Genomic DNA, 72,089 nt, shown 5'->3' on the forward strand with positions numbered 1-72,089 from the left:
GACTCAAGCTAATAAGATATGCCGGATTTTTCTCTCCCAAATAAATTGCGTGCTACACAACATGACTTTTAAAGAAATAGTTGTCCCATATTTTAGCTTGTTTGTTTAGAAAACAATGAAGTTCTTTACTGTAAATAACTACATATATTATTGATAAAACTATAGATACAAAAATTAAGGCGTGTATTGAAATACAATAGACTAATGTAATAATGTAAATATTATCATGTATCCAACCGACCAACCCGACCGAGCCTGCTTGGGTAGGGCTTGGGTTGAGAATTCCCAACCCGAGGTTGGGTTGGGTTGGGTTAGGGTTGAGGTACAGGAACCTTGGGTTGGGCTAGGGTTGAGCACCAACTCGACCCAACCCACCCGACTTTCAGCCCTAATGTTTACTCTCCTTCATCTCATTGTATGTACTAACTCATACTCCTGCTTGTCAATATTCATATATTCCATGTGGTAAGATGAATCATATTATCATTGATAAGCTTATTTACATGCAGGTATTTATAATGCTGTATAAACCCTTGCCTACTTCTCACAGTAATTAGGCATTGTTGCGGTGTGTCTCTTTTAGAGGACACTGTAGCCATCCTTTATCCATTTCTCACCATACCCAAATACTAATACCCGTCACTTATAAGGAACACTCTAGCAAGGCTTTGAAATGTTATATTATTCAAATTGATGAAAGTTAAGACATAAGTTTGATGTCGGCTGCCAACATGACACAGCCCTCCTTTATCCGAGCTAGAGGACTACCAATGAGAGCACAGAAGTCTAACAAGCACAATGTAATAGACTGTGACAGAGGCTAATTACAATCAAGCATTATCTAATAGTATATGATATACGTTGATCTAACAAGTTTTCAAAAATAAACTATTAAAAAATACTTAATATAAATTATTAAATAATTTTAAAATTTGAATCCGTAGATAATACTGAATTAATTTGAACTCTTTAATGTTTATTTTTTAAAATATGTGATAAAATTGATAAAAATTTTATTGCCAAGATTTTTAAGTCCCGTGATATCTCATATTACTAGATAAATTTTATGCTAGAAAATTTTCACAAACTCAAAGATATTTGTCACAATGGTTTGAAAATAGGACTTAGGCACATCTTATATTGGATGGGGGTACATCAACAACCCTAGGTCACTCTCAAATGTTGAATGGTAATGGGAGAGTGGAATAAATGTATTAAAAAGGACAAAAATTAGTGATAGTTGAAGTGTTAGTGTCATGCTCATTTATTTTCATTGGTTGCACTAGTCATGTTAGTGATGCTCCCTCACTTGACCACAATGGTCCCACCATGTCCTGATCCAGAACATTCTTGAGTTACATGGAAAAAAAATAAAAACTCAATTGCATAGATCTTACCATCCATACAAAGTTGAGTTAGCAGCAGTTGTCCCCATAGAGAATTCCTATTTCACCTTTTGTGGATGGTGAGGATCTCACATCAGTAGAATTTTCTCCATTAGCCTATATGTTGTATAACTTTCTAGATTAACTGTTTTGGTCATCTGGAAGGCTAAGGTTGTTAATATAACAATAATGTTATTAATTGTAAATTTAAGAAATCATTAATAGGGATTTCCTCAAAATTTTTAAAATTTACTAACTAATGCCTTTACAAAATGAAATTACAGGGAGATGCTTTTCAAGGGCTGAAATGTCCCCGTATAGTTCTTTTCTTTTAAAGTCAGTGAAGTCAAGCAATTAGGGCTGAAAGTCGGGTGGGGTGGGGTGGGTCGGTGCTCAACCCTAGCTCAACCCAAGGTTCCCATACTTCAACCCTAACCCAAACCAACCTAACATTGGGTTAGGAGTTCTCATCCCAAACACAACCCAGGCATGCTTGGTCAGGTTGGTCAGGTGGATACATGCTAATATTTTCGTTATTACATTAGACGATTATATTTTAATACACTTGTCATTTTTTGTACCTATGATTTTATTAATTATATATGTAATTGTTTATCGTAAAGAACTTCATTTTTTCTAAATAAACAAACTACAATATAGGATAACTACTTTAAAAGTCGTGTTGTGTAGCACGCAATTTATTTAGGAGAGAAATCCGGTGTATCTTGTTAGCTTGAGTCATCAGAAATGCTGTGGACTAGACCTGAAGGCACTGGACTTTCTAGTGCCTTCAACGCAGACGATCGACCTGAATTATAATTTATAACTTTTGTATCCATCAGGGTCGGGTCGGGTCGGGTTGGGTTGGGTCGGGTTGGGCAACCCGAGACCTCAACTCAAGTCCAACCCAAGTTTTATTGAATTGGTGTTTGTATAGTCCAAGCTTGAAATCGAACCCGATACATTCTGCCCAAGCCCAACCCAATGTCAAGTTGATCACGGGTCAGTTGGGTTGTACCCACCCGACTATCAGCCCTACAAGCAATATTGAGCCCATGGGATCTATGAGAATAGTAAAATGTTCTCATCTAGTTCTTTTCTTTAAAAGGCAGTATCATGTAACCAACATGGTATGTATATAACATCTCATCCGTCTAACATATGAAACACACCATGATGTTTACACCTCTAAGAAAGTTCTAGCTAATCAAATCACTAGATGGACCACAGCTGAATATGGAATTTTTTTAGCCGCCCATAATAGTTTTTATGGTTTGGCCCATCTTATCATTTGATCTTCGAGAGTTTTTTCCTTCTTCTCTCAAGTATGGTCTGTTGCATTTAAATATATACCTCGTGGGTCCCACAATTCTCGATTCACCATTTTTTAAAAGAAAAACTAAAATAAGAGTGTCATGAGAATTTCTCTTCCGAATAAGCATTGGTCTGTTATTTTAGTTCATAGAAGCACTATTTGGTAAAATCCCACTTCATGAGGAACTTTTTCGTATAATGTCTTTATTAATAATTTAATTTGGTTGGTGGGTAGGGATTGACCTAAGACCCCAAACTTGGAATCCACTAACCCAATCGGGAAATTGGGAAATGGTTCGGTAGAGTCCTCCCTACTGAGACTCTCCTACAACCTACCCTACGCACTATATACGTGGACAGGCGGTAGGGTGGATCATAACCGTCCATTTTGTTAGCCCCTATGTTTGATGGATGGCTACAAATATATGGCTAGTGAGTGATTGTCAAAGCTTTTTATTATTACCATGAATGGATGGCAGTGGATGAGATGACTAGGATTTGTCTGATCAAATGTAGTTTTGAAATGTGGGTCCCACTAAGGCTGTACCCGGATGCGAATTGCCTCTCCCTGAGGAGAGTTCCTTTGGTCTGAAGCTATATGGGGCCCTCGGAAATGCCTCCTCGAGAAATCCACTCCGTCCATTTGTTTCTCAAGCTCACGGCAGTAAAGAGGTTTTTTTTTCTTTTTTTTAAGAGCAGATCCAAAATAGGTGGATCACGCCCCACGACAGGAAACATTGATAACAGAGACGTCGACCGTTGAAAGCGTACTGGAGCCTATCATGATGCTTGTATGCCATCCAAACCGTTCACAAGGTTATTACCGCTGGGATAAACTTCTGTGGCTCCCACAAAGTTTCCAACGATGGGCGTTCAATCACCATGTTACGTGTGGTATGGTCCACCTGAGTTTTGTATCTGCCTATCTTTGTTTCTGTCCTACCGGAGGTTGATAAACTGATGGACGGAGTGGATTTCTCACGGACATATCTGAAGGCCCCACATAGCTTCGGATCACACGAACTTCATGTCCTGGATGTACCATAAGAAATTTTTTTCGAGATCATTCGTCGCGGACGCGGATTTCCTGCGAAAGCCTTTCGCAGGAAGTTCCTGCGCAAGAATGCTGTGTGGGGCCCACCATCATGTTTTTGGGAAATGTACTCCGTTCATCCGTTTGGTGACCTCATTTTAGGACAAGCTACAAAAAACGAGGTGGATCCAAGACTCAATTGGGCCACACGAGAGGAAACAGTAGGGATTCAGTTAGATCCGTTGAAACATTCTTATGACCATAAAAGCTTTGTTTCAGGCTAAATTTTTTGTACTTTCACTTCATCCTTGTGTTAATAACCTTATAAACGGTTTGGATGGCATATAAACATCAAGGTGGAGCCCAGGAAGCTTTCAATAGTAGGTATTTCTTTCCCTCTCGTGTGGCCCACTTTAGTTTTGGATCCACTTCATTTTTGGTCAATTTTCCTAAAATGAGGTCATCAAACGGATGAACGGAGTACATTTCCTAAAAACATGATGGTGGGCCCCACACAGCATTCTTGCGCAGGAACTTCCTGCGAAAGGCTTTCGCAGGAAATCCGCGTCCATTCGTCGCGGTCTTGGCAGGTATTCTCACGAGGTAAATTTCTACACGCGGACATATATGGCCAGCTAGGCACATAAATCTTGGCCGTTGATTAGGAAGGCCCACGTTGAATGCTCTCTATGGTGTGGGTCCCCCATAAAATGTCTGGGTGGGCCACACCATAAAGAAATATGGGCGACCAATGCATTAAATGGACAACCAATACCCTTCTGGCCCACCTGACGAATGTCCACCATCCTGATTTCCAAGTCTATTACCATCAATGTGGGACCTACGCCAACCCTTCTGAAATTTCGGTCGAAACACATTTACAGTGGATCCCACTCGATGAACGATCTGGATCTCGTACGGGTAAGCCATGCTGGTACCTGTGCCTGCGAGTACGATTCGATTATACTCGCGTTTTTTCTCCATAGGGTGGTCGGTAAAGGAAACTTCGTGGAAGGTTCGAACCAATGACCTTTTGGTTGCCGATAAAGGTGGAAAGGTCATGGGTACGTATCCTTCCTGAAAAAGCCAAGATGCGAGCGTGACTGACAAAACGGAGAATTGATTTTCATCCAACGGCTATTAATTAATCATTCTAATACGGGAGGCGAAAAAGTAGAAAAAAAGCATGGCAGCTTTAATATCGGTCAGGATGTGAAAGAGGAATACTAATTCCATGCCCTTATCTTCAAGCGCGAAAAACAAACGCAGCATCTCTGGCAATATTTTAGATGTGTTTGAGATCTATACCGTTCATATGGTGTTATAAATGATGATTTGCTATTAGATAAGGATAAACTATTCATTAGATAGTTAATGAATACACGTTGAATGTAGACCATTCGACACAAATGCTTTTGTTAAATCTGGGCCCATGAAAAATGGGCCAGGTTCAAAAAAAAATCAAGGAATCTTCACCTTGGATTTCACTCTATAAACGTCCCATATCCTTTACACGTGTTCTATTTTGGTACGCGTGGTGAAGTTGTCCTTGGAGCTTGAATATGTGGGGCGTTTGTTGTTAGTTCAAATCTGGAAAGCAGAGTTATTTGATACTCTTGACTCTATATGACTCTTGATACGCGGGCACTTAGAAACAGTATACGTGGCATATATTAACTCAAATCAAACTTATCTAAGCTACAGTAAAAAATCAGATTGGTTGAAAAATGCTGACCGCTGATTCTCAGGCACTTGTTGTTAGGCATAATACCGTTGGATATTTTTCATTATTAGCAGTCCAATGAATGTCCACCGATCCGATATCAAGATAATAAAATAAGAATAAATTCAGGTTCATGATTAAATTCAAATGTTATCCATGGATTGGACAGTTTAAATTGAAATATCTATATTCTACATTCTCAATTTCTAAGTGCCAGCGTATCATCCTTCACTCTGAGAGAGTACGTGGAAACGTGGGAAAGGGAATAAAGTGGAGCGTATTGGGTGCGGCCCCGGCCTCAGCAAAGAAGGTGTGGTCGTCACCGTGTGGACTACCTTGATATTTATTACCTATCCAAGCCGTTCATCCGTTTTTACATATCATTTTACGCTACGATGCTAAAAATAAAGAATATCAAAATCTCAAGTGGACCATACTATAAGAAAAAGTGGTGATTGAACACTCCACCATTAAAAACATTCTGGGCCCACAGTAATGCTTTTGTAACTTTTAGTTGCATCGAACCTGTTGATATGATCAAAAAAATCCCAGATGAAGGTAAAAAATAATTTCAGCCTCATGCAAAACTTTGTTGAACCACAAGTTTTTTTAATGGTCAAACATAAATGTTTCCTTTGGTGTAGTCTATAATAAATTTTAATCTGCTTAATTTTTGTTCTGATGACCTTAAAATAATCTGAAAAATGGATGGACAGCACGGATATATGATTTACACATCAAAGTAGGTCCTATCGTGAGGGCCGTGCATTGTGTTGGGTGAGTCGCGGCGTACCTAATTCTCTCTCGAATAAAATGCCCTTGTTGAGGTCATCTTGACTGTGCCGCTCCAGACTACTAGAGATTGTGTCCCACCTAGACTCCCACTATGCACGTTTTCTGGTGGGGGTGACAGGAACCGTTCACGGGTGGGCCCTAGATATAGGCAAGGTGTACGAATCAGGAGCGGATTAGGTGTTACCCAGTCAACACGTTAGTGGGGTTACCTTGATCATGGGGTCCCACCTTGCTCTATATGTTATATATCCAAGCCGTTCATCAGTTTTTCCAACTCATTTTAGGGTATGGTCCAAAAAAAATTAAGCAGATGCATATTTCAACTGGACCACACCATAGGAAAAAGTGGGGATAATGACACTCACCGTTGAAACCTTATTGGGGCCCAAATAAGGTTTTTTTTTTTTTTTTTTTAATCATCCAACCTGTACATAAGGTCAAACAATAAAGGGAAAACATAGATATCATCTTGATCGAAAACTTGTGGGCCCCAAGAAGTTTAGTGGTCGGCATTCAATTCCTACTGTGTGGCTCACTTCAGATTTGGATCTGCTTCATCTTTTACACCATCGTAAAACTGATGGACGGAGTGGATGAAGCACATACATCAAGGTGGGCCCCACGATCAGGGCAACACCCACTAACGTGTTACCCGGTTAACATCTAATCGGCTCCCAACACACCGAAACACCACTTCTGTATAAGTTGCGTGACTTGGAAACGTGCGCATACGGTCAAAGATATTGTCGGGTGCGGATTACGGAAGCGGATTGACTGGTGTACCACACACCAGCTATATAGCTGCTGTAGGTAGACGCTCCTCGAGCTCCGAGTTGTACGAACGGTTCAAAGGAGGTGAAAGTTATATGGGCTCCAAAGTTATGTATTTTTATATCTACACCGGTCATCTATTTTTAGAGATCATTTTAAAGCATTATTCAAAAAATGAATCATATCCAAAGATCAGATGGACCAAACCACAAATAGCAGCGAAAATAATATTTTTACTGTTAAAAATTTTATATGGCCAACGGAAACGTTGATTTTCCATCCCATCTATTTATAAGGTCATAAAGACTTGAATGAAGAGGAAAATCAAATTTAATATTGATACAAAACTTCTGTGACCTCAAACTATCAATACTTCTGTGACCTCAAAAAAAGGTTTCGATGGCAGACGTTCAGTCTCTTGTAAGGGTGGTCTACTTGATGGTCAGATCTGTTTAATTTTTCATCTTAAGCCGCCTTGAGAGGAGCTCCCCAAATGGCTGTAGTTTGGATATAACACATACCTCGTTATCAGACCCACGGAACTTGCTAGCGTTAATCCAAAAGCTAGCAATATGGACGGATTCCGCTACGTCCGGTCGGAAGCGGATTGGCTGGTGTACCACGCACCATCCAGGTAGCTGGTGTATTGACGTCAGGAAGTTCCATGGGTCTTATTACAAGGTATGTGTTATATCCAAACTGTACATCCATTTGGCGAGCTTTTATTAAGGCTTGAGCCAAAAAAGAAAATAAATCTAAATATCAAGTAAACCTCACGATAAAAAGTAGTGGGAGATTGAAGGTCTACCCTTGAAACCCTTTTGGGGGTCACAAAAATTTTAGATGAATATGATATTTGTTTTAAATCTTCATTCAGGTTTTTTTAACCTTATGAACAGATTGGAGGGAAAATAAACGTTATGGTGGGCCCTACGAATGTTTTAACAATGAAAAATCATTATCTCATTGTTATTTATGGTGTGGTCCAGTTGAGCCTTGGATATGATTCATTTTTTGGCTTATGATCTAAAACGTTCTCAAAAAATGGATGGACGGTGTGGATATGATAAATACATCATTGTGGGGCCCATGCAACTTTAATCTCCTTTGAACTGCTAGTACAACTCAGAGCTCTGAAGCGTCGTCGCTTGTCTTCACATGGCACGTACCCACATTAGCTATATCGCTGGTGTGTGGTACACTAGCCTATCCGCTTCTTGTCTGGTTGGACTAAAACCTAAGTTTGAAAGCGGATTGGCTGGTGTACCACACACCATTTATATAGGATAATACATTGAAACATTAACTTAGGATGATACCTTACACATATCCGTGTAGCTGCAACTCCGATTGATGATTGGTGATCGTCAAATTGACTTCTAATCATACCCGTTAATTGACGCATCCAAATAGTGGGATGATCGTATCTATGCGTAGATCTCCACTTGGGGTACTTATCTTATGCCATAGATCGACCCGTACATCTTCTATTGAGCCCCAAAACCTAAAAACACCTTCCCATAGGGCCCCAAAACCTAGAAGCACCTTCTACTGGGGCCAAATGCATCACTTCTTGCACTATAAAATGGACTCATTTGAGCTCCCACTCTCCTCATACAATTTTTTCCTAGAAAATGAGAGAAAGAGAGGAAGAGAGAAAGAAGAAGAGAAGAAGAGAGGGATGGGAGAAATGGTGGGGCCTAGTACCAGATCACACCATCCCATCAGGTGCTAGCCAGATCTTGCAAGATCTTGCCTCTACTCTCAGTTTTACGTCTTCCACAACTGAAATTTGATGATTTCGGGTCAGATTCTTCACCCCTTTTTAGGTAAGAAGTTCCCTAGTTATCATTTCACCTCTTTCTTTTGTTTCCTAAATTTTCGAGCAATTACAGTTAAAAATCTCGTTTCGTTTCGGTTGTTTATCAGAAACCTTAACTCTAGGGTTTATTTATTCTATGACGTAGGGTCTCGAAAATCGATTAAGATCAGCTCATGCTATTGTGGAAGCCATATTTGGGCGTGGCCCCGTGTGGATGTTGTGGTATGCCAATTTTGGGCCTTAACTCGTCGAATTGAGTTGGGGTTTACTCAAATTAAGTTAGGTAAAATCCTTAACCATTGATTAAAGTTTAGATAAGTTAGAATTCACGTTGCTAACAATTAAATCTTAATGAATTAAGGTTTGAAGTGTTTTTCCTAAATTTTCGATACTAGGGTTGTATTATAATAGAAGATTTTCAAATCTAAGGCGAAGATATACCTTCAAGCTTCTACCTGACATTTTAAAATGATTAATGGCTTGTTTTATCTTCCATGATACATGTAAATCATGGTTAATAAGTAATTATTAATTTTTCACCTGGTTTGAAAATGTGAGAGTTATTCCGCCTTGAAAATCAATATAAAAGTGTTGACTTAAATATGTGGACCCCACCGTAATGTATATGATATATCCGCACCATCCATCTATTTTATTTGAATATTTTAGGGCATGAGTCAAAAAATGAGGCAGATCCAATGCTCAAATGGCCCACATGAAAGGAAACAACGGCCTTAATTCATCTATCGTTGAAAGTTGTTTTCTTCATTTGGCCCACATTGAGGTTTTTATCATTTAACCCGTTCATAGGGTCACACAGACATGGATAAGGGGAAAACACAAATATCAGCTTGATCCAAAACTTTTAAGGGCCTAAGAAGTTTTTAATGGTAGGCGTTTGATTCCCATTGTTTCCTTTGATGTGGTCCACTTGAGCTTTGGATCTGCCTCATTTTTTACTCATGCTCTAAATTCAGCTGACATAACAAATGAGCGGTATGGATAAGTCACATACATCACGATGGCCCCACATTGATTTCTTAAAATTATCGATTTAAGTGTTAAAAAAGTAAGTTGTCATATCTGCATTGGAAAAGATGCGGTAATTACCTAGGTAAATAATTATTACCTATTTACATGGTAAATATAATTGAGCTGAAAAATAAAACATCCCCTAAATGTCTTTGTTTACTATTTGATTAATAACATACTTAATGAATGCTTGAATGATATGAAACTCATAATATTAAAACTGTAAATGCTATCTTATCTAGCTCCTAGGTTTGTCAAATTTTGTAGTGCCAAAACCTCTTGGAATTTATATCTTGTGTAGATCAACTTCATGTCATCTTTGTCTATATTTAAGAACTACATCAAGAAGTTCAAGTACTAGATCAAGTCTTCAAGCTTCAACTATATCGAGAAGTTCAAGTACTAGATCAAGTCTTCAAGATTCAACTATATCAAGACAGTGTACATTACTTAAGAAATCAAGCTCAAGTAATCTTCTCAAGTTCAAGCTCATCTTAAAGTATGCAATGACAAGCTTCATGTATTTTAAGATAAACTATCAATCGAAGCGAACAATGTTTCAATGTTCAATTTTCACCTATAAGGTATGAATGACCCTAGATTGACCATAGGTTAGGTCATATTAATTGCATTCTTAATTTGGGTCATTATATAATTTTATAGGTTTTTTCTCGACTAGTCCTAGCCTATGTTTGACTAGTCCAAGTATTGGCTCGACCAGTTTAAAATTTTTTTCGACCAATCCAAGGTTTGTTGTGAATTTTTAGAATTTCTGTTGGACCCTCGACTAGTCCTGGAGATTGCTCGACCGGTCGAGTGAACAGTGCTCAACCAGTCGAGCATACTTGACTCAAAGTCTAGAAACATTTCTAGGTCCCACTCGACCAGTCGAGTGTAGGGCTCGACCAATCGAGTAGGCCATTCGACCAGTCGAGTAGCGATCTTATCTTATCGCGGTAGAATTTTTGAAATATTGTTGGTCCTTCGACCAGTCGAGCTGACCACTTGGCCAGTCGAGTAAACAATATTTTTGCCTATAAATTGAGGACGATTTTCACAGTTTTTTAATTCATTCCAAGATCTTCAAGTCACAATTCTGAGAAAACTTGTCCCCACATTCCATAAGCTAATTGGTCAGTATTTAAGATTCTTTTAATAGCTTTTTGTATTTGATTTTGTGATCTCTATTCAATTCTATTTATTTTGAAAAGGGAATATTGCTTTTACCCCTTTTGAGATCAAAATCAAATCAAGCTAGCCCAGGTCAATTTAATCTAAAAATCATTTAGATCTAAGAACCCTTTCATATGTGAGATTGTATATTGAACATCTACATTGAACATCTACATCGAATTGATTTTACCGGGCTTTATCAAAAGAAGAATCCTTAGATAAGTACATTTCAATTTTCTGTATTTGGTTTGTAAGATTACCAGAAAATCTTTCATTTTTGGTTTTGACTAAGATAGCCAGAAAATCTCAGTGAGTGAGGTTTTTAATTGTGGTAGCTCTTTTGAAAACACAATTGTGAAGGTTTTGGGTGAACCTTGGAAAACCTATTTTATAATGAAAACCAATATCCTGAGGGTGAGGATATTGAGAGTGGAGTAGTTGTGTGGCTGTTTTCTAACAGTTGTTGTACACACAAGCGAACCACTATAATTGCTGGAGTTGTGTTGGATGGTTGAATGTGCTTAAGTGTGCGAATGATTGTAATTTATTTTCTGCATATGTGGCGAATGTTGTAATAGCAGTAGAAATTTATTTCTGTTTTATTCTTTATTCCTCTGTATTTCTTTGGGATTTTGATACATAGACCGTTTTAGAAATCAGGTTGTCCTACCATAAGCCATTGGTTTTTGGTGTAAGGTTGTCCTTAGAACAATATCTGTATCAACCTCTCAATACTTGTGCGTTTGAGGTTGCTATTCATTTCTGTAATTTGAATTGATAAGTGCTATCTTTGTTTACATCTTTCTTATTCCGCATTAAAATTTTTAATTTGGCATAGTCCTATTCACCCCCCCTTATGACTCTTAGCTTGCCTCTTCAAAAATTGGCCTTTTTAAAAATTCTTCGATGTTGAATGTTAGGAAATGTTGACATATATCAAATTGTATTTATGTATATTGAATTATATTGATTGTACATGTTTTTGATTATCATGTGTTGATATAGGTCGGATTGTGTTGATGTTGGTTGAATTGTACTGAATCATACATGCATTTAATTGGTATACCATAGTGTGGCATTGAATTTTCTTGTGATTATATTTATGTAATTGATATATTTGAATTGTTGTTGCAGTAGATTAAGCTCTGAAAATTATTTAAATAAGCGGATAGCCCGTTAAAGGGTGGCTATCCCAGGCTTTGCGACAGCTGACCGAAGTTGAACATGGATGATTGATAGTAGTTAGAACTACACAGGATACCCTGCACCCAATATCGGTTTGTCCGGGGTCCTCTCTAGTCAGTTGCATTAGTCTAATGCAGGGCTCAATCATTTTTATGCTTGGTGATTGTATAACATTTGATAGAATATAGGATACTACTATTACCATTGATTCAAGCCTACTCATAATCATTAGTGCGTTATGATCCTATAAAGACTCATGAGCGGAGCATAATTATATGAGACACCGTGTTTGAGTTGTCGGCATATGCTAAGGTGTTGAGACTCCCATTAACGACCACTAAGCATTAAATAGGTGATATATTATTGTTCAGATGACCTCCATTAAATACCGAGCTGATGGTTGCATGCTAGTTTATCGTTCAAACGACCTGGGCGTGAATGGAATTAAGTGACGAGCCATTTTCTTCATATTGATTTAGTTTTAAGTGACAAGCTTGCACATTCGTAGTAATTATTTATTTTCGGTGTTTAAGTAACGACCTTTACTGTGTTGACTTAAATATTATTGGGCATTATGTTGTACCTTTGGAATAATTGATTTATGAGATATAATGAGTAATGTCTTAATTTGGATCAATAGATACTGGTGAGGAGGCGTTACGTGTTGTAACGAGGCATGTGAATCGGATAATGACTCGTGATATAATGGTAGTATCTTAGCTTCACTAACTGGTTGTTTTGACATGAAATTAATAAATACTCGGTTAATTATGCATACCATAACATTATTGGTTTGTGCTGTAGGCCAACTATTGTGCATATGTTGACGTCCTCGCTAGTGATAGCGTTGATGTGGTTCGATATTAGTATTGTTAATCCCGGGCCATGCATACGCATTTCATGTCATTCATGCATTTAAAGAATTAGAGATATGGACTTTCTATTTTGTAATGTTATCATTGCATATGCTTGATTGTGTTGATAACATGTGTAACTTGCTTAGTATCTGTACGTTAGAGGTAACATGCTTAAGAGCATTACGTGTAAAAATATATATTTATTGTGAATCTACTTATCACTAAGATGTCCTAAATATAATCTTAATGATGTTTCTTCACTATGTTTGACGCCTTCTATTTGACATATGCATATGACTTAGGAACATAATCAGATTTTGGCGCGCTCGGGGTGACTCATAGATCCATCACTTTGGTAAGTTGTAATTTTCATAAATATTGAATTTATTATAATTTGTATAATTCTCATATAGGTGGACACCACATTTGGAATTGCATATTTTCATATTAGCGTTATGTTTTTGGATTTTGTTATCTCTACCTCACTTTGGATCTGCTAGGTTGAAATATGTTACTTTAATTATTTGTGTATGTAATGAATGTGAATCTGAATGAGAACACACATATATTTTTATTAAGTTTACATTTGGGAACTCGGGATCGGAACCTCTATACTCGGGTATCGATTTTCGGGGCATGACAATTAGGGTCATAATAATATGTCTCGTTGATGAATTCTTTTGTCGTATTGATTCCTGAGGTAGGGTCTCATACCGAGACACATTCCTAGTCAAATCATAAAGATCTGTGAATCCTGTTTTGATAAATTTCTTTCGAAGCTTGAATTCAAGTCCATCTTGAGTTAATTAGACAAATTTTACTTCAGTCATGACTACCTTGCATCGACTTTTTGCTCTCTTAAACCGAGTAATATAATTTTCGACCGATTATCCTGATAACTGCCGAAAATGAGAAAGATCGGCCGTAGAAATTATTTGTCCTTATAACAGAACTGGACATGAAATTTCTTTCCTTTCTTTTCAATTATGTATAGAATTTGGTAGTAGATTGGAATACCAGGTGAAAGCTAGCCCAGTGAGTGAATAACCAAATAGTTGTAATTCATAATACTCGTTATTGGCCAACTCTCCACACCATCTGGTAAATCGGTCTGTGTTCTATGGTCGATTGACTTGTATCACCTATAAACAGTGTAAAGTTCGGTCGATAATCCATCAACAATGGATATTGTCTATTGATCCAGTCAGGATATGGCTTATGATAAACTGGAGTAGTAGTTCGGCTAAAAACTTAGCCTGCTACTTCCTGAGCCAGTTGAACAATTTGTTTACACTTTTAGTATTGTTACATAGAAAATGACAGTACTTTTAAACCAGCTTGATATTGTTTTTAATTAAAAGGTTAGTTTCTAGACAAAGGTTGCTCCCTAGGTATCCCATGATTCTTGGCTTCTAGGATTAAGTTCATATTCTTATATTTAGAATTCCTGAAATATATGAGTGGTGGTAAATTTTGTACATCCTGGACAAGAACACGTTCATGACGTCTAGAATTTATTGGTGTCGGTGAATTTCACACGTCTTGGATTGGACCAGGGATAGGAATAGGTGATGTATTTCGCCGTAAGGAAATTATCTGTGGCACTGGCTGAATTGGTGGTACATGTGCTAAATTCACAACAGAACTAGTATCGACATGTTGTTGAGGTGCAACAGGTGCCCTTTCAGCAAATAAAGCCATCAATATATTCATCTTCTCAGTCTGACTGACTATTTACCTATTAAAGGCTTTAGTTTGACCACTCGAGTGTTCAGCCTGAACTCGCTACAATTCTGCAATGTGTTAAATTCCTCGTTACATATCAATCATCCCGAGTGACATAATCTCAACCGGTTCAACCCTAGAAGTCAATGGTCTATCTGGATTTGGTGGAATAGGGACTGGATTACGTGATGGATTTCTTTGCTCAACACCTGTTGAACTTGCAACTCTTTGTCGTAAGCAGAAGGCTTGTTAGTTACAGCAATATTAGTAACAGTTGTTGAAGCATTATGACCACTCATTTGGCTCATGATTTCGAGAGATGATTGCACCCATAAGTATACTTGTGTTCCAAAATCATTCTTTTTGCACACTCAGTGCAAAATAGAAACTAATGACAATTAAGTAGTTCTTGTTCCACCAGGTGTGCTAAAAATGTTGATACGTCAGTTTGTTTTCTATCACCTGTAATGTGCTCGGGCATGCCAAAATCGATAAAGTGGCTCGATCCAAACCGATCAACTTTGACCCTAAGCATTGAAACAAGCAAATACCTTCAATATGAATGTATATGACTAGATTCTAAGAAGGTCGGTCACTTACTCAGTCACTTGCAGAAATTTATAATGATCAGGAAATATTCAGAGGGTGGGGTTCTTCCTCCGAAGATGAGTTGCTTTGTGTCTTTTACAAGAAATGACTTTTATAATACCAGTGCAATAAAATAAAAGGAAAAACTCATAATCGGCTACTGGGAACAATTGTAAGAATGCGTCTCTTGAAAAAACTGCGTGATATTGGATAAAGATTAAATCCATCATATAAGCATAAATTTGGATTACAGCTAAGGACTAAAGCGAAGAATTATTACTATTTGATTACCATTATTCCTAAGATTAACTGAGATAAAATAAATCGATAGGCTTGATTGATTGTTTTTTATTGTTGGAATTATATTGTTTTTTTCTGCTGAATTCCTCTACTATTTATAGAGTTTTGTTGCAATTTATTCTTTCATATACTTCTTCCATTATTACAATGGTTATAACAGCTAAAAAAAAAACCTTTTTCTAAGTTTTTTTTTTTTCGTTTCATTTCTTTTTTGCGGTTGTTCCTCTTCCATCGCCCAAGCTTTGCTCCTCTTAGTCGCCTTTGGTATTTTGAATTACAGGATTGTGTTTCTCTCTTAGTTCGTTAGACTCTTGAGTAACTAGACCACATCAATTTCTTGACCATCCATTGATGTATAAAATTAGATTTATGTGAGCTATGTTTCCTTGAAAAGCACTCCAAGTATCTTGATAATCTTTTTGTTCACTTTTTATTTCTAATATAATGCCACATATCGCTATCCTATTGGCTTTTTTCCATAATGACTATAAATAAGGTATGACACAAATCTTTGGTGAACCACACCACATGAAAAATTAGTGGTTGACCATTAAAAAAATATTATGGGCCACAAATTTTTTGGATGTAAATGATATTTGTGTTTTGAAAGTGCCCTGGTTTGTCAAATTACGTGAGTATTGAGTTAGTCTTCAAGTTAACCTCAAGATGAAGATTACAAGATCAAGACTTCAACCAAGAAGAAACTCGAGTGCTCTAAACAAGTAAATGAAGCCTCACTTCTCTAACCAAACCCCTGAGGTAAATGACCCCTATTTAACTTAGTATTACCTTCAATTCTTTGAAAAATCATCTTTGATAAGCTTAAGTGTTGAACACTTAGAATGTTAGAAGAGTAAAACATGAACTACACAGGTAAAATCGATTCATCGATTTGCAATCGAAGTCATTCTCGATTCTATCGAATATGGTTCAATTGAATCGAAGATTAGGCTCATCCTGTCCAGCAACAAAATGACCAAATGCTGAGAATTATCGATTATATCGAATGGTGTTCGATGATATCGAAATTCATACTTCAATAGAATCAAACCCTATTTGATGACATCAAGGGCACTCCCTCTACATAGATAACATTCTAAAAAGTATTCATCGATATAATCGAGTCACCTTCGATTACATCGAGAGTAAGTTCTCGATTGTATCGAAGTATGTTCAATTACGTCGAAACAAGGAACATTTTGTCCAGCAAACCACTCAAGAAAATATATCTCTTCGATCCCATTGAATACCATTCGATGACATCGAAATTCAAAATTCGATAGCATCGAATGATGATCGATAACATCGAATATCAGGACAAAATCTTTCAGCAAACAAAAGTAATTTTCTGAAGGAAATTTGATTGGATTGAACTACCTCTCGATGATATCAAAGTGCACGTTGATAGAATCGAAGGGTACTCGATAAAATCGAGAAGAATATTTTCTATACAAAAATGAATATCTATGTGTAGGAAATCGATGCAATCGATGTAGGCTCAATAACATCAAAATTCAAATTTCGATGGAATCGAAGTCTGCTTGATAACATCGACAATGATAAATTTTTGTTTGTTTTTTACCATTGGGATTTCTTCTTTATAAATACCATAAGTTTACTCTTAGCAAAATGAACTAAAAATCAGGAGAGTTTGAGAGAGTTGCTTCATAGAGATTATATTATCTTTCTCATTTCCTCATTTCCATTAAAGTTTATCATTCAATCTTAGTATAAGCATTAACTCATCATCTTATGTGCTTAGATTGAATTATGAACTCTAACATTCATTGAGTTTCCAACTAACCTCTTTGAATGTAAATCTTACTATTGGAACTCTTTAATGTATAGCTCATGGAAACCTTCTCTATGTATGTTTAAGATCATATCATATAAATAAGGAAGAACAAAACGCTAAACCTCACAACCTCAGAAGCATTCATCGAAGTATCAGAATCGGTTGCAGTTCAAGAGAGCTGAAGACTCTTCGTCATCATTAAAGATCTTCACATTATGCGAGAACGGGACTTACACACTTACTTGTAAGTACATCGAGTTTATTGTGTCTGAAGCCCCTTCCTTGTGTAGGATTGAGATTCAGAGTTTGAGTAACAAACTCGCCAAGACCTCTTTGTAGGCCTCTGACGGGAGAATACGTGATCCTTGTGTAAGACGAATTACCTTGTATAGGCTTGAGTTGCCTTGAGTAGGCTTGGGTTGCCTTGGGTAGGCTTTCAGTTGTGTCCTTGGGTAGGACTCGTTGCCATGAGCAGGCATTTAAGGGAGCCTTGTGTAGGTCCCTTAGTTGACCTTGTGTAGGTTGTGACAGTTCATGGTTAACCTGATTTAAAACCATTGGATAGTGAAATTCGGTACACTGTAGGAGAGAGTGCGTCCGCTGGAAGTGGAGTAGGCAAGTAGCCGAACCACTATATATGATTGTGTTTGAGATTACTTTTTGTGCATTATTCTAATTATGCATATGATTATCGAATGTCTTTTATGTTGCATGATTTGGTTAATGTATAAGTACTAATAGAGATCACATCCCACACACTATCATCTACACTACCCCTTATAGGCTTCTTCATATAAAAATCCTGTATAAGCCTATATGAATTGGACCCTCTATTGGCTTGGAAGCCATAAAGTTACTTTGCCTTAATCCTTCGATTAAAGTTAGGCATAGTTTGTTCTTATTAGAAAATAATTTGAAAAAGTCCTATTCACCCCCTTCTAAGATATTTGGACATACTTTCTACTTCAGTAATAGCGGTTCTACCGCAATTTCATATTTGCCCTTCATCAGTTTTGTGTAACCCTATCAATAAATTGAATGTCAAGGAAACCTTATAGTGGGCCTTAAAAAGTTTTCGATGGTAGACATTCAATTACCACTGTTTCATGTGGTGCGGTCCACCTTATATTTAGATCTGCCTCATTGTTGGGCTCATTCCCTAAAGTTAACGCGAGGATATAAAACAAATATATCCAAGTCTGTTCCACAGTCACGGGCTGACTCGACCGAATCCGGCTCTGATTTTGTCCCACACAGGCAATTGTTTTTTTTTTCTTTTGCACAGTGGCCCACCAATGTTGATCTTGTCCATTGATCTCCGCAATCACTGGCCGCAATACACGTGAACCAAGGATATTGGGCTGGATAAGGATTCTGGAGAGTGGGCCGCCCATGTGCGACTATCTGTGACTCTCTTGCTTAGGTTTTAGGAGATCGTAGCACACGTGTACACGATCCAAACTGATCATCTGCTAGTCTATACCTTGGATAGGCTAAACCGTGAAAGCCACACCAGTTGGGAAGATCCTAACCATTCTCATGGATGACTTTGGGAAAAACAAAATGGATGGCTATAAAAATGATCAACCAAACTTCCACTGACTCTCCTTTTTCTTCAGAAAATGTCCCTCAGTTCAAGGGCTATGATAGTTTAATCATGATAGTTTGATCGGTCTAGATTGCCGAGTTACAAAATTGAGTCACCGATAAATTCAGCTTAAGAAAGTGACTAGGGCAGTACACGAACCGGGCTAGCCTGGTTAACTCGCTCGGCTCGGCCCGAAAAAGCTCGACTCGGCCCGACCAGGAATTGAGTTCGGGTCGGGATGGGCCATTTTCTTCAGCCCGAAACTGAGTTCGGGTCAAGTTTGGATAGGTCCCAGTTCGGCCCAACCCGGCCCGAAACCCGACTCGACCTGGCCCAACTCGGCCCATATATATATATATATATATATTCAAAACCCCACCCGTCCCTTTCCCCTTTACCCTTTTGGGATAGTTCACCGCCCATCTTTGAAGTGACAGTGACTCATCCGCCTCACAGACGTATAACTTGAACGGCCCAAATTCACTAAATACAAAAAAAAATTATAATGTCCTGACTAATTAGATTTTTTATGGAGCCTATAGTTTAACTATCTAAACCGTTGATCGAGGGCCTTGTAATGGGATGCGGATTACCTGATAAAGCCCTTCCCATGAACTTGCTGTAAGGTTCGAAACTGGCTCGAACTCGCCTGATTGCTGACCGGACCGAGTTTGGGTTGGACATGTTAACCCAGTGACTAGGCCGGGCCAGGTTTGGGCTGAGTTTGGCTGGTGACCGGGCTGAGCTGGGTTGAGCCCAATTCAACTCGGATCGACCGTGTGCACCCCTAAAAGTGACCGACATTCTTAGAAGGGAGCGGTCCACATCTCCTTTACAAGGAGCAATATATATGCGAATCTGAGCCGTCTATCTGATTTAACACAGCATATACTCTGAGCCATAGCAACGGGCAGGTGTCCACTAATGGCTGGGATTGTAGGATTTGTGAAATCTACGGTGTTCAATCCATCCCGTGCACTCGTTAAGGATGGTTTAGATCCCCATATCTATGGCTGGGATTTGCTGACGTGATCATTTGCACCGCATGCGGTGCATTGTCATCCCTCCATTTCATAGGCCACCTGTGAGTCTGTGACGTTGTTAGTCAATCCTAAAAAACATCTGCACCCTACACCACATGCGTGCTCTCATGTGAATAGGAGGATGCATGAGTATGGGATCCGAGCCGTTGTTGAGATTGGGCCCGACATGGATGAGATCTGATCCAAATATCCGAAAATCCTATCTTACAATGAGTTGGGGCAACCTCATGGGCGTCTTATATTTTACAATGAGTTCACATGCTTCCCAACCCTGACCGTTCATCTAATAGGTCTTACCATGGATGGACCATTCGTTAAAATTAAAATGGTAGGATTATCCTAAATGCTGAGGGATCTTCGCCCATTCAATGTTAATCGTTGGTTGGACTTTTTCTAGCTGGCCATCTCTAATAGCAATAAAGCAAAAAACATCTAATCAGTGGCTAGGATGGTACATCAATGCTAATTTTGGTGTATGGCCCAAAAGATTAATTGTCCACGGTTTAAATTCGAAATGTGGGCCATGTGCACGAAGATGATGTGAGCAACTTTACGTCAGCAAAGGGAAATGTAAATTAAGAGAGGAAATGTAAATCAAGAGAGGAAATTGTTTTCTTTTTCCATAGGCCACCAGAGTTTTGTGTCGTCCTGAAAGTTAGGTTAGTAAGGTTTCAAGAAGTGCCGTATCACGTGGACCTAAAAAGGTGCACGGGTGAGCATTCTTCTTCAAATAAATACACACCCATGTGCACTTCACGTGAGCAAAGACAAATGTAAATCTAGGGAGAAAATTGTTTCCTTTTCTCCATAGCCCACTAGGGTTCTGCGTTGTCCCGGAAGTTTCAAGGAGTGCCGCACATCACGTGAGAAGGTGCGCATGTGAGCATTCTTCTTCAAATAAATACACAAAAAGTTCCTGTAAGGTTATATTGTTGGTTTGGTTTTTAAATATAAAATCTTTATCTTATAGTGAATAGAAAAATATAAAAAATGTGTTTGTAAATCATCATTTTTATAACTCTTGTTTGATATGCTATACTATATCAAAACCCATATGCATTTCCTGTATCTATTTACCGTGGCTTTTCCAACAAATGAAGTTTTAAAGCATCATATTAAGGGCTTGCTTGGATTCGCGTATAAGGGTGTATTGTATTGTATATGAGTATTGTTCATGTATACGTTCGATCAATTTCAAAATACATCAAAATCAACATGCCATTAATCAATGTTTGGATAGGATGTATTGTTCGGGCAAGTATACAAATTCTTGTACAGATAAATGTTTGGATACGATGTATTAGGGCTGCGTATTGTATATACGTATAATATTGATAGCACTTGTACGACGGTGACTATTTTTAAGTTCTCGTATCTTGTATCCTAGGTGAGGCCCACTGTTATGTTTGTGATTAATCTTACCCGTCTATCATGTTCGTGATTGAATAATCTTACCCGTCCATCCATTTTATCCCAATAGGATTGACGTTATTAACGGTATGGATGACATCTAAAATAACAACATGTCCTTAAATGAACTCACAGAACTGATGGACGAGGATGATCATTCACAAACATGAAAGTGGGCCCCACTTGGGTTACCAACTTTTTTTTTTTTAAAACACACGCACACACACCCCACACACTCACGCTAGTGGAATTTCACTACCTATGGGTACTCAAACCCTTGACCGGGAGTTGAAACTTCCGAGAATCTACCACTCGAGCAAGAGCAAGGACCCACCTAGGTTACCAGCTTGCGAAAGGCATCCGCACCCCCAATTCAAACCCCTTTTCCAACACCCCACCAAACGCGTTTGTGGTTAGAACATGAACCTCAGACTCCAGAATCGGTGCAACCACACAGTCCTCACAGTACCGGAACCAATCAAACTCTGGAATGCTTCCAGCTCTAAACATAAACAAGTGATTTCCACCGTTGCTCAAGCAAGGAAGATCCCCATCCAATGAATGGTAGTAAGTGCAATTGAAATAAAAGGTTAGATTCTTGTCGAGTGCACTGTAATTTAAGTGCCCGATCATCGGTTCTAGGGTAATGTTGTGGCGGGCTCTCGAACATGTTTTGCCGATCACGTCGATGTCGACAAGGGTGAGGGTATTTTGTAACATAGTAATTGTCGTTAGGGAGATGGAAGATGAGTTTTTGTCGGGTGTTATAGGTGAAGTTGAAGCTTGGGTAGCCATAGAAATATGGGTTTTGACTGGAAAGCTAGGAAGGGTATCTGATGGTGAGGTTTCCACATGTGGGAGAGGGGCAGTTGGGGATGGTTGAATTTACAGGATTGCCATTAGTTTTGGTTAGGAAGAGAAAGAGGAGAAGAGAGAAGAGGAGGTGGTATGGGTGAGACATGAGACAAAGAGGGGTGGAAGCTTGGTGGTGGGGAGACGGAAAGAGGAGAAAAAACTACAGCGCAATGATTACAATGCACCGCACGATGCAGTGCCGTCTGAAATTACACTACCGCCTTTTGAAAATTTTGAGATGCTGATGTATTCGCGCGCATGGTAACCTACGGACGCCAACTCCTATTCAAATATTGTATAATGTAAAAATCCACCCTTAATACAATACTATACACCCTTATACGTGAATCCAAACAGGCCCTAAGTAAATGATGGTTGGCCAAACTTGGCTATAGCAACTCCATCATTATTCAACTCTTTTCAAATCATACTTTCTTTGTTGGGCCTCAAGCTTGATGAGATAGATGAAAGATCATTAGATTCTTTCTAAACTCACTTGGGTAGTTGAACGGTATCTTGCCTTAAAAGCATCTAAGACTTGCTTTGGACTTGTGCATTTTATTAATTGTATAATTAATTTCCTTGAAACATGAAAAAATGAAGGTAGGTGCTTCTACCACTTTTAACTAGCATTTGGGCATCTGAAGCTAAAGCCAAGCACCGTGCTTTTATTGGGTAATGCAAGTTCACTAGTAGAGTGTTTGGATCGTAAGTTGCTTAATATAAGCTACTTATTGCACAAATAACTTATCTTAGTTTCTACTTATTAAAAAGATAAGTATGTTTGGCAAACAACATACTTATCAGCTTCTCCTCCCTTTCGTCTCTCCTGATCTCTCTTCAACAACTTATGAAAAGTAAAAAAGTTATGTATAACTAAACATAAACCAAACTTATTTGAAAAATAAGTCATTTATCTACTACTACTATAAGTAAAAAAGCAACTTATTTGGTGGTATCCAAACGGGCCTTAAAAGGCTAGATCGAGATTGAATTGATTGAATCCTAAAGTGGCCACATCTCTTGCACAATTAGGAGGCTACGGATATCTTATCTTCAAGAAATGTACAATGGTATAACCTTTAAGATACTCTAAACATCATGTAAGTTTGGATGTTTTTATGTTTTATTTCCCACATTAGGTTGGGTTTGGGTTAAGGCTCCGAGTAACCTATACCAACTTGAATAATCTATACATGCAATACATGTACATACATTATTTATGAATAATATGCATGATATAATCCTCAAATCATGGACTGCAAGGAAATTAGGATTCATGATTGAAATTGTCTATATATAAACCTTAAATCATAGCCTATCACGCCCCAAACTCAGAAACCGGGCTCACGAAATTTCTGATTGCCGAATTCGGTGCTGACAGCCTTCGCAGTACCCCATTCTCGGCTCCTTACGTTCATACGCCAGATTCCAATCCTGGGATGCTATAAGGAGGATTTTTTTTTGTACATTTAACTCGTAATAAGCATAACCACAAGCATACCCAAATCACAAAGGTAACATCAACATCACATATCCACTAATATAATCAGTTGAGTACAATACTGGAAGGAAATACATAAATAAAAACCAAGCCCCAGAAGACTGCCGCACGCTCCAAGCTCAACATTGCTGCAACCTAACATCACCTGCACGCATCTATCGTGCATAAGCTTATAGAAAGCTTAGAGGGTGGTATAAGTGTGTGCACAAGGTAAGTGCCAAGTATTCCATATCAGAGTAAGCAAATTAAATGAAAGTACTGACAAGTCCATGGATCATACAATATTAGGGTACTCAACACAAATCAACTATGTAAATGAGGAGTCAAAGCGAGCCAAATATTAGATGCTGAGGATACAATGTCATAAATCACACAATATCGAAAGTACTGGTAATCCATAAATTGTATAATGTCGAAATAAGCAGAAATACTGACAAGAGCATGAATTATCATTGTAAACAGAATATTGACAAGATTATAAATCAGACGATAACAGCGTAAGCGAAAATACGGACAAGTCCATGAGTCAATCAATGTCAGAATATGCAATGTAGAATAACTATGCAAATGAGAAATCATAGATAGCCAAATATCAGATGCAGAGGATGCAATACAATATACATTCCTGATGAGTAACACAAATAGCGGTGCCTAGACCATATGAATGCAAGGACACAATAACCCAAAATGTCGTATGCCGGGAATGTCATGCAATATGCGGTGCGAATGAAACGACATACTGAAGTGTGAAGTCGGGATGATAGTATGTAGTATCGCGGGCTATGGGGTCCATCACAAGGGACTTCTATCCAAACCAGTCCCATACCTAAATTTGGATAGTCAGACTCAATGTGGTAAACTCCTAATCTCAGGTTAGTCACGCACTCCAACGGAAATTCTGGCCATTGCGAGGGCACACGTAACAAATAGTTGTGCACCACCAACCTGAGTGGATAGTGAATGAATGAATGCATGAATGAGTATGCAATTCCTGCTCACTAAATCCACATATCAGTACAGTTCCTCTCTGGGATCATCATCGGGGTCTATTACACTACGCCAGCTTGCCGGCCCTATCTGAGCGCACAACTGGATAAGTGGAAGAGACCTCACTATCCGCTTACCAATATCGGGTCTGGCTCGTCGATAGCGGACCTATTCCTCAAGCTGATCAAACTCAACCTAGATATTGCCCCCTCACTCAGGCCGGTAAGGTCACACCCACTCCCAACTGACCACGACACAGTGGGAGATGCGGCCTACTGGTATACGGCCCTCATGCACTCATATATATCCACTTGGTCTCGACGTTGGGGAGTCTCCTAGCCACGGAGGTTTAGATATTTTTACCCAAGGACATCTATCGCGCCCGTATGCTAGAACCAAACATTTTCGGTGTCCCATTTGGCCATCCACGATACGCCTGTGGAGGCTACGGCCCTAGTGTCGCTAGGGCATACAGTAATCGTAATGCGAGATGCATGAGTCATACAATCCAGTCATGCATCAATCCTGTGCATACTGCGTGCTCAAGTGAGATAACCTCCGCCTATCAGGGAGTCTCATAACAACATGCTCATGACATATGCAATGATCAACCACATCTTATAACAAACATGCAGATGATGCGTATGGGCATGTATCATGATGCTATGCTGTCACATACTCATAATCGGTATCAATAACCGGCATCGACAATCGACCTCGACAATGTGGACATTTAACCGACATTGCCCCCAAGGAATGACCCACATAGATCCTAACATATAGTGGACCCATGACCTTGCACAAGGGACAAATATACAACACCATGGGCCTCACTCAAGAGCTTAATACACATCACAATGGGCCTTTCACATGGGCCTAACATACATCACAATGGCTCCATAGCCTAGCCCTCAAACACACCACAATGGGCTTCGTACAATCATAATGGGCCGCGTCACATGGGGCTAATACGCATCACATGGGCTACATATACATCACAATGGGCCACGCCCATGGGCCTTTATACATCCCAATGGGCCTAACCCAGGGGTCCCAAATATATCGCAATGGGCCTCAACCCACGGGCAGAATATACATCACAATCGGAATCCACAATCGGCTACGATGATTGGCCTCGATCAATAATCGGCCAATCGGCCACGACAATCATAATCGACAATCGGCCACGACAATCAGCCTTGATTGATAATCGGTCAATCTACCACAACAATCATAATCTGTAATTGGCCACAATAATTGGCCTCGATCGATAATCGATCAATCAGCCATGACAATCGGAATTGGTAGTCAAAAATCAGAATCGGTAAATCAGTCACGTCAATCAGAATCGATCAATAATCAGCCTCGTTGATTGGTCGAACATGGCCTATGGGAAGGTCACAATATGGACATTCAACCATCATCGCCCATCAAAGTGGACATTTAACCAATATTGCTCTTAAGTAGTGGCCCATGTAGAGTCAAACATAAGGTGGGCCCAAATATCCAACAGGTGGCCTCTAATAGTCATCACAGGTGGGCCTTACACATACAGCGCGTGGGCCTACGCATCATGGTGGGTCAATACATTGGGCCGCACCATTAGCCTAATATGCACATCACGGTGGGTCGTACCATTGGGCCGCATTAATGGGCGTCAATCCAACAAGTGGGCTGCATCAATGAGCCGCACTAATGGGCCTTATACACATCAAGTCGGGCCTCGATAACTGGGCTGGAAACATGTCATAATAGGACACGACATTCAGGTCGAAAATACGTCGCAATGGGTCTCGACCCATGGGCCGAAAATACATCTCTGTGGGCCTTACCAAATGGGCCATAAACACATCCTAATGGGCCTCTACCATGAGCCTCTAACATATCATAACGGGCCTTGCATCAACGAGCCGCACTAATGAGGCTCATGTACATCAAGTGGGTTGCATCAATGGGCCGCAAAAATGCAAAATAGGTAGGCCCTGCACATGCAACAGATGGGCCCCACCAGATGGTTAGTGTGGATATAGAATGCATACATCTAGTGGGTCACACATCCTACGGATGGTGTGAGTAAAACATACATCGAGGCTGGCCTTATATGACCTGGACGGTTAAGGTGGAACATATGAGGTGGGCTCTGCTCACGGGTTCCAAATACATTACAATGGGCCTTATATATAGCACAATGGGCCTTGCCCATAGGCCTAATACGTATTATAATGGGCCTTGTATATATACCAAGGTGGGTCTCATACATTCCCCAAAAAAAAGATCATATTGAAGGATCTGTACCATTCCACAAATAGCAGTGGAGATAATGATTTTCACCGTTTACAATTCCAAGGCCCACCATCAAATTTATTTCTATCTAGCCTGTTAGTAAGGTTACAAAGACTTGGTTGGGAGAAAAAATAAATATCAATTTAACCCAAGACTACTATGGTCCAAAAAGGACTTCAATGGTAAGTGTTCGTCTCTCCACTGCTTTCTATAGTGTGGTCCACCTGATAAATCAACCTCATTCTTAGTCTTAAGCCTAAGATGGCTTGCCAATTAGATGGATGGTTTGGATGCAACACATGCTTCAAGGAGGGTCCCACACATGGGTTGCACACGTCACTAAGGTGGGCTCCACATAACCTGCTGTTTCAACAGCAGCTACAGGCTAGTGTGTGATACACCTGCCAATCTAATCCCATCACAGGTGGGTCCCAAGTGGGGTCCACTATATAACATCATATAATATTTATATAATATTATATACCACTATTATTTATATTAGGAATTATTATATATAATTAAACACCAGCCTCTGGGCACTCATTCCACGGATGGTGTGATTATATAATACATACAGTAAGGTGGGGTCCACTTGAACCTTAGATCTGACTTATTTTTAGTCTCAAGCCTGTAGGACGAGCTTGCCAAAGGATTGGACGGTTTGGATGCAACACATGTATCATGGTAGGTCCCATAGGAATGGATGACATACCTCATGGTGAGGTCCACATGTGTGGCCCACTAGATAGAAGGACGGTTGGATATAACACAAACATAGTGGGGCCTACTGGCCGTCCAGTGAATCCCTGACGGCATTGATAAAACACATACATGTGGTGTCCACCGTCCACTGTGAATAAAACACGTACATTACTGTGGGTCCCACCATAATGTTTACTTTCCATCTAATCCATTGAAAAGGTCAAACGGACCCATATGAATGGGAAAAAACAAATTTCATAATGTCCCAAAACTTCTGTGAACCCAAAAATGGTGGGTTTCAATGACAGCCGTTCAATCACCGTTGTTTCCTATGATGTGGGCCACCTGAGCTTTGTATATAGTTATTCTTGGGGTGGCCCACTGCCCGGAGGGGAGCCTACAAAATGGACGTTGTGGATATACTGCACACATCATAGTGGCGCCCACGGCTGGGACAGTGGTCCATGGTCCGTTCGCCTACGCAACAGGACGCCTCTGGCGTCCTCTGATGGTAAGCAGTAGCAGCAGCTGCTGCTGCCATTTTATTTTATTTTTTTGAAAATTGATTTTTATATGGTTTTTTGCATGTAGGGCCCACATTAGGCAGATCCACACCACCCATTGTATTCCATGGCCTAAGACAGACCAAACAAGTCCAATATTCACTATATTTTTAGTGTATCAAAACAACAGAGTGGATTTCAGTGGTAGACACACTATTTGCTATGCTAGGGCCCGTCTGAGAGTCAGATTAACCTCATTTTTCGGCTTAATGCTTAAAATAATCTGGGGAATAGAATGCACGGCTTGGATTAAATTAATGTATCCAGGTGGGGCCTGCATGAACAACCCACCCCAAAATCTCACTCATCTGTATTAAATATTATTTTATTATTTTCCTTTTTGTTAGCTTGTTATTACATACTCCAGTCAGTGCATGCACTCCATGTTAGCCTTCCCTATCACGTCCAGCGTCTCTGGACGCTGGACGGCATGGATGAACACAGACATCATGGTGGGTCCCACATGTACGTGGCCCACCTGATAAGTATGACATTTGTGTATTTTTTTTTCATCCATCCAGGTTTGGACAGCAAGGTGGGCTCCACCAGTGGGTTGTAGTGTGGTCCACTAAATGGGCAGCATGGATACAATATGTATATTGTCAGGTGGGCCATCAACAATGAGAGAGAGAGAGAGAGAGAGAGAGAGAGAGAGAGAGAGAGAGAGAGAGGCACCCACTTTAGATCTTGGACTTCTTTCTTCCGCCAATGCGATCTAGAGCTCCAAAGGACGAACTTCAACGGTTGCGATTGTTTTTGAAGGGTAGGGATGAGAGATAGGAAGGTGGGCCACACCAAGTTTTCTCTCATGGAGGTGGACGTTGGCTCTCATGAGTTGCTTAGAATGGAGTGAAGTGAGAGAGAGAGAGGTGATGTAAGGGAGTGATGGGAGAGAGAGATGGTGAGGTGATGAAAATTAATAAGTTTGACTTATGGGAAAAAGGGAAGGGATGGTTGCTTGTAAGGAGTTAGGGCTAGGGGTAGGGGAGGGTGATGTCACCCCTAGGGTGATATCATAGTAATTATTTTTCTAGAGAAGTATAACAACAGGGATAGGTGGGTCCCACGATCAAGCGATCAACGGCCTAGATAATGCACGGGTCGGATCTCATAATCTGAGTGTCGCATTGACGCACAAGACACGTCGTCGGAACCGCGGTGACGGCGCGGTCGCAATGACATAGGTTTCGTTTTGAGTCGGCTCGGGTTTACAAGATGTGACTCAAGAGCGTGCGCCAATACTATCAACGTGTCGCGGGTCGTCGGAATTCGACTGGGAGGACCGCGGAAGTTTATGGAATGGTACGGGCTAGGATATGGGTCTTACATAGCCTGCATGGAATATAGGGTTTTATGATTGGAACTACCCGTTTCTAAACCTTAAATCATGGCTTGCATGTAATATAAAAAATAGGGTTCATGATTAGAGCTTACATGGCCCACAGGCTTAGTAGTCCATTTATGTCATGGATTCTATTGCATAATGAATTGTGAACATTAAAATAAGAAATATGAAGCCCACAAGCAATTCAAAAAGTCAAAGGTTAGATCATCAGTGAATGATTAGGTGGACAAGAATTATTTATGGGTCATAAGATTTGTCTTTGTAACACTATTTTATTAATTTTATTTGTTTATGGACATGACGATGGATCTTAGCTTAGTATTATTTCAATAGTTACATGCGTTATTTGATAGTTAGATGTTTAAATTTATGAGTGAGTTTGCTCATTGCAGGTGTTAATTAACATAACCTAACTCATCCTCATCCGACCCAATCCGAATTAGCTCACGCATTCAGTACCATGGGCTAGACCTTGGGCCTCCTCTTAAAGTTGGGTTGGGCTTGGGTTTAAGTGAGTGGATGTAAGTGGTCCACGTCTAAGTAAGTTGGTGTGATTTAGGTACAGAATAAGAGGTCTGTTAGTCCGTCTAAGTTGAGTTAGTATAACTAATTCTTTGTCTAATATAGAATTCTTTTAAGCATCCAACTACCACCGCAGGACTGTTTGGTAGATGTCTAGAAATGAGTTCGTCTTACTGTACGTAATCATAACTATTCATTACAGATCATTTTTGTTTTTGGCAAGAATTAAAAATAATCTTGATAACCACCTACTGCGATATCTAATTACATAACTACAATTAATTAAAATGAGATGGATTCAGTTTTTGGGGTCTACCAAACAGGCCCTTAGTAGCATTTTACCTTTTGGTTTTGATAGGATATGGACCCAACATCTCTCGTGTGGCACCAGATTCCCACCATTAGACGGCACATTGTTAGAGATCTGGATCATTGATCGTGTACAGTACTATACTGCGAACATCCCAGAAATTTTTTTTTTTTAAAGGAAAAAAGAGAGGGGTTTAGCGTAGGGTATTAGATGGGATTAGGTTGGATAGAAATGCGTTTGGTCCCTTGCAAATTCCATCCCGTATTCGGGGAGGATAAGAAAGGTCGGGATTAAGTGGGATGGAATTGCATTTGGTCCTAGTGGGATTTTCGTGGATTCTGAAATCCACTCTACATTGATGCATGCATTTATCCACACTGTCCATCCATATACACTGGCTACACGTGACATTATGGTTATACACGTATACAAGTGAATGACATCCACTATGAAGTTTTCTGTTAATTACAATTTCATGGTACACCAAACATAATTTTGTTCAATCCAGTGTCCTTCCATAAAAAGAATTTTATCTCGAACATGTATTGGATGGTTAAAATACCCTGGTATTTCCAGACGTACAATCATTGGGTGATAAAGTTGTTAATCCTATCGAATGCAATTCAATACCAAGGAACATGCAGCTTTTAAGTGACATGTGGGATGCTTAATCATAAATCTGGATGGTACATTTATTCATACAATTAGGGATTAGCTATGGTGCAAAATTCATGCCAATTGGATGATTCTAAGGATCTGATGAACAACGTGGAAAATGGATGGTCAAGATTGAATGGAGAAATAAAATAGGTCCCACCATGATCTTGAACCATCTATCGGATAGATCCCACTTTGTATTGATCATGATTTCTAAGTAGCACTTCGGTTTAACTATTCTAATCATGAGATCTACACTTCATAAAAATAGACGGTTAGAACAGATTGGCTTCATTCATAGGTTAGGATTATCCGATCAGTGTGATTCTTTGACCATGACTTGCTTCCAATGGTATTATTGAATGAACGGTCCAGATTAATGATTGGGCATCCCAAGTATAAATTAATAGCTCTGGCCTACGAAAGTGGTCAGGCTAGCCAAACTTGCCAAACTTACACCCTGATCCATGGCTCAACTGGAAGACTGAGTGGAGATAGATCGTTTCAACACTTGAGGTCTTGGTATCGATCCCTAGTGGGGATGGATAACATGGAGTGTGTGCACTGTCATGTGCCTGTACTAACAGGGAACGGATTGGCTACTCCCCTGTCACCTGCCAATGGCTGGTGGTCGGTGCTACGTGGGCCCTACTATGAGTGTGTGTTTTATCCATGCCATCCATCTGTTTTTACGGGTCATTTCACGGTATGAATCCAAAAATGAGCCATCTGTAAGTATGAATCCAAAAATGTGCCATCTGTTTTTACAGATCATTTTACCGTATGAATCCAAAAATTAGGTATAACCAAATCTCAAGTGGACCACAATATAGAAACCGTGTTGAATGAGGGTCGACCAATAAAAACATTTTGGAAGCTATAAAAGTTTTGGATCAAGCTGATATTTGTTTTTCTCTTCATCTGGGCCTGTATGGCCTAATCAACAGATTGGATGTCAAATAAACAGTATAGTGGGCCATAGAAGGATTTTAATGGTTGATATCCAATCACTATTTTTTTTCATGTGGTGTGGTCCACCTGAGATTTATTTCCCTCTCATTTTTGGTATTAAGAAATAAAATGATCTGTAAAAATATATGAATGGAATGGATGAAACATATACATCATGGTGGGGCCCACAGAGAACCGACCACCAGCCACGGAGCTGGGGTAAGGGGGAGTAGCCAATCCATTTCCCTTCAAGGAAATCCGGGTCCGTGCTGGACCAGTTTTTCCGGTCTAACTTGTCAGATGCATGTCACATCGTAGCTGTGCAAATGGGACGCGCAGTCACCGGGGATTTAGGTGGTGACCCGACTCTGTGGGGCCCACCGTGATATATTATATCTTATCCGGGCCGTCCAACCGTTTTGGCAGTTTATTTTAAGGCATGAGACTAAAAATAGACAGATCTAACGTACAAGTGAACCACCACCACAGGAAATAGCGGGGATAACAGATCCACCAACACAGGATTATACGTTGAATTTGAATCCGTTTGGCATTTTTCAGCCGCTCATTTTCCTCGTACAAGTTTGGCAAGTTTTTTTTTTTTTCGGTTAGCTTGTTGGTGTGGAAGGGGATAGGCTACGCACCCTGCCATTGGCCAATGGGAATGGCTAGGAAGCGGATTGGCTGATGTACCTCACACAAGCTATTTAGCTGCCGTATTGACGCCAGCAAATTCTGTGGTTCTGATCACGGGGTACGTGTTATATCCAAACCATTCATCCATTTTACGAGCTCATATTAAGGTTGTAGGCGAAAAATAAGACATAAATAACTATCAACTGGGCCACACTGAAAAAAGCAGTGGGGGATTGAACGTCCACAATTGAAACTTATTTTGGGGTCATAAAAAGTTGTGGACCAATACGAAATTTGTTTTTCTTCTTCATCCGGGTCTTTGTAGCTTTACGAACAAATTGTATAGGAAATAAACGTTGCGGTGCGCCCTGGGAATTTTTTAACAGTGAAAATCATTATCTCATCTGCGATTTGTGGTGTCGTTAAGATGATCTTTTAATATAATTCATTTCTTTTTTATAATGCAAAGGAATATGAACGGTATAGATATAATCAATACAAAACTTTGGGCCATGTAGCTTTGATCTCCTTTGAACTGTTCGTACAACTTGGAGCTCGAGGAGCATCAGTGCTTGTCTTCGCACGACATGTTTATATAGCTGGTGTGTGGTACACCAGCCAATCTGCTTCCCAGTTGTTAGTGCTTCGTCGGCTCAGCATGATGTATGTGTTTCATCCATGCCTTCCATCCTTCCTTACGAATCATTTTATTGTATGAGCCCATAAATGAGGTTGTTCCAAATATCAAGTAGACCGCACAGTGTTGATTGACGGCCACCATTAAAAACTTCTTGATGGACATTTAATCACTACTGTTTACCATGGTGTGGTCTACCTGAGATTTAGATCTACCTCATTTTTGAGATCAAGCCTTAAAATTATCTTTAGAATGCATGGACGGAGATAAAACACATACATAATGATGGGTCCACATAGCACCCACCAATAGCCACCTGGCAGGTGCAGCGTCACTAGCCAAACCGCTTCCTGGATATGTCACAAATATCACGATGGGCCTACCTAACCTCCCGTCGCAGTAACTCTGGCTTTCGCAGGAAATCCGCGTCTGCCCGGCCGTATGTTTTCGTATATTCTCTCCCCCTCGTTTTTCCGTCAAGTTGCTTTTTAGGACGTGCGTAGCACGTGACTGACTGGTGATTTGCCCCGTGCACCTGTAGTAGGTCGTATGACCGTACCCTAGCCTGCAGGCAGCCACCGTACACGTGGAATACTGTATAGAAACGCAATCCATCAATTCATAGGCCACTATGGATGGTCGAAAACAAACAAAAAGAAAATCTAACAGAAAGTAAGATCTAACCGTCCGATTAACATCCATCGAATGAATGAACAAATGAAAAATATTTAATGCTTCAGATTCAACAAGTGTTAGAATTCTCCAATTAATATAGTTTTGGGTCCCACAATTTGGACGTTTTGGATCAATGCTGATGCTGATGTATGGACTACTCGCTTGGGTATGGGAACTTTCCCATGCAGATAGATGCATTTATGCTAGTTGGCATTCGAATCACCCATCTGGACCGTCCATTGGGTTCAGTCTACTATTCCACGGCTACTATGAGACAATCGCCGCAATCGCATGGCCTAGACATATGCGACTAAACTCAGCTTCTACTAACAATCTCGTACATCCATTTTGGCATGCCATTGAGTGGATTGATTACATCATCCCATCAGTATAACCCTTTCAAGGCAGGCTGTGATTAGTGGACTGAGACTGATGGACGGTCCAGATACGTAATCTGTATGCAAGAGAATGTACCCAGACACTTTTGGCCCACATTACTCATTTACAAGAACCGAAAAACACGTCCTTGCCCGTGGGTAACAGTAGAGCTGGACACTGAGTCAAGCTTAAAACAGCTCGGCTCGGTTCAGCAAGTAATCAACCCCAACTCGAGTTAGGCTCGACTCGGTTTGATCTATTGTAAAATATTGATTTTATAAAATATATTTAAAAATAAAATATAATAGAATATATTAAAAGTTTTGTAAAAAGCTTTTTTGGGTTTTTAAAAATAGTCTCACATGAGAAAGGGAAGAGAAGATTTTGTGGTTTAAATGAAAACAGTGGAGTATTATAATATTTGCTTACCTAGTCTAAGGACTATGACCTTGCACACTGGAACACCTGCGCACGCGCGCCCAGGCTCGGGCTCGGACGTGAGCATGTGAGGCAGTGTAGCTGTAGAGGTGCTAGTGACGCACTTTACACTTCGCACGTCCGCATCGTGTCGCTCCTTCACGATCTTGAGCGAACCGGAGCGAGACGTGTGCGAGTCGCTAGTGCAGAGTCCAGCTGTAACTGCTGCATGGCTACCCCAACAACTAGAAAATGGCTAACTACTATCTCACAACAGTCAGCATGTAGCAGCCTAATGGCCTATGCACAACAGTCAGAAAACGGCCATAAAACGGCTAGTTTTCTCCAACAACTAGAAAACAGTCATAGGATTTAATTCCCTGGACTATAACCCCCAGCCACCATAGCCTATAAAAGGAGGGCCTTGATGGGTTTCTAAACCATCTCTCAACCCACTCTAGCAGACCCATACGAACTGAGACAGTCCTCCACTCCTCTCTTATACTCCAGTAATTCTAGCAAGACAGCAAGGGTCGAACATTTACTTGAAGAACAGACCAACGGTGTGGTCTAGAACGGTTCAATTGAACCAGTAATTGAATACTTGACCAGTGTAGTGGTCTAAATCACATATTTTCTTCTCTTTCCTTCTTTTGGGATTTTTTCTTTTATTGTATTTCTGCGAAACTGAGTGTAACAGAGTTCCAATAGGTGGGCCTTCGTGTTTGCTGGATGCAGAACCACACCAGGCTCGTCGTATCTTAGAAGCGGTTTGCCTCTAACCTATCAGCATACTCAATTCACTTGAGTAGGGGCAGATAACGCTTTAAGGACAACGTTTCAGACGTGCTTCAGCCTGTCCTTAGTTCTGATCATCGTGATTTTTCAGTTTCTATATTTTACAGAAATATTTTATTCTGTATAATTTTCAATAATCTTAAAGCGTTATTTGATGGAAGCCGACAGTGTTTCATCCATCAGGTTAATGAATCAGGACTTAATACGTCTTGATCTGTTCGATGGAACCAATTTTACGAGATAGCAAGACAAGCTTAAATTTCTTCTGACGGCGTTGAAGATTTACTACATATTAGATCCAAATCTACAAGCACTACCTGAAGCATCCGACAGATACACACCTGAACAGGTGGCTGCCCATGCTAAATGAGCTGAAGACGAACTCTTATGTCGAGGACACATTTTGAACGCTCTCTCCGACCGCCTGTACAATCTGTACTAACAGACGTCATCAGCAAAGAAAATTTGAGCCGCTTTGGAGTTCAAATACAAGGATGAAGAAGAAGGAACCAACAAATTTCTCATCGCCAGGTATTTTGACTTCAACATGGTAGATAACAAATCGTTGTTGTCCCAAATACAAGAACTGCAGCTAATAGTAAACAAAATCAAAGCAATCAAAATCGATCTTCTTGAATCATTCCAAGTCGGGGCTATAATCGCCAAATTGCCACCGATGTGGAAAAACTATAGAAAGAAGTTGTTGCATAAAACTGAGGACTACACACTGGAACAAATCCAGAAACACCTCAGAATTGAGGAAGAATCCCGTAACTGAGGACTACACACTGGAACAAATCCCGTAACTGCGACAGAAAGAATGATAATAGGAATGCCTCGTCTAAGGTACATGCGGTAGAGAATACTAGTAACAAGAATCCCAAAAAGGACGATTCCCTGAAACCCAATAAAGGAAAATTCAAGAAAAAAGCCCAAAAGAAGAATATAAAGTTCAAAGGCCCATGCCATGTCTGTGGGAAAATCGGGCACCATGCTCGAGTATGCTGATATTGCAAATCTAAAAAAGAGGCAAGTGCAGTAGAAGAAGGCGATATTGTGGCCATGATCACTGAGGTAAATACCATCCAAGGCAAAGTTTCAGGTTGGTGGTATGATACTGCCGCTACTGTACATGTGTGCTACGACAAATCAGCCTTCAAAACCTATGAGGAATTAATCGATGGTTAAGAAGTCCAAATAGGTAATGAAGTCCGATCGAAGGTCGTCGGCAAAGGAACTGTAAAACTGATATTCACCTCTGGAAGAAAGTGATTCTGACTAATGTACTGCACGTCCTAGACATGAGGTGGAACTTAGTTTCTGGGAATCTTCTGGGTAAACCAGGCATAAGGGTGGTGTACGAGTCAGGTAAACTGATTCTGTCAAAGAATAAGAATATTGTCGGAAAGGGATATGCTTGTAACGGGATGGTTAAGTTTTCTCTGAATGAAAGTAGCACTTTTGCGTATATGGTTGAATCCGCTAGACTGTGGCATGATAGACTAGCCCATATAGGGTATAGTACCTTGAAGTTCATGACTAAGAATGGTTTAATCTTATACACAGATAATAAAACCGATAAATGTGAAGTGTGCATACGATCCAAAATGATGAAGAAACCTTTTCCAAGTGTTGAAAGATCGTCTCAAATATTGGATCTTGTGCACAGTGACATCTGTGAGTTAAACGGCATTCTTACTCATGGAGGTAAACGGTACGTCATAACCTTTATAGATGATTGCTCTAGATATGTGCATATTTATTTGTTAAAGAGTAAATACGAAGCATTGAACATGTTTAAAATATATAAAGCAGAAGTAGAGAATCAACTAAATAAGAAAATAAAAATTCTCCATAGCGATAGAGGAGGAGAATACTTCTCAAATGAATTCGATAACTTCTGTGAAGAACATGAACTAATACATCAATGTACCGCGCCATACACACCTCAACAAAACGGAATAGCTGAAAGGAAGAATAAAACGTTAGTAGAGACGGTCAACTCAATGCTGATAAGAGCAAAGTTGCCACTAAGTCTATGGGGTGAGGCACTGCTTGCAGCATGCCATATACTAAATAGAATTCCGTTTAAAAAATATAAAATATCTCCATATGAAACATGGAGAGGTAGAAAACCTAACCTAGGATATCTAAAAGTTTAGGGGTATCTTGTATATTGCAGAACCCTTGATCTAAAAAGAACTAAATTAGGACCAAGAGCTATTAAGTGCGCCTTCGTAGGGTATGCAAAAAATAGTAAAGTTTATAGACTTTTAGACATAGAGTCTAATATAATAATAGAATCAAGAGACGTTGAGTTCTTTAAGGACTCACTATCCTTGGAGTCAAAGGATAACGAAATTCAAATTCCTAATAGAGAACCAGATAACATAGCTCCACAGATAGTGGAAGATCCTATTGAACCTCGTAGGAGTCAAATGACAAGTGTCACGCCCCGAACCTGGAGGTCGGATTCACAGGAATCCCGATCGCCGATCCGGTGCCGACAGCCTCCGTAGTACCCCATTCTCGGCTCCTAGCGTTCATATGCCAGATTCCGATCTTGGGATCCTATAAGGAGGATTTTTTTTTTTGTACATTTATCTCATAATAAGCATAACCACAAGTATACCCAAATCATAAAGGCAACATCATCATCACATATCCACTAATATAATCATTTGAATACAATGCTGAAAGGAAAATATATATATCGAAAATCAAGCTCCAGAAGACCGCTGCACGCTCTAAGCTCAACAATGCTGCGACCTAACATCTCCTGCACGCATCTATCATGCATAAGCTTTTAGAAAGCTTAGAGGGTGGTGTAAGTGTGTGCACAAGATAAATGCCAAGTATTCAATACAATGCCATCATCATACGGTACCGAAAATACTGGTGATCCATAGATCGTACAATATCGGAATAAACAGATATACGGACAAGATCATGAATTATTAGAGTAAGCAGAAATACTGACAAGAGTAGGAATTATCAGAGTAAACAAAAATACTGACAAGATCATAAGTCATATGATAACAGAGTAAGTGAAAATACGGATAAGTCCATGAGTCAATTAATATTAGAATACGTAATATAGGACAGCTATGCAAATGAGGAGTCATAAAGAGCTAAATATCAGATGTCGAGGGTGCGATGTAATATGCAATTCCTGATGAGTTCACGAATAGCATCAGCCGTACCTAGTCCACATAAATGCAGAAACATAGTAATCCAAAATGCCATATGCCACGAAGTAATGCGATATGCAGTGCGAATGGAATGACCATGATGGAGTGTGAAGTCAGGATGATAGTACGTAGTATCGCAGGCTACGGGGTCTATCACAAAGGACTTCTATCCAAACCAGTCCCATACCTGAATTTAGATAGTCAGACCCAATGTGGTAGACTCTTGATCTCAGGTTAGTCGCGCCTAACCGAAATCCTGGTCATGTGAAGGTACACAACAATTAGTTGCGCACCACCAGCCCGAGTGGATAGTGAATGAAATGAATGTATGAGTATGCAACTCCTACTCAATAAGTCCACATATCAGTACGGTTCCTCTCTGGGATCATCACCGGGGTTTTGTACACTCCAAATGGCACTGCCGTTCTCCCAGCCACACAGTCCAAGTGAGCGTAAGAAACCTCACTATCCGCCCATCCAATAGTCTGCCAATACCTATCCGGCACGTCGATAGCAGACCCATTCATGAGCTAGTCAAACTCAGCCTAGCATTGCCCCTTACGCTAGGGCGGGTAGGCCACACCCCCTCCTAACTGACCACGACACAGTGGGAGACGCGGCCTCCTGGTATTCGTCACTCGGGCGCTCATGTATCCACTCGATTTTGATGTTGGGGATTCCTCTGGTACCAAGAGGGTTTAGGGATTTTTACCTAGGGCCATCTATGGCAGCCCGATGCTAGAATAAATTTTTGGTGTCCCGTCTGGCCATCCACGATATGCCTGTGGAGGCTATGGCCCTGATGTCGCTAGGGCGTACAGTAATCATAATGCGAGATGTATGAGTCATACAATCCAGTCATGCATCAATCCTGCACATACCGTGCGCTCATGTAAGATAACCTCCACATATCAGGGAGTCTCATAACAATATGCTCAATGACATATGCAATGATCAATCACATCTCATGATAAACATGCAAATGATGCGTATGGGCATGTATCATGATGCTATGCTGCCACATACTCATAATCGGTATCAACAACCGGCATTGACAAGCGACCTCAACAATGTAGACATTTAACTAACATTGTCCCCTAAGAAATGGCCCTCATGGATCCTAACATATAGTGGACTCATCACCTCACACAAGGGCCAAATATACAACACCATGTGCCTCACTCAAGAGTTTAATATACGTAACGATGGGCCTCTCACGTGAGCTTAACATACATCACAATGGGCTCCCTCGCCTGGCCCTCAAATGCATCACAATGGGCCTCATCACATAGGCTTCATATACATCACATTGAGCCTTAAACACGGGCAGAATACACATCACAATTGGAATCCACAATCGGTCACGATGATTGGCCTCGATCAAAATCGGTTAATCGGGCATGACAATCATAATCGGCAATCGGCCAAGATAATCAGCCTCGATAATCGGTACCAATAATCAACATCGATAATCGGCACCGATAATTGGTTTATAAGCAAGGCGAGGTCCATATATGAACAGCCGATCGAACCATAATCTAGAGACTCAGCCGTAGTTATATTAAACCTGATAGCGCGAAACCATCCGTATATGGCGAGTGGGGCCCATTGATTAGGGTTAACCCACAAAAGAATGATGAGGAAGGGCCTATCAAGGCTTAAGGGAAGATCACAATGTGGGCGTTCAACCGTCATTGCCCATCGATGTGGACCTTTAACCAACATCGCTCCCAAGGAGTGGACCACGTAAACATCAATACATACATCATGACGAAATCACACATCACATCGGCCTTGAAAAACAACAGGTGGGCCCTGCACCTGGGCCTCAAATACATCACGTGGGCCTCAATTACAAAACAGGTGGGCCCTGCACTTAGGCCTCAAATACACAACATGTGGGCCCTGCACATGGGCCTCAAATACATAACAGGTGGGCACTGCATAAGGACCTCAAATACATCACATGGGTCACAACCCATGGGCCTGATTAAATGGGCTATAAAACATCACAATGGCCACGCCATATGGGCTGGAAACACATCTCATTGGGCCTTACCAAATGGGCCAGAAATATATCACAATGGGCCATAACATATGGGCTGAAAATACATCTCAATGGGCCTTACCAAATGAGCCGAAAATATATCACAATGGGCTGCATCAATGGGCCGCACTAATGGGCCTCATACACATCAAGTGGGTTGCATCAATGGGCCGCACTAATGAGCCTTATACACATCAAGTGGGTTGCATAAATGGTCCTCACTAATGTGCCCTTTACATATCAAGTGGGTTGCATCAATGGGCCGCACTAATGGGCCTTATACACATCAAGTGGGTTGCATCAATGGGCTGTACTAATGTATCAAGGTGGGCCATAAAAACATCATATTGGGCCTCGACAAAGGCCACAAATACGTAACGGGTGGGCCCTGCTCATAGGCCCTCTAATACACCACATGGGCCATATAAGCATCAAGTGGGCCGTGTCACATGGGCCTCATATACAACATGTCGGGCCTCATGGACGGGCTACGAATTCATCGAGGTGGGCCTCATGGATGAGTCATAAATATATCAAGGTGGGCCTCATCATATGGGCCGTACCAAAAATCATTTCAATAGTCGTAGGTGTAACACATGTATTGCTGCACACATGGCCCACATATGATGATCAACACTGACCAAACATTGTCCAGGTAAACCAGTACCATTTAAACATTGTCCATGTAAATCTACACCATTCAAACAATGATCTAGCATTGTCCAGCAATATCTGGACTATGTGGATTAAACTATACGTCATGGTGTAGTCATGTTAAAATGGATGGGCGGTGGATATACAAAACACACATAAAGGTGGGCCCCACCTCCACGCTTGTTGATGTAAAAACATCAGCTATACAGCTGAGTGCGTTACACTAGCCAACCCATTTACAACAGGTGGGTCCCAAGTGGGGCCACCATAAGATAACATTATATATATATATATATATATATATATATATATATATATATATATATATATATGGATATTTGAACCGGTATTACACAGTCCAGCGTCCTGTACGGATGGCCGGGATGAAACACATGTCATGGTGGTCCCATGATTTAAATGGTGTGGATTTCACACAGGCCCCCACGGTAGATCTCACCGTCCAACGATCTGGACAGTACAGATACAACAGACATATCAGGGTGGCCCCACAGAATAGCTGACGGATAGCAGCTGGTGTGAGGTACCTAGCCATTCCGTCCAGCAGGTGGGTTCCACATGGGGCCCACCACATACAGATACGCACATATATATACATATATATATATATATATATATATATATATATACCATATGTGTATATATAATATAATATTATATATTTATTTATTTATTTTTATATATGGGCAGGGGGGTGCACGGTGCAGATGCCTAATGTCATTAAGGTGGGTCCACGCTGATGGATGGTGTGGATACAATATATATATCAAAGTGGCCCCCACTCCACACGTGCAGCACGTGTGGGTGGGTCCCACGTCCTGCCAAAACGGACTGATAGGTTGAATTGCAAATACATCACAGTCGGCCCTTTCCAGCAAGTGATTTTACTTTAAGCATGTCTTCACCTGATTTAAGATGGTGTGGCCCACCTGACTTCTTTGTATGGTTGATTTTTGGGATGACCCATTATCTAGATGGGTCCCATCAAATGCACGGTATAGATACAAAACATATATCATGGTGGGGCCTGTGGTGGGACCCATGGTTCCACTCATTTTGTCCATGCGCAGCAGGACGCTGCTGAGGACATAAGCAGCAGCGTCCCTGCTTTGTTTTTAATTTTTTTTTTTTAAAGAAATGTGTTTTTCTACGGTTTTTCCCAGGTGGGGCCTGCATAAGAAAAATCCACCTCGTCCATTGGTTCCTGTGGCCTGAGACAAGCCAAACAAGCCCAATATTGGGCATGCTTCAGTGTGTAAGAAGGTCAGAGTGCGTTTTAACGGTGAAAACCACTTGTTTCTATTCTATGGCCCGCCAGAAAATCGGATCAGCCTCATTATTCGGCTTAATGTCTAAAATAAGCTGGGGAATGAAATGGACGGCGTGGATTTACTCCATACATCAAGGTGGGACCATGTATGAGTGGCCCACTCAAGACTTTTAAATTTATTTTTTTTGTTAGCTGTTAGTACACACCCATGTCAGTACACGCACCCCATGTTAGCCCCAGCCTACGTCCAGCGTCCAGGGACGCTGGACGGCCTAGGTAGTCACAGACATCATGATGGGTCCCACATGGGCGTGGCCCACCTAATTGAATCAATCAGATATTTATGTTTTCCCCATGCCCAGCCTGTGGGTTATGGGATATCAAGTGGGCCCACTTGATGGACAACATAGATATGATGTATACTTCATGATGGGGTCCATTCGGGTGGGCCCCATGGCCAAATCATCACATGAAAAAAAAATGAAAGAGAGGGAGAGAAAGAGAGAGAAAAAAGAAGTACCCACTTATGATCTTCTCCTCCTTCCTTCACCAAAGTATGCTAAAACCCCAATGGATGAACTTCAACGGTTGAGATGGATTATGGGTGGTGGAGATGAGAGTTAGGAAGGTGGGCCACACTGGCTTCTCCTTTTAGAAGCCATGGACATGGGTTGCTTGGAGAGAGGAGCTTGAAAAATGAGAGAGAGAGATGAGAGAGAGAGACGTGTAAGAGAAGTGATGGGAGAGAGGATGGTGAGGTGATGGGAAAGTTGACTTTTGAGATGGCCTTTGTGTACTTGGGAATGGGGAGAGTAATGGGTGTACTTTTGACAAATGAGGTGATTGATGTGATGGATTCTCTCGGGATTTGCAACGTGCGGCATTTTCCTCAAACTGAATGCGAGCCCACATCTCCTGGCCAGGGTACCGCATCGGCGTACAAGACACGGCATCGGAATCGCGGCGACGGCGTGGTCGCACTACTGCAAGTCTCGGGTCGAGCCGACTCAGATATACGGGACACGCCTTAGGGTTGCGTGCAAACACTGATAACCGATCGCGGGTCATCGGAATTCGACCGGGATGATTGCGGAAGCCTACGGAATAGTACAGGCTAGGATACGGGTCTTACAACAAGAATAAAGAAGAGTCTAAGAGATGACTGCATAGACTCAAAACGCATCATTTTTCATCTTGTAGAAGGAGATAGAGAAAATGTTATAAGACAAATACCTATAGTAATGAATATAGAAGATGATCCTAAAACATATAAAGAGGCTGTATCTTCTAGAGACTCAGCTTTCTGGACAGAAGTTATAAACAATGAAATGGAATCCATAATGTCAAATCAAACATGTGAACTAGTTAACTTACCTCCAGGTTCTAGACCCATATCTTATAAGTGGGTATTTAGGAAGAAATATCACACTGATGAGACTATCCAAACCTTTAAAGCTCGACTAGTAGCTAAGGGTTTTAGATAAAAAGAAGGGATATATTACTTTGACACATACTCTCCTGTAGCTAGGATAACATCCATTAGGTTATTATCTGCGATAGCTTCCATACATCATCTTCACATCCACCAAATGGATGTAGACTGCATTCCTGAATGGTGACTTCAATGAGGAGGTATACATGGAACAATCTGAAGGTTTCGTTCTACCAGGAAATGAAAATAAAGTTTGTAGATTAGTCAAATCTTTGTATGGATTAAAACAAGAACCAAAATAGTGGCATGAGAAGTTTGATTTTAAAATACTATCTCATGGTTTCATGTATAATGTAGCTGATAAATGCATATACTTTAAAGTAGATGATAGTTGTATCATTATTATTTGTCTATATGTTGATGACATGTTAATAATAAGTAATAAAATGGAAGGTGTAACTGAAACAAAGAAGTTTCTATCTTCCGTATTCAAAATAAAGTATCTTGGACAAGTTGGTACCATCCTAAGTATCAGAGTTAAAAAACATTGTGGAGGTTATGCTTTGTGTCAATCTCACTATATTGAGAAAATACTACACAAGTTTAACCATCTAAATATAAAAGAAGCAAAAACCTCATTTGATCCAAGTATCAAGCTAAAAGAAAATACCAGGAGAACAGTTGCACAATTAGAATATGCGAGTGCTATAGGGAGTCTTATGTATGCTATGCAATGCACTAGACCTGATATCGCATATGCTGTGAGTAAACTTAGTAGGTTTACTCGTAATCCCAGTACTGAATACTGGAATATAATCAGTAGAGTCCTTGGTTACTTAAAAGCAACCAAAGACTTAGGACTATTTTATTTAGAGTTTCCTACCATATTAGAAGGATATACCGATGCGAGCTGGATATCAAGTGCAGGGGACAATAAGTCTACTACAGGGTGGGTATTCACCCTAGGAGGTGCAGCTATATCTTGAGGATCCAAGAAACAAACTTGTATAACACACTCGACTATGGAGTTTGAATTCATAGCCCTGACTGCAACAGGAAAAGAGGCTGAGTGGGTAAGGGATCTTCTATTAGAAATTTCTTTCTATGTAAAGCCTATATCGGCTGTGTCACTACATTGTGATAGTGAAACCACATTAGCTAGAGCCTATAGCGGCACATATAATGGTAACTCTAGAAATATCAGTCTTTGACATGATTATGTTAGATAATTGATTTGAGATGTAATCATTGCTATTTCCTTTGTGAAATCAAACAATAACGTGGCAGACCCTTTCGCTAAACCTCTACCGAGAGAGGTAGTAAAGACTACATTTAGAGGGATAGGGTTGAAACTCTTCAACCAAAGTTTCACCAGTGATGGTAACCCAACTTAAAGTCAGAAAATCTCTAATTTTGGGTTCAATGGGTAAGAACAAGTCACTGATATCTGGAAAGTTTTCAACACTAAATTATAAAACTTCATCCATAATAGATAAGTGCTGAGCGTTACGAAATAGGGTTGAGTCTTAGAACTCTTAATGAAATCCAGTGTATAGGACGAGTGTCTTATAGTAACGGAGACACTGGAAGGATTTCACCTATATGAACGTAGAGATGGTACCGTCTCTCATGAGAGTTATGAGTTTTCTCTTAGGATCGTTCACGAATTAGGATAAGCACATGGCCATTAATTGTGCTGAGCAATATTGTAGGAACTCTGACAAACACATAGCAAATATGTGTGTGGTTTCTCCGACTCTATTATCTAAGAATAACTGGTTCAACGATACGGCTACCAGTCATTTCGACTGAGTTTTAAGATACTTACACTAAGGAAAGATTAAAATCGAAAGATATCTTTCTTTATGTATATAAGCTGATTAATCTGGCAAAAATATTTAACCGAGAATATATATATATTTTTAAAAATCAAGTGGGGGATTGTTGCAAAATATTGATTTTATAAAATATATTTTAAAATAAAATATAATATAATATATTAAAAGTTTTGTAAAAAGTTTTTTTGGGAGTTTTTAAAAATAGTCCCACATGGGAAAGGGAAGAGAAGATTTTGTAGTTTAAATGAAAATAGTGAAGTTTTATAATATTTGCTTACCTAGTCTAAGGACTATGAGCTAGCGGCTTGGGCTCGGGCTCGGTCTCGGTGTGAGGGCGTGGGCATGTGAGGCAGTGTGGTTGTAGAGGCGTTACTGATGCACTTTGCACTTCGTATTCTGCATCGTGTCGCAGAGGGTCACTCCTTCGCGACCTTGAGCGAACTGGAATGAGACGTGTGTGAGTCGCAGTGCGACTAAGTAGCTAAGGCGGATGACTGGATGAAGGAAAGACTAAAGGATTGAATAAGAGTCCTCCAGTATATATATAGAGTTGAAATAGAGCTGTTGCAGTAGATCTGTAACAACTGTGCTATCAGTACAGGGTCCAGCTGTAACTGCTGCATGGCTAGCCCAACAGCTAGAAAACGGCTAGCTGATGTCTCACAACAATTTGCATGTAGTAGCTTAATGGCCCATGCACAATAGTCAAAAAATGGCTATAAAACAGTTAGTTTTCTCCAACAGCTAGAAAACGGTTATGGGATTTAATTCCTTAGGCCATAACCCCCAGCCACCATAGCCTATAAAAGGAGGGCCTGGATGGGTTTCCAAACCATCTCTCAACCCACTCTAGCAGACCCATACGAACTGAGACAATCCTCCACTCCTCTCCTATACTCCAGTAATTCTAGCAAGACAGTAAGGGTTGAACCTTTGCTTGAAGAACAGACCAACGATGTGGTCTAGAACGGTTCAACTGAACCAGTGGCTGAATACTTGACCAATGTAGTGGTCTAAATCACATATTTTCTTCTCTTTCTTTCTTCTGGGATTTTTTCTTTTATTGTATTTCTACCAGACTGAGTATAATAGAGTTCCAATAGGTGGGCCTTCGTGTTTGCTGAACGCGGACCCACACCAGGCTCGTCGTATCCTAGAAGCCGTTTACCTGTAACCTATCAGCATACTCAATTCATTTGAGTAGGGGCAAATAATGCTTTAAGGACAACGTTTCAGACGTGCTTCAGCCTGTCCTTAGTTCTGATCATCGTGATTTTTCGGTTTCCATATTTTACAGAAATATTTTATTCTGTATAATTTTCAACATGATCAGCAGCTCAGACCCTCTCAATCAGAGTTCAAGTTCGAGTTTAAGTTTGAGCTGTTGAGTCGAACTCAAATTCAAGTTTGAGGTTGTACGTGAAATTTAATTTAATTTATAATAAAAATAAAAATTAAAGACGATTTATAAATAAAAAAGTAAAATCTTACAAACATACAATGTTCATAATATTAAATGTATTTGTATTTTCTACTACAAGAGAAGAGATTTGTTTGCTAAGTTTGAGTTGCTATCTAATTCTTTATATATAAACTTGTTCTTCTCTTTTAACAGTTTTTGACTGTCTCAAACGAGTGACTATAAGACAGCTAAGGACTGTCTTTTATTCCAGACGGTTGATAGCTGTCTTTTTGCCGTAGTTACCAATGGATTTAACCATCTTAAATGATTTGTAGATGTTCAACATTTATAAGATGAATTTTGCTTCATATTAAAGACGGTTAAGAGCCATCTGAAATTTGAGAGACGGTTCGTAATTGTCTTTAAACCAAGGGATTTTGCAAACAGTCCACAACCGTCTCAAAACTCGTCTTATTTTTCTCGTTTTCACGTAGTGTGGACATCCTTTGGAGCTTTAGGACAAGGTTTTGCATCGCCACCCTGTCCTGGGGGGTGATTGTTCACAACTCCAAGTGTAGGGTCGCGATGCAATAATAACTCGTGAGAAAGAGGTCGAATCCACAAGGACTAAACTTGTACGTATTCTAAAAAGAATTAGAACTATAACTAAAAGAAGATCTAAATCTGAATTCTAGAATAAAAGAGAGTAATTGTAAATAATGTTTAAACTATTAATTATAGTTATTAAGATGCTACCTTTTGGAGTCCTATCCTATCCAATTGGAAGATAAAACAATTTAAATCAAATCTGAACTTTTCATTTACCTAATTCTCAATGGAGGAGAATTGTGAAGATTGGAAGGGATTCCATCACCCTACCATGCCCAGAAGACGATAGTGAACAACAGGATTTACCAATCTCACAATCTTAAAACAGGAAAAGAAAATATCCAAAGCTATCATAACATCTATTCTAATTTGAGTCACAATAAATCATAAAAAACTGAAAATGTTTATTTAATATCAAACTAAAAATCAATGAGGTTCAACAAGAACAAGAATCAAAGCAAGATAATTATCCAAACACGCTACAAGCTTCACCTCTTAGCCCTATCTACAAGGTTTAGCCAGCCATAAACATGATTGAAACCAAATCTCTTAAACAAAGCATAAAAAAATAAATTAGGGAAGAAGAAAAGTTCTTTGATGGCTGCTCCACCCTTGTGTTATGCTCATTGAGACCTTTCAAAACCCCAAAAGATGCTTTGGAGAATCCTAGAGAGTCCTAATTATAGTTGTGAAACTCTAACTTTCTCACCGAGTTGAAAAAATCTAGAAACCGCCTCAAATTTATGCACTCTGTGCAGTTTTTGAAAATAGACTCGGAGTTTAAACCGCCTTAAATTTACGCACTCTGCGCAGTTTTTCAAAACAAATTTAGAGTTTCAGAATATGCCTTTTCAGGACAATTTTAGGAATATGTTTGTTTTCATGACAATTTCAGAATTTCTTTTCTTCACTTCAAATATTTGATTCTCTTCATTCATCACTTAATTTTCTTGGATATTTAGCATGTGAATTCTTCATTAATGACTTCCAAATCTTTATTTAGTAATCTTTTGAGCATAAATCTTTCTTTTGGCATCGATTTCACCTTAAGCTCTCGAAATCACCTTGTAAATGAAAACATGCATAATTAAATCGATTAAGCTATAAAGGGCGAGCTCTCAGTCCTAGAGGGGGGGGGGGGGGGGGGGGTGAATAGGACCATGCCAATAAAAAAAATTAAAGAATTGAAAGTTTAAATAAATCAGAACTAATCAGAGATCTCAACTATAATAGTATTGAGAAATTGATTCAAACCTTGTTCAAATGACAACCTTACACCAAAAAAAGATGCTTTAGGTAGGACAACCTGATTTTGTGAATGTAGTAAGGATCAAGATCACAAACTAAAACAAGCGGTAAAGGAAGAAAGCTATCTATTACAAGCATTCACCTCTTGTACATGAAAAGATTATAATCATTCAACACATATACATCACATATATCATTCACTACAACACCAGGAGTTATAGTAGTTCGGTGTGTACACCAACTGTTTTCAAACAGCCATACCTACTTCACTCCCAATAATCACATTCACGTGATATTGGCTTTCACTAATAATCAAAGTTTTCTCAGGTTCACCTTAAAACCTATACAGTTGTGTTTTCAAATGGGCTATCATAATCAAAACCCCACGCTAAGATTTTCTGACCATCTCAGTCAAAACTAATACAGAGATTTTTTGAATATCTCAAGAAACCAAAAATGAGTAAAGAATACTTATTTTCTTCTGAAGACGCTCTTTGATGTAGCCCATAGAACCGCTTCGCTTGATGTAGAGATGTTCAATGTCCAACAAACTTAATCAAGGGTTCCAGGTTTTAAATAGATTTTAAATTAAGTCAAACCTTGGGCTACTTATTTAAATTCCTTAGATCTCAATAAGTAGAGTATAAACCCCCATCAAAATATAAGATTCATAAAATAGAGATCAAGGAATTACAAAAATAAAAAGCTATTAAAAGATCTAAAATTACTGAGCTATAGTGTTTACAACCCCAAGTGTAGGGTCGCGATGTAGTAATAATCTCAGTGAGACCAAGGTCGAATCCACAGGGATTGACTTGTGTGTCTTTTGAAAGTAACTAGAACTAGAACTAGAACTAGAAGAAGATGTAAATTTAAATCTGAATTAATTAGTTTTTTTGGATCTTTAACATGTGAATTATTCAATCTTGGTCTCCTAAGATCCATCCCTCACCTTAGTAATTCTTGAGCATCAAATCCATGCTTTTAGCACCCTTTTCAATCCAAGATCTTAAATTCACCTTGCAACATAAACATGAATAAAATAGAGTATTAAACATTATCATGTTCATAAAACCAAGATATAAATGGGGGATAATATGCAATAACTAACCCTCAACACAATCCCCAACTAGCATTTTGCTAGTTCTGAGCAAAGCATGCGTGAAATAAATCTCAATGCTTAATGTTCAAAACCTCTCTAGGAAAACAATCTTTTGTACACTCAAGTATGAATGGGTAGAATTAAGATACGAAAGTGGAGTTTTGAAAACTTAGAGCCGAACCATATAAGCAACTAATCAAGTAAATTCTTTGTCCATTAAATCGAACATAATTTGCATATCTAGTTTTTCAATGTGCTCAGTAAAAATCAACTTTTTGTACGAATACTATTAGTTCATCATGTTAGTCATACTCACCACTTCAAGATTAGTTTGAAACTCTAATACTAATTCCGAACTTATCCCATTTTCCTTCTTTTTTCAGTCTTTGATTTGATATCGATGGTCAATTTTTTATTCATTATTTTTATTTTTGCATTCTTTTCTATATTTTTCATTCTTTTTATTCTTTTTCATGATCTCTTTGTCGATCTCCTATTTTTTATTTTATTTAACTGGTTCTTTTCGGATAAAATTCTCCAGACTCAATTCTCACAATCTATCAATGATTCACATACTAACAATCAGAACTTCTAGCATGTCTTACATAAGACGAATTGAATGTGTCATGTGATTTAGATTAACATGATATTCAAACTATCTCTTAATCAATTAAGCGCAAGAACTTAGGTGATAGATTACTTAGTTGATCAAACTTCAATAATCCAAAATTCAATCTCTATTTTTATCATACCCAAGACATTCTTAAGTACACAATTCATCGCTTCTCAAATAGATTTCAACTTGAAACATTGAAAATTTTCAAAAATTTTGCTCAAAATTGAAAAAACACCGATTAGTTCACCTAATCCCCCATCCCCAACCGAAAAATTTACATTGTCCTCAATGTAAAAGAAATAAGCATGTAATGCAAAAGAGGCAATGAAAAGAGAAGGGAAGTGATGGAAAGGAAATACCTGAAGAAGGAATTTTGAGGCCTTTCGAATGGTCTTAGTGTGAAGATGGGTTAGCATAAGAATTAAACCAATAGAAAGCAAACTATTTTAAACAGTGAAAAACAAACTATCATAAATAGCGAAAATTAAACTATCATAATCCTAAATCATATTAAAGTACATATACCTTCGTCAGACTAGGAGGTCAATCCTGGTAAACAGGGTCAATCAGATGTATTAACATGTCCTCTGAACCAAAATTTTCAACAAATGGCTTTAAACGATGTCTATTTACTTTGAATTTATTGCCATTGTTTGGATTCCGAATCTCGACAACCTCATGAGGATAAACATTAGTAATAGTGAAAGGGCTAGTCCAACAAGATCGGAGTTTACCCTGAAAAAGGTGTAACCGAGAATTATATAAAAGGACTTTCTGACCTAGTGTGAATGATTTTTGAAGAATGTGGTGGTTATGAAACACCTTCATCTTGTCCTCGTAAATTCTCAAGTTCTCATATGCATCATTTCGGATTTCTTCCAGTTCATTCAACTAAAGTTTGCGCAGCGAGCCAACGTTGTCCAAATTGAAGTTCAGATTTTTAATCGTCCAGTAGGCCCTATGTTCCAACTCCACAGGCAAGTGGCAAGCCTTCTCATAGACAAGTCTAAAGGGAGACATTCCAATAGGGGTCTTAAATCCAGTACGGTAAGCCCATAAAGCATCAATCAATCGGATTGACCAGTCCTTACGGTAAGGGTTAACCATTTTTTTCAAAATATGTTTAATTTTCCTATTGAAAATTTTAGCTTGCCCACTTGTTTATGGGTGGTATGGAGTGCTGACTTTGTGGGAGATGTCATATTTCTTCATTAAGTTTGTAAATGGCCTGTTACAGAAATGTGAACCTCGATCACTAATGATGGCTCGAGGGTTCCAAATCGAGAAATGATGTTCTCTTTTAAGAATTTAATGACCGTCTGATGATCATTTTTCCGGCATGGGATTGCTTTGACCCATTTAATGACATAGTCTAATGTAAGCAATATATATAAATTTTTGAAAGATTGGAGAAATGGTCCCATGAAATCCATGCCCCAACAATTAAATGCTTCAATGATCAGAATAGGGTTCAAGGGCATCATATTTTGATGGGACAATTCTCCTAATTTCTAACAATGTGCACAAGCTTTGCAAAACTCATGAGTATCCTTGAACATACTAGGCCAGTAAAAGTCGCACTGCAGAATTTTGGCTGTGGTCTTTTTAGTACAGAAGTGACCATTACAGGCCTAAGAATGACAGAAGGAGATGACACTTTGGTGTTCATTATTTAGCACACATCTCCTTAAGATTTGGTCTGAGTAATATTTGAATAAATACGGATCATCCTATAAGAATTTACGTACCTCGGTAAAGAATTTCTTTTTATTTTGCACAATCCAATGTGTCGGCGTGGAACTTGTGGCAAAATAATTAGCAATATTTGCGAATCAAGGTGATTGAGAGACTTTAAACAATTGTTAGTTAGGGAACATGTCATTTATATGTGTCGTCTCAAGGGAATTAGAGAGATCAAGGTGACAAAGGTGGTCAGCCATTAATTTGCTACTCCCTTTTTATCTTTTATTTCTAAATTAAATTCCTAGAGTAGAATGATCCATCTTATCAAGCGGGGCTTAACATCATTCTTAGAAAGAAGATATTTGAGTACTGCATGATTTGTGTAGATGATAATCTTGGATCCAATTAAGTAGGACCTATATTTGTCCAAAGCAAATACTACGGCTAAGAGTTCTTTTTCTGTAGTAGTGTAATTCACTTGGGAAAAATTTAAGGTTCTACTTACATAATGTATAACGTAAGGCCTCTTATCTTTTCTCTGACCTAATACCTCCCCAAGAGCATAGTCGGATGCATCGCATATAAGTTCAAAAGGGATGCTCCAATCGAGTGGCTGCATGATAGGTGAGGTGGTTAACATGCCATTGAGCTTAGAAAAAGCTTCCTGCCATTACTCAGTCCACTCGTATGGTACATCCTTTTGAAGTATATTGCATAAAGGATGAGAGAGTTGACTAAAGTTCTTTATGAATCTTCTATAAAATCCGACGTGTCCTAAGAAGGATCGCACGTCCCGTATGTTTTTGGGTGGAGGTAAGTTAGAGATAAGATCAATCTTAGCCTTATCTACCTTAATTCCTTTAGAAGAGATGATATGTCCTAAGACAAATCCCTTACGAACCATGAAGTGACACTGCTCCTAATTAAGTACCAAATTCTTTTTCTCACATCACTTCGGCACATTTTTCAAAATTTTTAAACATTCGCTGAAGGATAGACCAAAGACCGAGAAGTCATCCATGAAGACCTCCAAATATTACCCCACCATATCAGAAAAAATACTTAATGTACATTGCTAAAAAGTGGCGGGAGTATTACATAGTCCGAATGGCATTCTTTGGTAAGCAAAGGTGCTGTAAGGACATATAAATGTCGTCTTTTCCTGATCTTCAAGGGCTATCTCATCTGATTGTAGCCCGAATATTCGTCAAGGAAAAGTAATAGGAATGACCAGCTAGCCTTTCCAAAATTTGATCGATGAAAGGCAAAGGAAACTGGTCTTTCCTTGTTACAATATTCAACTTCCTGTAGTCAATGCACATTCTCCAACCGATAGTGATCTTTGTTGCCACAAGTTCATTATCGGCATTGGCTATGATGGTGATTCCTGACTTTTTAGGAACCACCTGAGTTGGACTCACCCATTGACTATCAGATATTGAGTATATGATACCCACATCTAATAGCTTAAGAACCTCGACCTTAACTACTTCCTTCATATTTGGATTTAGTCCATGTTGTGGTTGTTGGGAGATCTTCACATTATTCTCTAGATAAATGTAGTGAGTACAAATCAAAGGGTCAATTCCCTTGAGTTTTGCAATCGATCATCCAAGGGCTCCTTTGTGCTCAATGAGAGTAGAGATAAGGATACTCTCCTGTTCTTGCTGCAGGTGGGAAGAAATCACCACTAGGTGTCTCATCTTGACCTAAATAGACATATTTCAAGTCAGAGGGCAAAGGTTTTTGGTCAAGCTTCGATGCTTTAAGGTTAGACGGTAGAGGCACTGCATTAGTTTGGGGCAATTCTTCAAATTGTGGCCTCCATCGGTTAACTTTAATTACCGACATAGTATTAAGCATGACACCCATCTCCCTAATTATATCATCATCTAAATCGTGGGAGTAGGCTAAGCACGTCTCTAGAGGGTCAGAGGATAAGGTCATTAGAGTTCCATTTTTCATGAAAGAATCAATCAAGTTAACATCGTGGGCATCGTCATCATCCTTTGCCTGTTTGCTCATATTGAAAAAGATATTGAGCTCCAATGTTATATTCCCAAAAGATAAATTCATGACTCCATTCCTACAATTGATGATTGCATTTGATGTAGCAAGGAATGGGCGACCAAGGATGACGGGAATTTGAGTGTTCATATTCACGATGGGTTGAGTATCCAGGATGATAAAATCTACTGGGTAGTAGAATTTATCAACCTGGACCAACACATCCTCAATTACCCCTCTCGGTACACGAATTGAGCGATCGGCATGTTGTAATGTAGTTTGGGTGAGTTTTAATTCACCTAGACCCAGTTGTTCGTTGCTCCTAAGTCAAGAAGTGTGTGCTCAATTCGGTAATTCCTAATTACGCAAGCAATGGTTGGCCTATCGGGATCTTTGTATTTTTATGACACATCTTGCTTTAGGATAACTTTCTCTATCAAAAGTATTTTCTTTTGGATATTTTGCCATCTTTTGGTCGTATATAAGTCTTTTAGAAATTTGGCATATGAAGGTATCTGTTTTACGACATCCAGTAGAGGAATGTTAACCTTCATGTAACGCCCCGGATTTTAAGGATCGAGCAAAGCTCTACTCCCGAGATCTAGCACATCACTTATGCAGCATAGATAATGATATTTAGATGTTGTCTATATCAATGCATTAAACACAAGTGGGATTATACTAAAACAACATATCATACTCTAGATATAATTAAATTTAGCAAGGGGAAGACTGATATATATATATATATATATATATATATATATCTGAACAGTAAACGTTTTACAAACTCCAGAGTATGATGATGTAATTGGGTTTAATGTACAAGGTTTGTTTTAAAATATACAAAATGTCAAAATGTAAATGTCCAACTAATCCATGTAACCCTGCAATCCCATCAAATCAGTACAAGGTCTACAAGGACTTGCCTGATAGCTGAACATAGGAGAATTCCTCCTCCTCCTCTACGAAGTCGAACTCAGCCGCATAGACTTCGTCCTCACCTACATATACAACAGAGTTTGGTTGGTGTTTTAAAACACTGTCCTAGAGTGGGAGTGAGTGATCAACTCAGTGGTACTATAAGGCAAAGGTTAACATGTTATTAAGTCAATCAAGCAGTAATGATAAAGCAATACAACATTCACTTCATACTTACTCTTTTTAATGTAGGGATATATGCAGTATGATGCATGCCCTCGCACAAAGCTCCCTCAAAAGCAACTCCAACAACCAAGTTCGCGCATGACAAACTCCCTAAATGTGCAACTTCCTTACCAAAGCACATGCAATGCGGTGCATGGTCATGTTAGCTGAGTACTTAATTATGCTTATTCATACAACAGATTTGGGAAGTTAAGGTACCTCCCTTTATATCATTAACCCAAATCGAAGATCCATCTAGGGTCGTCAGTCCTAGTTATTTACATACGATAGGCAAGTTGTAAGGCATCACCCATAATAAAAAGCAGTAGATAGGCAAATTCAAGAGTTTATACTCGCGGTTACTACGGGAGACTCATCACCTCAATGTAGGCCGATAGCTCGAATATGGTGTCCCATACCACCATATTCCGCTCACGAGTGTTGCGTTGCTCACTGGTTACTATGGGGAGGCTCGTCACCCCAGCGTAGGCCGACAGCTCGACTATGGTGTCCCATACCACCATGCCCGACTCATGAGTTTTAGCAGATCGTGGTACCATGGTTGAAGCGGGCTTTTACATTGGTAAGTGGTACCTCAGATTTAAGCAGTGATGTCCATACATAGTAAACATACAATAGGTAAATCGGTTTATTTGGCAAGTTCGATTGATACGAGGACATGCATACTTGATCGACATGGAGCACATAAGCACTCCTTGTGGCCTAACCACTGTCGACAATTATTGTGCGACTCAGATTTGTCAAGTTACTTAATGTGGCGAGACTAATTCAGCCACCCAGACCGGAAGTATTACCGATTGCCTGTACTACATTGTAGTCCCAACCTTACTCAGATGCAATATATAGATACATGTGATAATCATATCAGCATTTAACAAACATTCCAAATAGATCTCTCATATGGGCATTTCATCAAACACATTGAACATGTTACCAAGCACTTGCATTTTATCCATAAATTGCGTAACGACAAATATGATTACATGAAGGAAACTATACATATGATTAAGAAAATTAAGAATCTTATCTTAATACACTTAATAAATACAAATCATCAACAATTTCTCATTCAGATATTTTATCAAACACTTAGGCTACACATTCTAAATACATAGACTAGATTAGTTACGACATGATCCATAGCAATTCGTTACACAAAGAGGTTATGATACATATGACAAGAATGAATCCTAGATTTGTAGTCATGACAAGCATAAATCACAATTTCATATTCATTCAAACATTTCAACAAATACATGGAATGCATCTTATATTCAACATAGTTCACACACACATAATTTATCAAAAACGTCGTAACTAAGATCATATGGCAGCAATCAAGTCAGACATAAATCATTAGCTAGCATTGAAAGCCTTAAAAACCATAACCTAAACGTTTATAGTCCTACCTTTCGTCGAAATACTCGATTCAGACTCGGTTCGAATTCTACGTTCCCAAAAACGGAACGAAGCGTACCTAAATCATGAAATAGGTTAGGTAGTTTACCGATTACTCAATCCGACTTTCTAAATCAAGATTAGGGTTAGGATTTCTTACCCAAATTGCAGTTGGAATGGACTAGTTAGTTAGATGTAAAGGCGATTTAGTGCGTGTGGGAAAGAATCATAGCAGTGAACTCCAAATATTTCCCCTCACTCCCTACTCTTTTCTCTTCCTTTCTCTCTTCTCTCTCCTAGGGTAAGAGAAAATTCGTATGAGATAGGAATGGGGTGGTTTAAGGGCTTTATATAGGCCCAGTACTGATGTAAATGGCCCCAGGGCAGTACTGATGTAAATGGCCCCAGGGCCATGGTATACTTAAATTATAACTAAAGGGCGTCTGTTTCGGGCAGGTGGTGTTGAGTTAGCTATTTTGATGGTTTTGGGTCTTGCCATTTATATAAATAGTAGTTTGAGCTAAATCCACTGATTATTTAGTTTAGTATTTAACTAAATTTTACAGAATGCGGTCCTTAGGGATTTCTGCCTGAGGTGGTACTCAAGTCTTCGTACGAATTTTTCTGAAATGTTACAATCTACCCCCTTTAAAGAAAAATTTCATCCCCGAAATTAGTACCTTCTCGTACTCCTCGAGGATCTGAGGATAGTTCTTAGGGACCTCGGCTTCTGTTTCCCAAGTAACTTCTTCCTTAGTGTGGTGTGTTCACAATACTTTCACAAGAGGGATAACTTTGCTGCGTAGCACCTGTTCCTTCCTATCAAGAATTCGTGTTAGTCACAATACATAGGTAGCATCTTCACTTAGTTGTACTTGCTCCCACTTGATAATGTAAGTAGGATTAGGAATTTATTTTTTCAACATCGATACGTGAAATACGTTGTGCATGCCCGTGAGTGGTGTGGGCAAAGCGAGGCGGTATGCTACCACACTCAATCGATCCAAAATCTAGAATTGGCCAATGAATCGCGGTGTAAGTTTTCCTTCTTTTCCAAATCGAAGGACTCCCTTCATTGGAGAAACTTTTAGGAATATGTGGTCCCCAACTACAAATTCCAGTTGTCGCCATCTGGTATTAGCGTAACTCTTTTATCTACTCTTGGCTATAAGAAGTTGACGCCTGATAATGTCAATCTTCTCTGAGGTCGCCTGTACCAAGTCTGGGCCAATCAAACTCTTCTCGGCAACTTCTGCCCAATAATGTGGAGCTTGACATGGGCGCCCACGCAATGCTTCATAGGGAGCCATGCCAATGCTCGCTTGGAAGCTGTTGTTATAAGCGAACTTAGTATAGGGGAGACAGTCATCCCAACTGTCCTTGAAATCAAGCACACACGCTTGTAACATATCTTCTAATTTCTGATTTACCTGTTCCGTCTGTCCATCAGTCTATGGGTGGAACGCGGTATTGAACTTCAGTTGCACTCCCATTGCTTCTTGGATTCGAGTCCAGAAAATAAACGTGAATCGCGTGTCCCTATCCGACATAATCTCTATAGGAACTCCATGCTGCCGTGCAATCTCCTTGATGTACAACTTGGCTAAATCCTCTGCTGAGTTTGAAACTCTAATTGAGAGGAAATGAGCCGATTTCATCAATCGGTCCACAATCACACATATGGAGTCATGCCCCTTTCTGGTCTTCGGTAACCCAGAAACGAAGTCCATAGATATGAAATCCCATTTCCATTCAGCTATGGGCATGAGCTGAAGTAAACCAGGGGGTCGGCGATATTCGACCTTGACTTGCTGGCATGTGAGACAATGGGACACGAAGTCTGCTGTATGGGCCTTCATGTTGTCCCACCAGTACGAACATTTCATATCTCTATATATCTTTGTACTACCCCAATTCATCGCCATCCTTGAATTGTGAGCGGCTTCCAGGACTTCCCTTCTCAAGTCATGGAGATTCGCGCATAAGAGGCCACGATATTGTAAACCTCTGTCCGAGCCAACTCTCCATTCAGATTCTTTCCTCTCACTTGCTCACTCTCTCATTTTCACCAACAGGTCATCTTCTTTCTGAGCCATAATAATTCGGCCATCAATAAGTGGCTGTACGTGGATGTGTGCAACACTTTTGAATGACTCTCTACTTTAAGCTTCTGTTCGAAGTCTCGCACAAACTCTACCATATTTCACTCTTCTATAATTAGCAGAGCCACAAATTGTATTATTTTCTTGCTGCTCAACGCATCGGCCACTAGGTTGGCCTTGCTAGGATGGTAGGAGACCTCAAACTTGAAATCTTTCAAGGTCTCCATCCAACGTTGTTGCCTCATATTCAAGTCTCTCTAAGTAAAGATGTACTTGAGGCTTTTGTGATCGCAAAAGAGCTCGAACTCCTCTCCGTAGAGGTAGAGTCTCCGGAGCTTTAATGCGAAAATGACCGCTGCTAATTCCAGGTCATGCATGGGGTAGTTTTCCTCATGTTTCCTCAACTGTCGCGATGCATAGGCAATCACTCTGTCCTTTTGCATAAGAACAAAACCCAAACCAACGTAAGATGCGTCGGTGTATATAGTATATATGATCCCTTACTCTGAAAATACTAGCACGGGTGCGGACGTCAGCTTGTCCTTCAATTCCTGAAAGGCTGCTTCTACTTTCTCGTTCCAGGCAAACTTAAGATCTTTTCGTGTGAGTTGAGACAACGATCTGGCTATCTTTGAAAAGTCTTTAATGAATTAGCGATAGTAGCCAGCAAGTCTGAGGAAACTCCTCACTTTTGTTACTGAACCAGGCTGTTCCCAGTCCTGTACCGCGACCACCTTAGCATGGTCCACTGCAATTCCTTCCTTGGACACCACGTGCCCTAGAAACTTGACTTCTTCTTTATAGAAGTCACATTTCCGGTATTGTGCGAACAACTGATTCTTCCTGAGAGTATTGAAGGCTGCTTGCAGGTGTTCTTCGTGATCTTTTCGACTCTTGGAGTATATTAAAATGTCATTTATAAATATGATGATGAATCGATATAGATATGGTCGAAACACCCAGTTCATGTGATCCATGAACACGACTAGTGCATTTATATGTCCAAACGACATTACAAGGAATTCATAGTGCCCAAAACTGGTTCTGAATGCTGTTTTCTGCATGTCTTCATCCCTGACGCGCAACTAATGATACCCGGACTGCAAGTTTATCTTAGAGAAATACTGTGCCCCTTTTAACTGGTCAAACAGGTCATCTATCCTGGGTAGAGGATACTTGTTCTTGACTGTGACGTGATTCGGCTTGTGATAATCAATATACAATCGCAGCGATCCGTCTTTCTTCTTGACAAACATTACAAGTGCTCCCCAAGGAGATACGCTAGGCCGTATAAAACCTGAATTCAGCAGATAATCTATCTGCCTCCTCAATTTCTCCATTTCACACGAAGGTATGCGGTATGTTGGTAAGGAAATGGGCGTCGCAACAGGCACAAGGTCGATAGTAAAGTCGATCTCACGCTTAGGAGGTAGTCCAGGTATCGTTTTGAACACGTCCATGAAATCTTGGACTACAGGCGTGTCCCCAAGTGTCGGACCATCAACATTTTCCAATAAGGAAGCATAACAACTTATGCGGTAGGGCCAACTAACCTGAACTGGGAAAGTAAAGGTCGTGCGCTTGGGTCCATGGGCTATCACCAATCTGGTATCACAGTCAATCTCGGCCTTCATTTCGGTGAGCCAATTCATGCCGATGATGACATCATAATGATATAGCGGGATGACGATCAGGTTAATGCACACCGTTCTACTTTTTAAGTCTATCGGACAATCTTTACAAAGCTTTGTAGCATCGGAGAAGGTCCCTATTGCAGTAAGGACTCTCACCCCAACCATAGGGATAGTATCCAACCCCAATCGCTTGACTGCTGAGCATGATATTATTGAAATGGTGGACCCGGTGTCCACCAATAGGAAAACTAGTATACCTTGGATATAAGCAGTGACTTCGAAAGTCAATGGTACTGTAATTGCTGTCTCGGATGCTCCAGCTGCTAGTGCATGTACACGAGCTTGTTGTGGACGATTTGGTTGCGCTGTCATAGGTCATTGAGGTGGACTATTTTGAGGTATGGGTGGTCGGTAAAATGGCTATGCTAGCAGTGCCAATCGTAGAGGTGGAGCTGATATAACCTATGGTGGCTGACGGTTGATCTTCTGAGGTGGCATAAAACCATTGTCCCTTATCTTGGTAAAGCAAGATGGCTCATTATGGCCCGTCTTCTGACAGTAGACGCGTTAAAGATCTGATCACCTCTGCTGGGCTGTTGGAGCCATTAACCTGGGAGGCAAATTTTCACACGGCGTCTTGCCGAGGAATGGTCGGTTCGACAATTCAGGCGGAGGCCTTGGGCCCATGGGCATACATGTCCGGGACAATCTGTCTCCATCCTTCTTGACTTGCAGGGATATGTTTACTAGCTCAGTATAATTGGGAATGCTAGCGCAACACATCTTAGTGCAGATGTCAGGCCACAGACCCTCTGAAAATTGTCGCATCCTCATCGGCTCATCTGCTAGGATCAATGGAGCATATCTGGTTAGCTCCGTGAAGTGGTTCTTGTACTCAGCCACTGTCATCCTTCCTTGTCAGAGGCGAAGAAATTCACCCTCCTTTTCATTATGGTAAGTGAAGGGGAAGTACTTTCTGTGAAAATGAGTTTTAAACGTGTCCCACGTCCACACATATCCTTCAGGGACGGTTCGTAGGATGCTGTCTCACCACAGACTAACTTCATTCTCAAACATATACATAACAAGTTCTACTTGCTCTGCCTCAGTACACTGCAACAACTTCAGTATCTTAGATATACGATCCAACCAATACTCTGCCTCCTCGAGTCGGTGAGTACCTGTAAATGTAGGAGGGTGGAAGTGTTGAAAGTGCTCAAACAAGCCACTGGCAGTCATAGTCCCAGTGGGCTGCACGGGTGGGATAGGCGGTACCATATTCATGTTCTGGACAATGGCCCCCGCAATAGTGGCCAAAAATTGTTGTTGTTGCTACATCAGGAGAATCATTTGCTCCAACCTATAAGGAGGAGAAGCTGCCTGAGGCATGTGTGGCATTGATGTAAATGCATGGTTTTGTCCCAGAATCGGTGGTGCACTAGTTGTTGGCCCATTGGTGGGGCCAGTGGCCGGTTGTGAATCCAGCATTGTGTCACTATCCGGGCCCAAACTGGGGTTCGTATGGATATCGTTCAGGGGAGGTGCCCCATCAATCAATCCGCCAAGTGCAAAACGTGCTATGTTCTGAGTGTTTTTAGGAGGCATTCCGTATATACAACATAGGGTGTAACATGTGTGAGATTAGGATAATATTATCCACTTTTCCAAACATTCTACACATTCCAAATCAAAAGAAGCTTCATGCATTCCATTTAGCCAAAATTTTTCACAATATATATGATGTAGTATTACATGAATCGTGATAGAGAATGCATGTGAGCTAATCTAGCAAAAGCTTTAACACTAGCTACTCTAACATCCAATTAAGCTAACTAAGGCTATTACAAAGAAAAACAGGCAACAAGAAAACATGAAAACAACTGTAACACATGATTAGTCCTCTAACTATGGCGAAAGTGGAGGTACACCCTTTTTATGCAAACAGCACATGAGAGTCTTTAAGTGCGAGACACTCTCTTGAATTTCTGTTTCAGATAAGCCTGATTCTCCTTGAGCTCCTGTTTCAGGGTGAGTTGGTTTTCTTCAATCCTGGCCATGCAGGCTTCTAAGGTAGTCCAATCGTGGCGGTCTTCATGTGTAGCAGGAGGTCCCCCATCTGAGTCTTGGGCCTCCTCCTCTTCCTGCTCTTCCTCACTTTCTTCTTCCTCACCGCCTTCTTCCTCACTGCCTTCTTCTATTTGATTTCCTTTTTCATCTTCACAACTTTCTTCCTATTCACTTTCTTCTTCTATTTCATCCCTATACTCATCGAGTTGGGCTTGGCGTTGCCTAGGGCCAATCCCCATATTATTGTGTGTAGTCTCATTGATGAAGTGGATAGGTGCAAGATTATCCATATTTAGTCCGAAACCAAAATTGTAGGCAATCTTGAAAATAAGTCGGCCGAATGGGAGTGAGGCGTCTCCCCGAATAGAGCGTGCAATCCTGATTATCTGTGGCAAAGCGAAAGTAGGCAAACACAGCTTGTCTCCCTGTCCATCTCTGTACAGGTAGTCCACTATCAAATGAGTGCATTCTGTATAGTTGCTCCACCTAGGATACACGTTGTACGTGTATATGTGGTGGAGTAGGCGGAAGTCTGCCATCATTTTAGTCGATGGGAGGTTATTGTCTCACCTCTAATGAACCAGTCGGCTACAAAGAAAATGTGTGCGGCGATCTTTTTCCGTTTACTAGTGAGATGAGATGCACTAGCATGTACCACACCATGCTCAATTCCCATGATATGGGCCATCACATCTACATTGACTATAGCTTCCTTCCTCCCCAGCGGGATGGTAAACTGAAGAGCTAGTAGTGGGTTCCGTATATGGGCATAGAAGGCTCGTACGGTGCCTTCACTTGCATGAGCCTTCCCTTTAAACATGGGACCCCACCTAGTCTCCAATAGAAGGTTAATAACTGGATACAGCCTAAATAGTCTCTCATCAACATGTGCTTTAACTACGACTTTGCGGTCATAAAACTTACTAAGTCCGGTGCTCGCCGGTAAAGGTGTTTCAAGCGAAATTTGAAGATCGAGATCCCGTTTCGATTTTTGCTCTCGCTCGGCACTTGTACTAGTCTCGGCGTTCGCCTTCTTCCTCAAGCGGGTTGGATGGCTCAGACCGGCCTCATCCGGAGCCGCTCTTCTCTTTCCCATAAGGGAAATGAGCATTGAGATTGAGAAGATGGTGGTGACAAGCTCGAAGAGATCCATGAAAGTGGAAAAGCTTGGAGAGTGAAGTGGATTTGAGGATATGGAAAATGTGAGACACAAAAAGAGGATTTTTGGTGCTCCAATAGGTGGAAATAGGAAAGATGGAGAAATTAAAATGGTAGTTTTGAGAGAATGGTGGAAGATGAGTGTGAAATGTAGAAGAAAATGTGGCTTTGAGTGTATGGAATGGGGGTTTGGGAGAGAAAGTGGGGTTTTGGAGGGTTTAGAGGGTTTGGAATAGGATGGAATGAGAAAGAGGGACAAAAGGGGAGTCAAATAAGTGGTCCCACATGTGGGTGGGCCCCACACAGTCGGTCGGTGGGCACCACCACTGCCACGGTGCCACCACGGCCCGCCGTGGAGTCGGGAGGTGCCATCGCACCCCACTGGGGTGTCCGGCAGTGGCTCCATCCTGGGGCGGTGGCCACCCCCTCCCAGGGTGCTATGCATGTGCGGGGGACTCCCTGGGTCCCATTAGATTTTATGATTTGGGCCCCTATGCCCGTATGGTGCGTTTTCTCGGTCCAACAAGTGCGTATTCATGCTTTTTGGCTTGTGTCAAGTGTGGGATTCACTGAATTATTGTTCAAACCCATCGATTGATGGCTTAAAAGGGACCGAGATCAATTTGCATGATCTCGGATGCGTACGGGCTACGCTACAATATCTAATTTCGCCTGTCGGTCAAACTTTGGGATCCTAAGATCATTTTTATATTTCATCTCACCCTTCTTGAGTCAGAGCCCGTTTAGAGTGCATTGTGTTACCTATAACTAAGGTCTAGTTTAATCCCAATCATGCTCTAATACCAACTTGTAACGCAGCGAATTTCGAGGGTTGAGCAAAGCTCTACTCCCGAGATCCAGCATATCACTTATGCAACATGGATAATGATGTTTAGATGTTGTCCATATCAATACATTAAATATGAGTGGGATTATACTAAAAAACATATCATACTCCAGATATAATTAAATTTAGTAAGCAGAAGACTGAAATATATATATATATATATATCTGAATAGTAAACGTTTTACAAACTCCAGATTCTGATGATGTAACAGGGTTTAATACAAGGTTTGTTTCAAAATATAAATGTCTAGCTAATCCATGTAACCCTATAAACCCGTCGAATCAGTAAAAGGTCTAGAGGACCCGCCTGATAGTTGAACATAGGAGAATTCCTCCTCCTCATCCACGAAGTCGAACTTAACCACATAGACTTTGTCCTCACCACCTGCATCTACAACAGAGTTTAGTTGGTGTTTTAAAACACCGTCCCAGAGTGGGAGTGAGTGATTAACTCAGTGGTACTATAAGGCAAAGGTTAACATGTTATCAAGTCAATCAAGCAGTAATGATAAAGTAATACCACAATCACTTCCTAACTACTCTTGTTAATGCAGGATGGTTTACAGTATGATGCATGCCCTCGCACAACGCTCCCTCAAAAGCGACTCCGATAACCAAGTTCACACATGACAAACTCCCTAAAGGTGTAACTTCCTCGCCAAAGCACATGCAATATGGTGCATGGTCGTGTTAGCCGAGTACTTAATTAGGCTTATTCATACAACAGATTTGGGAAGCTAAGGTACCTCCCTTTATATCATTAACCCAAACCGAAGATCCATATAGGGTTGTTAGTCCTAGTTATTCACATACGATTGGCAAGTTATAGGGCATCACCTATAATGAAAAGCAGTGGATAGGTAAATTCAAGAGTTTATACTCGCGGTTACTATGGGAGGCTCGTCACCTCAATGTAGGCTGATAGCTTGAATACGATGTCCCATAACACCATATTCAACTCACGAGTGTTGGGTTGCTCACTAGTCACTATGGGGAGGCTCGTCACCCTAGCGTAGACCGACAGCTCCACCATGGTGTCCCATACCACCATGCCTAGCTCATGAGTCTTAGCGGATCGTGGTACGATGGTTGAAGCGGGCTTTTACATTGGTAAGTGGTACCTTAGATTCAAGCAGTGACGTCCATACATAGTAAACACATAATAGGCTAATCAGTTTGTTTGGCAAGTTCGATTGGTATGAGCACACGCAGACTTATTCGACATGGAGCACATAAGCACCCCTTGAGGCCTAACCACTGTCGACAATCGTCGTGCGACTCGAATTTGTCAAGTTACTTAATGTGGCGAGACTAATGCATGGGTGAAGTTCGGTCAGAAACTGACGGTCCGAAATCTTCAATTTCACGCGTAAGCGAACGACCCAATTTACTTAAGTTTCGTTACATTTTCTAAAGATATTCGCGTTTCTCACACACTTTGATTAGGGCTCAAGTTGTGCGTTTTTGGATAATATCTGGGCTCGATTCCCGTGATGGTTATCAAGCCCAATAAGGCGTATATAACCCTATAGTTTTACGGTCATTAGATTTTTGACGCGTGGTCTAGGTTCGATACAGAGTTTCAATGTACTCCCGAGAGCAACAGGCTTTTGGGATTTCTCCTAGGTTTTTAAGTAGTGTTGAGTTAGCTATTTTGATAGTTTTTGGTCTTTCCATTTGTATAAATAGTGGTTTGAGATAAATCTATCAATTATTTAGTTTAATATTTAACTAAATTTCACCTAAATTTTACAGAATACGGTCCTTAGGGATTTTTGCCTGAGGTGGTACTCGAGTCTTCGTACGGATTTTTCTGAGACGTTACACTTTAGGAACGTTTTTAAAAAAAGCAACCTTGTTTCTAAAAACGAAAAAGAAAGTTTATAAAAAAAGCAACCTAATTTCTAAAAATAAAAAAGGAAAGTTTCTAAGAAAAGCAATCTAGTTTCTAAAAATGAAAAAGGAAAGTTTTTAAAAAAAGCAACGTAGTTTCTAAAAACGAAAAAGGAAAGTTTCTAAAAACAAATTAGGAAAGTTTTTAAAAAAAGCAACCTAGTTTCTAAAAATGAAAAAGGAAAGTTTCTAAAAACAAATTAGGAAAGTTTTTAAAAACAAATTATAAAGTTTTTTAAAAAAGCAACATAGTTTCTAAAAACAAAAAAGGAAAGTTTCTAAAAATAAATTAGGAAAGTTTCTAAAATAGTAGCCTAGTTTCTAAAAATGAAAAAGGAAAGTTTCAAAAAATGAAATAGGAAAGTGTCTAAACCTAGAAATAGGAAGCTAAGTTAGTTTCTAAACACAAATTAGGAAAGTTTTTAAATCTAGAAATAGAAAGAAAAGTTAGTTTCTAAAAACAAGTTACAAATAACCCTAACCTAAAAATAGAAAGTAAATAAATTTTTATCTTAACCTAATTCCAAAACTAATCAAATTTAGAAAATGCAACCGTCAATCTCGACAATGGCGCCAAAAGCTTGTTCACAACCCCATGTGTAGGGTCGCAATGTAGAAATAATCTTGGTGAGACCGAGGTTGAATCCACAGGGACTGACTTGTTTGTCTTCTGAAAGTAAATAGAACTAGAACTAGAAGAAGATGTAAATCTAAATCTGAATTAATTGAGAGAGTATTGTGATTAAAGTGATTAAAACTAACAAATTCAAAGGTGATAACTAGGGTTTCAAGGATCCACTTGTAGAGATTAGGGAGATTTATGCTTGATTCAAAGACACAACTGGAATTAGAGTCCCATCTTATCCAATTAAAAGATATCTCAGTAAAACCAAATATGGACTTCCTTTGACCTAATTCTCAATAGATGAGAAGTGTGAGAACTGAATGTGATTTCATCACAAAACCATGCCCACGCGACAAGGCACACAATTAGATTTACTAATCCCACAACCAATTATAAGAGGATTGGGAAGATTAGGCAGGATTCCATCACCCAACCATGCCCATGGGACGATGGTGAACAATGAGATTACCTAATTTCACAATCTCAATACATGAAAAGAATATAATGAAAGTTATCGCAGATCTATTGTAATTCGAGTCACAATAAACCATTAAAAACTGAAAGTATTTCTTAAATATCAAACTAGAATAAAAGATAGTTCAACTTAAACATGAATCAAAGCAATAGAAAATATTCCATCACACTACAAGCTTCACCTCTTAGCCCTATGTTTAGCCAACTAGAGGCATGATTGAAATAAAATCTCTTAAGAAAAACATAAAAACAACTAGAGAAAAGAAAGAAAAACTCTTGGCAACGGCTTCTCTACGCTTTTGCTCCCCTCCTTAAACCCTAGAAGATGCCTACGAACATCCTATGTAATCCTATTTATAGTTGTGGAACTCCAACTTTCGCACCTAGTTGAACAACTCTAGAAATCGCCTCAAATTTACGCAGTTTCCCAAAATAGACTTCACTCTACGTAATTTCACAGAATGACTCAGACTTTCAGAATATGTTTCTTCAGGACACTTTCAGGAATATGTTTGTTTTTAGGATAATTTCAGGATTCCATTTCTTCACTTTAAATATTTGATTCTCTTCATTCCTCAGTTGATTTTCTTGGATATTTAGTATGTGAATTCTTCAATCTTGGTCTCCTAAGATCCATCCCTTGCCTTAGTGATTTTTGAGCATCAAATACATGCTTTTAGCACCTTTTTCAATCCAAGCTCTTATATTCACCTTGCAACACAAACATGAGTAAAATAGAACATTAAACATTATCCTGTTCATAAAACCAAGATATAAATGGGGGATAGTATGTAATATTTGACTCTCAACATATAGCTTGAAAATGACGGGTACTTTTCTCTCTCAAAGTGAAGGATTTTTGCAGCTTTTAATGAATGAATGAGAATGAGAAAAGACCTCTATTTATAGGCTAAAAATTGGTTCCTTCGATTGGTCTAAGGTTTCCTTCGACTGGTTGAAGAATCAACCAAATTTCAAATTTTAGGTGCGATCGGATAAAACCGTCATTTGATTAGTCGAGGGGCCTGCTCGACTGGTCGAGGGAGCACAAATTCAGTTACTGGTGTTCGAGTCGAGCTCCCTTCGACTGGTTGAGGATGTGTCCACGACTAGTCGAGCACCTTGCTTAATGGGTCAAGGTACTACTAGAAAAATCCGATTTTTGAATTTGAATCTTGTACTGGTCGAACCAGATCCTGGATTAGTCGAACTTAGGCTTGGACTAGTCGAACCAAAGCCTAACTAATGTATAAAAACCCACGAATTATTAGCATATGAAAGGACCTAAGTCTAGGGTCTTTCTAGGGTCAGTTACACCTAAAATTATTGGACATTGAAGTATATACCTTGAAATTTCTACTTGAATCTTCAGTAGCGTTCAATGGATCTTCTACTTGAAGTAAACTTGTAGTTGTATCTTAATCTTGAACTTGAAGTGAAGTAGAACTCAACCTTAAAGTAACCATCTTCATGTCTTGCACAACTTCATGTGTTGATCTTGAAGGTGAACTTTCCATCTTGATTCACTTGATGGTGAACTTTCCATCAGATGAGTGAGTCACACTATAAGTTGTTTTGTCTCATCGAAATTTTATAAATAATGGTACTTTATACATCACAACACTTACAATCTCCCCCTTTGTCAAATTTGTGACAAAACATACTTAGAACAAAATACAAATTCATTCAAAACTTCACACTTTCTCACAGCACAACATCTACTCCCCCTCAATCTGAGCTTGGACTTGTGTAGAATACATGTATTATCAAATATATATATTTCCAAACATACAATCCCCACACAATCCAATGATGCATTTGATTTAATCATATCATAACCATAACAAGTCTCTCCCCCTTTTTATTATAACTTGACAAAGGAAGACAATCATAAATAGATAAATGAAACACAATAGAGGAAATATGATTAAGAGTAACTCATGAGAGTAGAAATAAGATTGAGAAAGCATAAAGAAAGTATCATCCAAGAGTATGAATTAAGTCATACAACCCAAGTATGAGTTAAAGTTATACAGTCCTAAAACAAATAAAATCAAAGACAAACTAGTCAGAACCAGAGGAAGAAGGAGGTGGGAAGGACGGGTCAATCTGATAAAGTCCTTTAGTAATGCGGTGAAAATATTTTCGCATATACTTCATTTACGACTTGTGACTTTCCGTCAGATTGTCTTGTGACACTTTTAATTCAACCACCTTTTCCTCTAAAGAATGAAGGCGATCATCAAATTAAGACAGTTGAAAGTTAAGATCTGCCTCATCATCGGTTTCTAACTCATCAAAGATATCATCCATAGTAGTGTGTGTAGGTAAGGTGTCTTCTTCTTCTTTAACATCCTCCTCATCTCGCTGACCTGGTAGATACTCTAAGTTCATCTTGTTGATGTTGGAGTTATTAAATGGAAGAGTTGCTATCGGTGCCTCAGCAGGAGGAATGACCACATTTCAATGAATTGCAAGGGTAGTCATAAGATAAGTAAAAGGAATAGAGCCATGGCTAGGATGGAGATGAAATTGTATCATGATGTAACAAATTAGAGAAGGAAGACATATGGGAATGCTAGACACAAAAGAATGAAGAATATGACACATAAAGGAGGTAAGCTTAGCCTTATTCCCATACCTAGGATAGACATTAGAGATAAAAATGCGATGAAGAACTCTGTACTTGGGCAACAATTGATTGGCACGGAGGGCATTACCCGAACTCCATTTGGCATTAAACCGACATAATTTGTGGGTAATTATTCACCGTTCAGATTCAGTCATTCTCTTAGCTAATGTAGGTATTGGAATACCTTCATCATTAACATTTATGTCCAATAAACCTGAGATAAGATGTTTATCTACGAGGAATGTCCCTTCTCTAAAATTGATAGAGAATGTTAGATCATCTAGGGATGCTTCACCTATAGACACATACATTGCTTGTGCAATCTAGCGGTATGCCAGTCCGCCCTAATTTAAAATGTTTTCCCAACCAACAGAGGTAAGGATAGGAAGAAGCTAAAATGGAGCTAAATGATTGACATTAACCATTCTTTCTATTATGACTTCTCTATTGTAAAGATCCTGAACATATTCTGGGTCTTCCTCGGGTGTCCTTAGGGTTTTAACCCTAAGAGGAGTTGTCCTAGAGGATGAGCCACGAGATGCTCTCTTCTTAGTTCGATTATCCATATAATGATTGCAATAGAGAAAATCAAAAATAGAAGATGGGTTTAAAAGGAATCAGATTTTATATAAAAAACCTTATAAGAATGGTGTGAAAATCTCAAATCGACAACAAAATGAAGTTTAAGATGCATACAAGAACCCAAATATAAAAGAAAATTGAAAATGAGGCACTTACAATGACTCTATGGAAATGGGTTCAACGAGTCGAGAGAGAGATTGTTGAGGAAGATGAAGAAAATGAGGAAAAAAGTGGTTTTTCCCCTTTTTAGAGAAGTCCACTCGGGCTCCTCGATCGGTCGAGTACGTGCTCGACCCGTCGAGGCTCGACTGGTCGAGTACGTTCTCGATCGGTCGTGCCACATTGAATTTTCAAAATTTATTAAAATTTTTTCAATTTTTTTCATAATAAAAAAATGCAAAAATAACATGATTTAATTAATTTGAAATACACATACTAATATCATGTTTTAATTTAGAAAATCCATTCTTGTCAAGTGATATAGTCATAATGTCGGCAAGCTGATTTTCGATCTGGATATATTCTAAAGAAATGATTTTATTTTCAACCAATTCTTGAATATAGTGATAACAAATGTCTTTATGTTTCGTACAAGAATGTTGGATGGAATTTTTTGAAATATTAATTGCGCTAG

Source organism: Magnolia sinica, chromosome 15, assembly GCF_029962835.1.
Source record: "Magnolia sinica isolate HGM2019 chromosome 15, MsV1, whole genome shotgun sequence".
Lineage (NCBI taxonomy): Eukaryota > Viridiplantae > Streptophyta > Magnoliopsida > Magnoliales > Magnoliaceae > Magnolia > Magnolia sinica.